We start from the raw sequence: 72089 nt of genomic DNA on the forward strand, positions 1-72089 counted from the left end.
GCGCTGGCTGATCATACACACTGCTCCGTTCCGCTTTTCTCAAAAGTCCTTTACTCTTTTGGAAAAATTGTTTCTTTTATGAAAAATTCTCTCAAATCCTCAGTTTGAGTTCAGATATGCCCGGAGGTGTATCCGAGTCTCTCAAACCAAGGCTCTGATACCAACTTGTAACAACGTAAATTTTCGAAACAATTTTTCATTTTAAAAACATACTCTCATTCATAAAATATCATAGTAATCCAATGTAACACATGTTATCTCAATAAACAAATCCCAAGATCCTCAAATACATAAATCCTCTCAGTGTGTACGGATCATGCCGGCGCCTTCCCGCGATCCTTGCTAGTACCTGAAACACATAACACAACAACTGTAAGCATAAATGCTTAGTGAGTTCCCCAAAATACCACATGCAACACATACGCCACTCGAGGCTACAATACTGATGGGTTTTAAGCATAAGAACAATCCTATGTGCTCATACAAACCCTAATGCTTGGATCTAGGTTTCTCTATTGTACATGCAATGAATCCAAAACTTACAAACCCTAGATCTATCAAATAAGAACTGAAATAAGGGTTTAGTAATTACCTTTGATTGTTATATAGCAATGACAATCAATCCTTGCTTTGATTGGCTTCAGAAAGCTTAGTGCCTCAAGTGTTGCACCTCTAATGGAGTCACAAACACCACTAATCAACTTGGATGAAGAGGGAGGAGAGAGGAGGCACCAAAAATAGCTGGAAACCCTAAAGGATTACTTGTCCACGTTTTTGGGGCATAGGGGTCCTATATATACATGTAGGCTATTAGGGTTTACAACTAGGAAACCCTAATCTGGCTGCTTAGGCCCTATGTAGCCCATGGACTCCTTTAACATATCCCTTGGACGATTTCTAATGGGCTTCCCATAGAATTCGTCCAACCTATATATTATTAGGTGATCCATAGCCCAATCGTAATTATCTTATAATTACAAATCCAGTCCCCTAAGTTTAATTAATCTCTTTTAGCCACAAAATTAATTCTTAATTAATTCTTGACTAATATTAATTAAACTATATGATTTCTTCTTTAATATATTATTCTTATAATATATTAATAAAATCATAATTAAACCTTTCTCCTTAATTCATCCTACATATTGTTATGGTGAAGGCAACCCAAAAGGACCATGCTCATAATCGGGTCAAGTACATACCAAAATAGTTATGGACTTAGACACTAATCCAATAGTCTCCCACTTGGATAAGTCTAATAACTATTATGCGTATGACTTCAGAACCTGATCAGCAATCGTAGCTTTCAAAAGTCGTTGTCAACTCTGATCTTATCAGATACGCGTGTCCTTTAGATAAGGGATTATATATTCCTCCATTCTACAAGATATCGTATAGACACGAGACATGGATTGAAATCATTCTCTCAGTCTATGTGTCGTTTCCCAATTTCCGATTTATGACGACTGACTAATTGAACAAATAAAATCAGTCATGGCCCGGCCGAGCACTTTCCTTTGTCATCACTAAATCATCGAGGGGCCCACAGATATCGCTTTTATCCCACTTTGGGTAAAAGGAATGGATAAACTTTGACTCAAATGCTTGCTTGCACCTACTAATCGAATCACACACAACAATAAGTTTTATAACACCAAGTTACTGGTGCGTTTACTTATCATCAATGTGCAACCGACCAGCAAATAACAACTCACACGTCTCAGTTTCAAGAATATACAATGTTATCGTCTCACCAATCACTCGTGATAAAACCATGAAGTGATTCAAGTGAGCGTGGGTTTAATCCAATACTTTAATCTTATCAAAGCATTCATGAACTCTGCAGCAAACTTGTGCTATGTCTAAACACTTTAGACAATCTACAGACAGATTCACGACAGTCTTCCTTCATACCTACTTCCAACGTATGACCGACTGTGGAGGTTCGAATAACCTAGTTATTCTGGAAGTCAAAACATGCAAAATGAAACGCAATAATAATAGTAATCCTATATGGTCCCAAAACTTTTGAGCGTAAATAAAAAAAACACTTTTATTTAAACACCATATTGATTACTCATTATTCATTGCTTACTGTTTCAGAAACTCAACTTATTATTCGAATTATAACCACAATTGTCCCATGCTCCAAGCATGCACACTTTGGTTTCCTATGGTCCATACTTTGTGAAATAGATCAATTGAAATTTTTTTCCAATGAAACTCATTTCACAATCCCTAATCCTTTTCATTAGTGTAAGAATACAAGGTTCTTGCCACTATTAGAATATTTTAGATTCTAACATTTTATGCAACGACCCTTTCATAAAGTCATAGCATAAAAGTTACCAGGACTTGGCTAATGAAATTACTAAGTTCTCTATCACAAATTGTTACAAAACAATTCTATAGACGTGAAGTCTCACATTCAAAGTACATTCCTTTGAACATCCTTCTCGCATAAAAGTTTATAATCTAGACATATTTCTTAATATCCAACTCCCATTAATGGAAACATTTCCATATTTGCCATATGACAACTCATTCTTACTAGAATCTTATCTATTCATAATAATGTCAATATAGTTCATCGAGTACTATACTTCCAACTACTCACAAGCGACAAATCCTCAGTGAACCTCAGATCGTCCTTTGATAGTTGTTTAATTATTTTAGTCAAAACCAGTTCTAGTCCCTTTTCCTTCTTAATGCCCTAGGCATTTGGAAAATTTTAGAATGGTCAAATATTATAGCATATGCAATCGATCCTATACCCAAAGCGTATTGGACACGATGCATAATGTTTCACATAAAGACATGATACTTCATCATCCTTCTACCATAATATTTTATGTGCCCTGTTCCCACAATTCGAACTATGAAGAGGGATACCGTAATCATAATCGAATTTTGAGAATGCACTATGTATCCTTGACTAAATTTATTAACATTTCTCTATCTAAGCTTTAGAATTTTGAAACGAAGTATAATATTCTCTCCCTTAATTATAGCAAAACAACTTTTCAACCCTTGCAACTTTGCAAAATGAATCTTTGTTTTCTATAATTAATATTGCTAACTTGCAATACTTACCATAATAATCATGCTCCCACTAACATGATGATTATTTTCTTACCAGCATAACACTTATGCTTCCACTAGCTTTGACATGTATTCAGAAACCAATTAAACTTCTAGAAAACAATGCTTATTGAATTCCTTAAGTTCACATTTCTAATACCTAATGCTTTGATAAGCCTTTATCTAAGCTTTTTAAGCTCATACACCTTTGCCTTAGATAGCTCACATGTGTGTCTAAACAATTCCAAAACTTATAGCAATAAGTCTCGATTGTTCAAACTAATTGCCAAATCTCACAATTCGAATTATGAAAAGGGATGCCGTAATCATAATCGAATTTGAGAATACAATTTTCACAATTGCAATCTTCTTAAAATCTCTCTTAGTGAAAGCATTTTCTCACAATCATTTTCATGAAGGAGGAAACCTTATGACACTTAGATTTTATGATGTATGTGTTCCTATCCATGTGAATTTGTCAAAACGAAAGTTTGCGACAAATCCAAACTCATATGGACCGAACGTGCTCAATCTCGATTTCTTGCCTCATGGTAACATGAATGCCCACCATGTCTTCCAAGCAACTCACCCTTTCGTATCAATGTACTTTCCATTGATCAAGGTGCTTTGTCTTTATGCATTCAAATGAGAACTCATAGAACTCACATGCATAATTAACTCAATTGGAATAGCACAGAAAAAGAGTATGTCATCCACGATAGGCTTTAGACCTCAAGTCGTGTGCTAGTGATGATCAACTAGGTTTACTCTTGATTTGTTCTTGAAACTTTTCAAGACCATTAAGACTCCCACTGACTCCTTGACATATAAGATTCTCTTGTCAAGAAATATTTCTTGACAAACAAATATTCAAGAGTTAGTGTAGCCTTTTTGTCAAGTTTAACACTTTCACACAATTGGTCCTGGTTGGTCTTTGTCTTATCCAAGACATCACAACTTACCAATTTCAAATGTGCAGGAATAAGAAAACTTTTCCAAATTCCATATTTGTCGAGTGTTATAAACCTACCTAAGACTTGTCACTCATGTCAGAATCTTGACTCTAAGACTTGATATTGGAACGAAGTATGATTGACTTCTTGATTTAACCATTTCCACAATTCTCGATTCCTCTTCTTAGACATGCAATTGCACTAAGACTCACTTAGAGGATCAATTGAGATATAGTTCTTAATCATTAAGACTTATCATAAAACACAATAAAAGGTACTCTCCCTTCTTCTTGGAATGGAGAAACTTTTATCTTTCTGCCTACTTGATTCTTCTTATTCGTTCTGCTATTGATTGAAACTCTTTCGATCAACTCAGAATTATACTTAATCTTATAAGTATAACCATATTTACTAAACTTTAGTAAATCATGACGAATATCTTTATCACTCTTGTGGTGGACTTGATCAACGCACAACCTAGTGTACTCGATCTCCTAGTCCTTCTCTTAACACTTTGTCAAAGAATTAGTCTAATTTCCAAATATGAAGTTTCTCATTCATCACACAACCAAGTTGCATGACTCCAAGTTTTTGTCCAATTGAAACTTGGGCGATGAGAATCTTCCTTTATTTGGCAAATCCTCGACATTTCACAAATAACATAATCAAGAATCACATCTAATTCAACATTGCTAAAATTAGAAATACATAAACATCCATTTTCACATATGCCATTGCAAAGATAAATAAATAGGACGAAATCAAAATTCATTTTATTGCGGAAAAACTTGTCCTTACAATTCAATTCAAATGAAAACTATGCTATTTCAATTTCTAAGCAATCTATTCTAACTCTAAAGTAGTAGCTCAAAAATCCGATCTTCAAGCAATGCGATCGAAATCCATTTCTTCACGATCAGATTCAGCTTACTTCTTCCCTTAAGCTTCCTCTCTTTTCTTCGATCCTACAAAACATCAAAATGTAATCTTATCACATCATGTATTGAAAATCAAAGAATAGGAACTTATAGAGTTAGTTATTGGATTTTACCTGAAGTAGAGCCATACGTCTTGACTCTCCCATCTCTTAGATCTCTCAGGTAAACATGGCAGCTTTGTCTCGAATGCCCCTTCTCTTGGCAGTAGAAGCAGATGGACTCTTTTGGAATGGCACAAGGAACTATCTCAGAATTTACCTTTTCTGGATTTCCAATGTCACCATTTTCAATGTCCATTGAAGTTCGGGAGTTTGATTTGCCAGAAAAATTTGCTCGATCAGCACGCCAAATCATTTCTGATTCAGCAGCTATAAGCAAATAGGTCAAATCAATGAGGGTCACGTCATGGTCCATCATATAGTACTCTCTAACGAACTCACTATATGATTCAGGAAGTAACTGAAGAACCCAGTCAGCAGCCAACATTTCTGAGATATCGACACCCATCATCCTTAACCTATCAATGTGTGACTTCATCTCTAAGATGTGTGTACACACATGTTTCCCATCTTCGTGTTTACTTGCCAAAAGGGCTTGAGTGAGCTTGAACTTTTCAAGCCTTTGAACTTGTGGGTTAGGGAGAATAATTGGAGGAGGTGGAGGAAGTGAAGCATGACTCTCATTTCCTTGATCGTATCGTGGAACGTCATCTTCATTTGGAAAGCTTGTTCCAACGGACTTGGGAAGACCATTGTAAGATTTATACATCTACAAAACGGGAGAAAATTCAAGTTAGTTGATAAGAATCCTTGATGTAACACCCAAATAAAACATCAAGGCTAGGATCCAACACAACATTCTACAACCTAAAAGAGGGATGTCGTAATCTAGTTGCAGAATATTTGAAGGTAGGTAAATGACGATTTACCAATTCCCACCATGAAAAACAAAAAAGAAATTTAAGTTTTAAATGAATTGAAACTCCTAGATCTTTTGAGATTCATTGAACTTTTCAATGGCATGTTTAATCTCGATTATGCCCTTCTATTTGTGACTGGGATGCCGAGGATCACAAACAAGGTGTGAATAACCATACGAATCACGTGGTGCACCCAATTGCTACTATCACCTAATCAATGTGCCGGTTAGCCACACACGCTCCATTGATCTATGATAAACATCGAGCCACCCTTCGCACCGATGTCAATCCCAAATTAGTGTGCCGGTTAGCCACACACGCTCCACTAACGTTTGACAAGGGTACGAAGTGTAATTCCATGGATTAGCATACAAATTCACATTTTGCCTTAAAGTAACTAAGATTGGGAATTTGTAAAAGCATTTAGTTACTTTGTACTTCATTATACTTATAATGGAAGGTTTCGTCCTATGCTACCCGTTCGGCTAACGACCCTCCACTAGTCAAGAGTGCGGTGGGTAACAGTGGATACCCATTCAATCGCCATTTTATAGGCAATTTCCTTAAACACCCCTTATAGACCAGCTTCGTGAATGAGGCCTACTAACGGTAAGACTGACTCTTTACTCATATATATAATATTAGACTTTTAATGTTACATATATATAGTATAGGGTGTATTTTACACTTTTAAAATACTAGGTGGTTTTATTAACTTTCTCTTTTAATTAAACTTTAATTAACTTAACAAAACCATGAGGGTGTAATTTGAACTTTTCAAAATACTAGAGTTTTTAGAATTTAAATATTACATAATTAAACTATTAATCAAAATTTTAAATTCCAAAACTTGAGGGCAAGTTTTGAAACATTTCAAAACATTAGGGTTTAACTATTTAAATTTCAAAAAAAAACTTTTAAGTTCAAATTTAAACTATAAAACCTAAAGGGAGTAATTTGAAACTATTCAAACTTACTAGGGATCAAATAACAAATAATATAAATCAAACAATTAATTTAGTGATTATCTATATTTGACTTAATCTAATTTTAGTCACAAGATAATTACCAAATAATTTGAATAATCTATATTTATCATATAAAGAAACTATTATTCAAAAGATTTGAAATTATCTTTTGTTTTGGTAAGGATAATCATTTACATACAATAAAATTCGGATTTTATTATCAAAAAACGATTTTGGCATCAATCCTACAACAAAACAGCAAGTAAATCCCGAAATATACTCTGTCAGACTCCCGGACTCGCCGAGTCAGTCCTAAACTCGCCGAGTCCAGATACTGACTCGCCGAGTTGAGTCGGGCAGAGGCAAAAAAAAATTTTGATTTTCAACAGAAAAATGACAATTGCATCACATACAACAGAAACCAATCAAGTCTCTGATACCACTGATAGGTTTTAAGCATAAGAACAATCCTATGTGCTCATACAAACCCTAATGCTTGGATCTAGGTGTCTCTATTGTACATGCAATGAATCCAAGACTTACAAACCCTAGATCTATCAAATAAGAACTGAAATAAGGGTTTAGTAATTACCTTTGATTGTTATATAGCAATAACAATCAATCCTTGCTTTGATTGGCTTCATAAAGCTTAGTGCCTCAAGTGTTGCACCTCTAATGGAGTCACAAGCACCACTAAGCAACTTGGATGAAGAGGGAGGAGAGAGGAGGCACCAAAAACGGCTGGAAACCCTAAAGGATTCCTTGTCCACGTTTTTGGGGCACATGGGTCCTATATATACATGTAGGCTATTAGGGTTTACAACTAGGAAACCCTAATCTGGCTGCTTAGGCCCTAAGCAGCCCATAGACTCCTTTAACATATCCCTTGGACGATTTCTAATGGGCTTCCCATAGAATTCGTCCAACCTATATATTATTAGGTGATCCATAGCCCAATCGTAATTATCTTATAATTACAAATCCAGTCCCCTAAGTTTAATTAATCTCTTTTAGCCACAAAATTAATTCTTAATTAATTCTTGACTAATATTAATTAAACTATATGATTTCTCCTTTAATATATTATTCTTATAATATATTAATAAAATCATAATTAAACCTTTCTCCTTAATTCATCCTACATATTGCTATGGTGAAGGCAACCCAAAAGGACCATGCTCATAATCGGGTCAAGTACATACCAAAATAGTTATGGACTTAGACACTAATCCAATAAATACGACCCTCCGGTCGATGTGTCTCAGCAGGACCCTTCAGTCCCGTAGCTCGTTGGACCCTCTGGTCAGGTCATAGCTCGTCGGACCCTTCGTTCCAGTCTGTGTCGTTGGACCCTTCAGTCCGGTCTATATCGTTGGGCCCTCCGGCCCGGTCTATTCAACACATAGCATACATATAACACAATGCACATAACTCATATATATACACATAGCATACAAGACCCTCTAGTCTACACATAAATACCACTCTAGGTAATGTATAGTGAGAAGACTCACCTCAATGAAATCGGATAAACTCTCGAGCTCAACGTCCCGACTTAGCCTCCTCTTATTATTCAGATAACATCCCCGATCAATATTCACTCATGATCTCATCTCTACAGATTGGGTAGAAGGCCATTCTACCCTTCCCTGAACTCTCCTGAATCAGTCTTGACCAGAACCCTAAAGTCAACGAAAGTCAACGGTCAACTTTGACCCGACTCGTCGAGTGCACAAGGGCGACTCGGCGAGTCCATGCGGGTCCTCTGAATCCTTTCAGCCTCTCTTGGCTTGTCTAGTCATCCTTCCACTCGACGGGTTACACCTGTCACGAATCGCGGGGTAACCCCGACTCGACTCGTCGAGTCCACTTATGGACTCGGCGAGTTGCCTCCATGTTTATCCTCAAATGACCTCCTAAGGTCAGATCTGCTTCCCTAACTATCAGATCTACCCTTCAAATATTCAAATGTCACGTAAAGGTGCAACCTTTACGTGCATGCAACCCACAACAAGTCATAAATGGAGAAATAACTCTAAAAATGGCAACCTAGTCCCCAATCTTTCATTTGCTTGCATAAAGCTGAGGGATAGTGACTCTATGGACCTCTCATGGTCCAGATCTGATGCTATTAACACAAAGGGGGCCTCATACTCACTAGATCTTACATAAAATGGAGGTAAAAACCCTAAAATCATGAAATCTATCATATCAACATGAAATAGAAGGGATTATACCTCCAGAGATGAACTCTCAAGATGATTAGCCCAGATCCAAGCTCCCTTCACGCTCTAGATGGGTGTTTCCTTCTTCCTTCTAGCAAAACTACACCAAAAGTGATGTATTAGCCTCTTCTTGCTCTCAACTCTCTCACTGCTCTCTCTAGGGTTTCTCTGGGGTGCATTGGCCGCAAATGGAGGCCATAAAGGCCTTTAAATAGGGCACAGGCCCAGGGACTTAGGGTTTCACTTTACAGCGCGGACTCGCCGAGTCCACGTATCTACTCGTCGAGTCCAGTCATTAATCCAGTCAAGAACTCGCGATCCTACTCGGCGAGTCTGAGCGTCTACTCGCTGAGTCCCTCCATAAAACCCAAAATAAATAACTAAAATAAGATACCTGGGAATCCGGATGTTACAGAAATATAAGCGACCCCCCACACGACGCTCAAATCACTGAAACCACTCCGACTTGTCTTGATGCCACCTAGCTACTTCCCGAAGGCAGCCGAGACCTCCCTGGTCCCAACTTGTCTGCCAACTATCAGAAACATTGGACTCCTACCCAATTACTGAGCCAAATGACACTCAAACACACAGTCGTCCCACTTGACTTTCGAAAGAAAAACCTCATCTGATAATAATTGCCCAAGCTATCCCGCCACTTATGGCTCCAACTGATCAAAATAGCCCAACAAACCTGAAGCCACCAAATCCAATGCCAAAGACGAATGCCACCAGACCAACTGTAGACTTAAATCGCAACCGATCTACATCGCTTACCACTTACTAATTCCATGCATGATGTGGTTTTCCCACAGCCATACAAGCCGAGCCACCCAGGATTAATACATCAGAAGAAATCCATGACTAATCATACGATGAAATCCATCTGAAAATACGAACTCTCATACTTGCTTGACCCCTACATAGATAGAACCAAACTAAAACACAATAGCCTAATCCGCCAACAAAATTGAAACCATCCTTTAATCCTGAACCCTTCAACTGACACCCTCGCCATTCCTAGTCCTTAACCCATATTCTTCCGAAGAGAAGGCCTCACACAAAAACAAACACGATTTACAAACTCAAGATCTCAACCAGCCGATCCGATACTCAACTCATGACCCGAGATCCATAATTCTACGCTTAGATTTCACACCACAACCTTCTGATTCCCAACGACCCCTCCCCTTCCTGCACCTGATCTGATTCCTGACGACCCCTTAACTCATGCCCGAGATCAATAATCCAAAGTCTTGGGTCTCTTCCCGGGACCCTCCCCTGCCTGCACCTGATCTGACCCCCTCTTCCCCAGGTGCTCCAAATTGATCTCCCACTCACAAAAGATAAAGTGCGAGCTCCGATGATAGCCATAACCTCGGTGCGGATCGTGCCCAAGCGCTCATCCAAGATCTCCAGAATTCCTTCCTTAACTAAACCAAAGATCATAGAAGTCTGCTCCAAAATACCGCGGGTAATCTTCGACGAGATGAATTCCCGTATCTGCTCGCTAATCAGCTCAGTACCCTTATCTAAGCCAAAACCAGAACCAGAACCTCCTCTTTCGGGGCTCATCACCAAACTGATATTCAACATGAAAACAATCATAACATACTCAAGAATCTTCTTCCCACAAGCTTCATAGATTCTCCAAGACTCTCCCCGATTCGAGTATGGATCTTGTACTTTCAGTAGTACGGGCCCAATACTACCTTCCACACCTATCCATACTTTCCTCAAGAATCATACCGAATCCTCTAGGTCACCTTCTCAATCTTATGCCCTTGAAAACTCACTAAACAACACAAAAAAACCTACTGATGCAATCCCTAGGCTCTCCTAGGTTCCCAAACTCACCCTGCTATCAGCTGGTGAGGAACTCCCTATAATGCCAGTCATCCACCTCATGAATACCACCATATTCACTTTAGTAGTTGACTCCCATCATCTAAGTGTTCTGCAAAGCACAAAGCAAGCAATATTTGTGCACTAACACTCCACTCCATAGAACTATCATATAACATTCAACCCACACACCACCACTTATGCTAGAAATTCCACCCTTACTACCGGTTACCTTATGCATGCAAATTATACACAGAACAGGATAAAATAGACTATCGAATAATAGACTCTACCCTAGATCTACAACCAGACAAGGAACATGAAATAAGGCCAAATCAATTATTCTAGGGCTATAAGATCCTAACCGTATACAATTTTTAAAGCATACACTTAGCAATTACTGATTCCAATAGATATGCCCATCTCAACATAATATACAATTCACTCAATGCAACAACGTATCACATATCAGGCTAAACTACCACTAACTAATCAACACTAACATGTATGCCCACCTGCTCATACAATATACATACAAGGCATCGCTCCTAGCATTCTATCATGCAAGAAGTGAGCAGATCCTTAGTCCTAACTAGCATGCAATTCACAGATTCATAAATCAAATCCTAACAGATGACATGTATGGGTATTTTGGGAAACTTACTTGAGCTCAGCTGAACGGCGGAAACGTTCGGGGGCGGAGGACGTCATGTACAGTATCATAACAATTGAATAGTAAAGAAAGTACACACCACCATAATATAAATATTTGAAAAGTTTACATGATTGTAAGTGTTACATGTTTGAATATCAAATACAATATGGTGATCCAAAAATATGTTACTAACGCCAGCGCGTTAGTCTTCAAAAGTAGTTGCTACCTGGTTTAGCGTTTTCCTGAGAATACAAGTTATTTCAAAGAAAAAGTGTCAACAATAAAGTTGGCGAGTTCATAAGTAGTGTTTTGAGAAAATGTATGCCATTCGAAAGTTCACGTTCATTTTCCAGAAAATCCGATATTTTCTTATGAGTGTATGAAATGAGTATGAATGATTGTTGTATAAATTGTATGTATTTGAACCAGGAAAATCCTATATTTTCGTTAGCTAATTTTGACTTTATTTTTAATATTACATTTTTTTCAGGCCGGGACAAGAAAAGTACGTTAAAAATCCATAACTTCTTCATCCGATGTCCGTTTTCGTCAGACTTTTTACCGTTGCAATACCATTGATGAGATCTTCGATTCTCGTTTAGGTCATGATGGCAAAAAGTCGCTCGGTCTCTAATTCGAGTTTTTAGCTGTCTACTGCTATGTCCGAAACTTCGAAAAATCATAACTTCCTCATATGAAGTCAGATTTTAGCGTTCTTTATATTTTTGGAAACCTTATTACGATATCTACCACTTAGCACACTCAAAGTGAGACTTTTGGACATTTCATTTTTAACGTTTATTCATATTATATTAAGATAGGTTACCAAACCTGATTTTTGGATCGATACATTGATTTGAAATATCGGGTTGTTACATCATCCCCCCGTTAGAGGGAATTTCGTCCCGAAATTAATTACAAGGTAAGTGTCTATGGACTAGGGAAGAGATGCGGGTACTTTTGTTGCATCTGATCTTCTCGCTCCCAAGTGAATTCGGGTCCCCGCTTGGCATTCCAGCGAACCTTCACAATTGGTATGCGACTCTACTTAGTTCGTTTGATTTCCCTAACCATGATCTCGACGGGTTCTTCCACAAAGTTAAGATTTTCATTCAGTTCGATTTCCTCGAGTGGAATCACGAGAGTTTCGTCGTACAGACACTTTTTCAGGTTAGATACATGAAACACCGGATGTACTTTGCTAAGTTCGATTGGAAGCTGAAGTCTATAAGCTACTGGACCAATCCTTGCAGTAATTTCGAAGGTTCCAATGTACCTTGGGTTTAGTTTTCCACGCTTCCCGAAGCGTATCATGCCCTTCCAGGGTGAGACCTTTAGTAGGACGCGGTCACCAACCTGAAATTCCAAGGGTTTTCGTCTTTTGTCGGCGTAGCTCTTTTGTCTATCTCTTGAGGCTTTCAGTCGCTCTCGAATTTGAACGATCTTTTCAGTTGTTTCCCTTATGATTTCCGGACCAGTGAGAGTGCTATCAGGGACTAGACCTTTCGCCAACTGCATGTCGCCCACTTCCGCCCAACACAGAGGTGATCTGCACTTGCGGCCGTAAAGGGCTTCGAATGGAGCAGTCTTGATGCTAGTGTGATAACTGTTGTTATAAGAGAACTCCACCAATGGCAAGTGGACGTCCCATGCTTTACTGAAGTCGATTACACATGCTCGCAACATGTCTTCTAGGATTTGGATCGTTCTCTCACTCTGTCCGTCAGTTTGTGGGTGATAGGCTGACTCATATCTTGCTTAGTACATAAGGCTTTCTGTAGTGTTTGCCAGAACCTTGAAGTGAATCTACTGTCTCTATCCGAGATGATAGATATCGGTACACCATGAAGTCGCACGATCTCTCGGATGTAGGTTCTTGTTAGTTTCTCCATCTTATCGATCTCTTTGATTGGCAAGAAGTGGGAAGATTTGGTTAACCTGTCGACGATCACCCAAATGGTATCATGACCACCCTGCATCTTGGGTAGTTTGGTTATGAAATCCATGGAGATCTGCTCCCACTTCCACTCAGGTATTTCGGGCTGATGGAGTAGACCTGAGGGCTTCTGATGTTCTACCTTGACTTTGGCACAAGTCAAGCACTTTCCCACATAGGTAGCAATTTCTACTTTCATGTTTGGCCACCAGTAGAGTTGTTTGAGATCCAGATACATCTTATCTGAACCTGGGTGCACGGAGTATCGGGTCTTGTGTGCTTCGTTCATAACTATTTCTCTGAATCCACTGAACTCCGGTGTCCAGATTCGGTTCATAAGGTAACGAACTCCGTCACTCTTGATCTCAAAATTCTTGTCCATCCTTCTAAGTGCTTCACCTATCAGGTTTTCGGGTTTCAAGGCTTCCAATTGAGCTTCCTTGATTTGTGTTGACAGGTGTGAATGGATCGTCATGGTTAATGACTTCACTCTTCGACCAGAGTACTCCTTACGACTAAGGGCATCTGCCACCACATTGGCTTTTCCCGGATGATAACGAATCTCGCATTCATAGTCGTTGAGTAGCTCAATCCAACGCCTTTGCCTCATGTTGAGTTCCTTCTGATAGAATATGTGTTGAAGGCTTTTGTGGTCTGTGAAGATGGTGCACTTTGTACCGTATAGGTAGTGCCTCCAGATTTTTAGGGCGAACACCACCGCTCCAAGTTCTAAGTCATGAGTGGTGTAGTTGACCTCGTGTCTTTTTAGTTGTCGTGAGGCGTATGCAATGACCTTTCCTCGCTGCATTAGTACACAACCCAGCCCTTGATTGGATGCATCGCAGTATACTACAAAGTCTTATGTCCCCTCTGGAAGAGACAAAATGGGTGCACTGCACAGGGCTTGCTTCAAGGTTTGCAATGCAGTATCTTGCTTTTCCCCCCAGTTGTAGGTTACACCCTTCTGAGTCAGGGAGGTAAGAGGTTTTTCAATGCTGGAGAAGTTATGTATGAACCTGCAATAATAGCCAGCAAGGCCTAGAAATTGGCGAATTTCGGTTGGCGTTGTTGGTGCAGACCAATTCTGGATAGCCTTGATCTTGGAAGGGTCCACGTGGATTCCCTCTTCGCTGACCACGTGACCTAGGAAGTCCACCTTCCTAATCCAAAACTCGCATTTTGAGAATTTCGCGTAAAGCTTCTCAGTCCTCAGCGTCTCTAAGACTTGTCTCAGGTGCTGACCATGTTCCTCTTTACTTTTTGAATAAATGAGTATGTCATCTATGAATACTATCACAAATTTGTCCAGGAACGAACGACATACCCAATTCATTAAGTCCATGAACACGGCGGGTGCATTGGTTAGTCCGAACGGCATCACTACGAATTCGTAGTGACCGTATCTAGTTCGGAAGGCCGTCTTAGGAATATCGCTCTCTAGGACTCTCAGCTGGTAATATCCCGATCTCATATCGATCTTGGAAAAGTAGTTTGCTCCTTCGAGTTGATCGAACAAATCGTCTATTCGTGGTAGGGGGTACTAGTTCTTAATGGTAAGTTTGTTGAGTTCTCGATAGTCGATGCACATTCTGAACGATCCATCTTTCTTTTTCACGAAAAGCACTGGTGCTCCCCAAAGTGAGAAACTTGGTCGGATGAATCCTTTGCTGAGTAGTTCATTCAGTTGACTCGATAGTTCTTGCATCTCTGCTGGGGCTAAGCGATACGGCGCTTTGGCCACAGGGGTGGCTCCAGGAATTAAGTCGATTCTGAATTCGACTTGTCTTGCAAGCGGTCCTCCAGGAAGATCCTCAGGAAAGTCACAGACTTCAGGCACGCCCTTGGTGTCTTCTACTCCTCGATTCACATCCACAACATGTGCCAAGAACGCGTGGCATTCCTTGCGTAGATATTTTTGAGCCTTGATGCAAGAGATGATACGAAGAGGAGTGCTAGGTTTGTCGCCATAAATAACGAGGGCTTCGCCATTTGGCAGATTAAGGCGAACGGGCCTTATCGTAACATAAAATGTCCGCACGATGAGAACTTAGCCAATCCATGCCTATGATGACGTCGAAACTTTTTATTGAGACTGGCATGAGGTTGATTGGAAAGGAATTATTGTTTAATGAGAGGGTACAGTTTAAGTATATTTCCTTAGCACTTTCTGTTTTCCCGTTAGGCATTTCTACTATAAAAGTTTCACTTAATGATTGAGGGATTTGTTTGAGTAGATTTTTAAAACTATGGCTCACGAAACTCCTCTCCGCTCCACTATCAAATAACATGCATGCATATGAGTTATCGAGGAGAAACTTACCCGTAACAACAGTGGGGTCTGCAACGGCTTCCTCCTGGCCCATTGCGAAGACTCGGCCACTTCCCCCAGCATTCCTGTTGTCTGCCTTCGGGCAGTCCCTTCGGAAGTGTCCGGTTGCTCCGCACTCGTAGCAGGTACGACCTACTCCAACATTTGCAGCTGGAGCGGCTGGTTGGGTTGGTTCCTTGCAGAAGAGGACAGTGTGTCCCTTCCTGTTGCACCTCGTGCAATGCATTTCATGGCAGGGTCCATGGTGATGAAAGTTGCACCTGTTGCACTTCGGCAGATTGCCGATGTATGGCTTTGTTGGTGTTGGGGCGGTCGGGACAGTAAAAGCGTGAGCCGTCACTATCTGTTGTTTGTTGGGGTTCTCTTGTAGGGCTTGTCCCTTTCTCTTGTTCCACGGTTTCCTTTGGCCCTGTATTTCCTTTGGTGGATCGGCAGTAACTGCGGTAGTATCCTTTTTGATCTCGTGATCGATCAAACGTTGTGCCAGGCGCTTTGCGCTGTTGAATGTGACTGGGTTGGAGGCCAAGACATGTCCTTGAATCTGGGGTGACAACCCCCAGATGTATCTTTCTACTTTTTTCGGCTCCGGGTTGACCATTCCCGGGCAAAGGGCTGACAAATCACTGAACCTGGCCGTATAGGCGGCTAGGTCAGAACCAACCATTTTCAGGTTTTATAGCTCCTGCTCCAGTTTTTGAATTTCGCCCCTCGGGCAGTATTCTTCCAACAGTAGGACCTTCAAGTCCTCCCAGCTCATGGCGTTGGCGACTGGAAGAGACACAGATTTCACATGGCCCTTCCACCATGTGAGGGCTCGGTCTGTGAAGGTACAAGCAGCAAACTTGACCTTGCTTGTTTCTTGGCATGAACAGATTTCAAAGACCGTCTCGGTCTTTTCAAACCATTGCATAAGAGCAATGACTCCTCCAGTGCCGTTGAACATTTTTGGCTTGGCGTTTGAGAATTCCTTGTAGGTGCATTCCCTAACATGACCATGACCAGTGCCATGGTTCTGATGGTTGGTACTACTCCCGCTCCCGCCGGCTCCATTAGAGTTTATTTGGGATAGCGCAGCTGCTACTGCTGCGGTGATGGCAGCCTGTACCATAGCGGGATCGTAAGCTGGAGGTGGTGGTGGCGGTGTTGGTGTCGCATTTCGGCGTGCTGACCTACGAGGAGGAATCTAGCTGCCGAAGAAATAACAATGAAGACAATAAGTCTTTGATGATAGAGAGTCATGTGTTAATGAGTTAGCCATTTTCAATATTTCATGAATTAGGTTTGACCTAAACAAGGTTCTCGATTTTGATTCATAATTAGAGTTTATAGATAAACTTATGAATTCGAGTGGTAGCCAAAGAACTAACACACAAAAGAAGTACTTCCATATATATTAAACATATATTGGGTTATATTCCGAAGTCAGGAAAATTTTGACCTTTCTAAAGGTCTCTGATTACAAAAGTTAGAGAAAAGTAAGACTTTTAGCCGAGATCCTATTTTATAACAAAATTTTAGGAGTCGGGCAAGTACTACTTGCGATGTGGTTTGCGCTTGGAGCTTGACTCCGTGTCTGATTGCTTTGCCCCCATGAGACGCCTGTCAAAGGTGGCTTGCTGCTCCCTCATTTCCCTTATCTCAGAGAGGGTTGTGTTTAGTTGGCCTTGGAGTGTGTCGGTGTGGAGTTGGGCATCTTCCTGTATTCTGTCCAGGCGACGGATATCGGCTGCGTTACCTTGTACCTCTACGTCGGTTTCGCGAATCCGGTTCGCTTGGACTCCTGATTGGTAGGACTGGTTGGCTATTTTGCCAACCATGACTGGGAGAGCCCGGTCAGCTGAACTTCCACCACTGACGTCGTAGAAGTCCCGACACATGCCGTAGGGAGGGCGCAATCCTTGCTGTTGACTCCAATGGTGAATGTGACTTCCCCAGACTGGAGTTGGTCCCTGAAAACCTCTTCGAACTGCAGGAGGCCGGACGGCTGGTAGATTGATTACTTCTGGTTCTGAGTCTGTCCCATCAGAGCCTTCCTCTTCCTCCTCTTCCATGGGTTCCTCATCCTCTTCTGGGTCGTCTTCCACCCATCCTCTGTTGCCTTGATTGGGGTAGTAGGGGTCTCCGGGTAGATGGAATCCAGCCATTGTGTCTATACGAGAATAGGGTTAAGAATTGACTATTAACTAAAGCACATACTGAAGTATCAAAGTTTAAACTTATTGCATTTACCAAATACTCCTATAGTATTCTAAATGTTATGTTTGATTCAAAAAGGTTATGCTTTTGGTAAGTTTTCAGACTTGTTGTCCACTGCAGCTACTCCCTGGCATACGTTAGTCGGCTCTCGGACAAATATAGTTGATCAGGCTATATTCATCCCAGTTCCGATTACATGTTCCAAGGCATACCTGCACTGCACAACTCATCTGTAATACTTCTATATTGTTTTCAATATGATACTGGCCCTATTATGCAATGTATGCATGTATACTTTATAAAAATTTCATTTTAAAAGTATAACTCTCAGTCAGAGTGTTTTTGCCCAGTTGTGTTTATACTTGTATATCAAAAATAAATGGTTTTGATATACTTAGTTCATTATAAACAATGCTCTGATACCAATCTGTCACACCCCCAAACCTGAACGGCGGAAACGTTTGGGGGCGGAGGACGTCATGTACAGTATCATAACAATTGAATAGTAAAGAAAGTACACACCACCATAATATAAATATTTGAAAAGTTTACATGATTGTAAGTGTTACATGTTTGAATATCAAATACAATATGGTGATCCAAAAATATGTTACTAACGCCAGCACGTTAGTCTTCAAAAGTAGTTGCTACCTGGTTTAGCGTTTTCCTGAGAATACAAGTTATTCCAAAGAAAAAGTGTCAACAATAAAGTTGGCGAGTTCATAAGTAGTGTTTTGAGAAAATGTATGCCATTCGAAAGTTCACGTTCATTTTCCAGAAAATCCGATATTTTCTTATGAGTGTATGAAATGAGTATGAATGATTGTTGTATAAATTGTATGTATTTGAACCAGGAAAATCCTATATTTTCCTAAAAGTGAATTGCAGTCTCAAATGTCCAAGACCGTAACCTGTAAGCAACAATGACATGCTCAAAAGAATGGTGTATAGTCTTATTATAAAACAAAACTGTAAGAAGGTTTGTATTTGAATGTGAAAAGAACTATGTTTGTTACTTTTCCCGTGAAAATGTAATACCATAATAATTGTCTATCCAATGAGTTTTTATAACCGTACTATCATACTTTGCCTGTAGCGACGTTCTTCAGGCGTCGAAATGAGATGACACTTGTCACCCCGGGGACTGTAGCTAGCAGTCAGGGCGCGGGATCATTAGTCCCGTATAGATCTATACATACTTGTCACGTTCTCCGGACAGGAGATTCTGGTTATAAACAGGACTTCTAGTGGTACCTTAAAAGGTATATTGAAGATGAATGCCTCACGAATTCTCAATTAAGTCCTGTATTAAAATGAATATGTTTGTTTCTGAAATGATTATCCTTTTTCACAATGATAATAAAGGCATAAAAATGATTTGTATGTTCTTGTATGCATAAAGATGTCATAACAAAAGTGGTTACTCTTGATATGATGCAAACGTATAAATAGAGCTTATGATATTTATACTCATGTTTCATCCCGTGAGGGTAAAGTAGAGTAAGATGTTTTGTATGTTAAACACTTCCATTTGATAGTTAAAATAACTGCATGCAAAGTATAGCAAAATATTCCATATTTTCACTCGGGAATAACCGGGTGTTTACTTGTATTCTCCCCCGTAATGTGTTCAAAAGCATTTAGAAAGCATTTCAAAGCATAGAAATGGGGGTATGAACTCACTTGGTAGCTTGAAGAAGGTGAGACAAAAATCGATTAGAACTTCGACTGGAGAAAGCTGATTTCTCGGGATTCTCGGGAATCTCGGGAGTGTAAAACTTCCTTCGAAACTTGGATATGAAAACCGAGGCTTCGGGATGGTTTCGAGGGGTTAAATGCAGAGCAAAAGCTCGGAAATGAGAAGAATTGAGCAAAAGAATTTGGCAACCTAGCATGCCCTTTTATAGGGGCTGAACCTCGCACGTACGCTGGGCGTACGAAGCTCTACGAAGGGCGTAGTTTGGATCGGACCTCCAGGTGTCGAGCTCCGGATGGTGCGACGTGGTCGCTTCTGGGCCGAGGAAAGCAGTTGTATGCTGCGCGTAGCGATCTCGTACGCAGGGCGTACCTCGGTGTCGACATGTACGCGGGGCGTACTCCTCGGTACGTTGGGCGTACCCTTCGGATCAGATCGGACTCGTCAGCATTTTGGATATTATCCGAATAAATAATTAAATTTATATATTTTAATTATTTAAAACTTCAGAAAATCATAACTCTTGCATACGATCTCCGTTTTCGACGTTCTTTATATGCACGAGTAGGTGAGATTATGCTCTACAACTTACGTTTGGACTTCGTTGGCTAATTTTGAATACCATTGATGAGATCTTCGACTCTCGTTTAGGTCATGATGGCAAAAAGTCTCTCGGTCTCTAATTCGAGTTTTTAGTTGTCTACTGCTATGTCCGAAACTTCGAAAAATCATAACTTCCTCATATGAAGTCAGATTTTAGCGTTCTTTATATTTTTGGAAACCTTATTACGATATCTACCACTTAGCACACTCAAAGTGAGACTTTTGGACATTTCATTTTTGACGTTTATTCATATTATATTAAGATAGGTTACCAAACTTGATTTGTGGATCGATACATTGATTTGAAATATCGGGTTGTTACAGACCCGAAAATCACGCCAAAAATAAATTTTTTTTTAGATTTATATATCGTTAATACATATTCTTCCCAAAAACCAAGGTAACAAAACTTTAACATAACATCATCAAATCAGAGTAGTTCGCAGAATAGGGAAACATGTGGTGAGTGCTCTGCAATAATCCAGAGCTCTTCCAATTGTAAACCGAAGTACCTGAAACATAAAGTGAAAACCATAAGCACAAAGCTTAGTGAGTTCCCCAAAATACTATACCACATACAACGACATATTATCATGCACATACATATAGTTGCCATGGGCTCACCCCATGGTCTTTATCTATTATGCCATGGGCTCCCCTCATGGTCTTTACCTGAAATGCCATGGGCTCCCCCATGGTCTGATATCTAAATACCATGGGCTACCCCCGGGGTCTTCCATGCAAGTATCATAGAGACAACTAGCATACCACATAACACGTAATGGGCCGACATTGGTGCCTTCAACTCATGGATATAGTGAGAAGACTCACCTCGCACTGCAGAATCATACAGAAAACCCTTGGCTGCTGGCTGACGGATCCTCAAACTACCAATAACAAAACAATACCCAATTAACAATTAGGTTCCAATCCATAACCACAACTCCACACCTGGGGTAAAAAGACCATTTTACCCCTAACCTAGCCTTCTCCAAAACAATGGCCTAAACTACAATCTGAAAGGCCCAAAGGCCAATTAATCAACCAATGGCCCAATTTTCCAAATTGGGCAAAAAAAAAACTTTGATTCATTCCCTTGATTTGGCTATTCATTCTAGCAACAATCGTCACATGGGCCTTACCTTAAGGCCCAACCATTCTTTCTAGTCCAATACACTTTGCATTCCGATGGCCCATTAACCAATAACATCCAAAGCCCAATTATGGCCCACTTATGGCCCAATTTTCCAAATTGGGCCCATACCTCACTAATGGGCCTTACCCTAAAGCCCAATAATTTCCTTAGTCCAAAAGCCTTCTTTTAGATGGCCCATGAAGGCCCACAACAACTACGTCCAAGAAATGGCACAACCCGAGGTCCATAAATGCAAAGTCCTTTCTGACTGAGTACGTAGGGCGTACTCAGCTGTACGTTGCGCGTACTCGCTTGAGGGCTTGTACGTTGCGGGTACAGGCTTGTACGCCCAACGTACTCCTCTCTTAATCCCACTTTTTCCATTAAGCATTTAATGCCTAGCCCAAACATCCAAACCACAGATCAGATTCCTAAACAATGTCTCGACCCATAAAGTCACTGACTTGGTGACTTTGCATGCCCCAAATGAACCGAAACTCAAAATATAACATTCTACTATCATGAAAATGGCCCTAATTGCATGGATGTATTTAAACCCCAAAAATGGCAACTTTATGACTCAAGGACCAAAATAACACCAAGAGTGGCAACTCTAAGCTTCAGAAACAATATGAACTCATTACATCTCATCAATAGGACCAAAAGGGTTCATAAACCCAAACCAAAAGAGATCTAAGCTAAGAAGCACCAAGATCAAGACTTTATACCTCAAATAAGTGCCAAATGATGATGGGGTCCTGGATCTATAAGCCTTCACTCTTCTAATGAAGCTACAAGGATGACCACCTTCCTTCAAAGCACCAAAATCCACCTTAAAATGACCTTCTAAGCTCAAAATCACACAAGCATGGAATTAGGGTTCGATTGTAGGGTAAGGAAGGATAAAGAGGCTGATAAAATGAGGGATTCAAGTCCACAAGGATGCTTAAAATAGTGGCCAACCCCGGAAATTAGGGTTTTCAAGATCTTAACGTATGCCCCGCGTAAACTTATGTACGCCCGGCGTACACCTCCGGATCCCCGATCAATCACCCTCGCATGAGTACGCTAAGCTTACCACTTGGTACGACCCGTGTACTTGCTTCACCACTTGTACGCTAAGCGTACCTGGTTGTACGCCCCGCGTACTACTTAACCCCATAACCCTAAATATTCTGAAGATCATAACTCCTTCGTTATAACCCCGATTCCGACGATCCTTAAATCCATAAAAAGGTGACTAGAAGCTCTACCCTTCAATCAACTCGTACCGGCCTTATCTTATCCCGAACGAACATCCCTTTCCATAGAAGCCCGAGCTGACAAATTACCGAAATACCCTTTAACTCCAAAACACAAACCGAATACTCGAATCATCTACTATACATCATCCACTTCCGAATGAGTCTCATAACTAACTTCTTAAAGGATCCTAAGCCTACTGATACCCAATCCTTGATCACCACCCCGAAATAGAAACAATCAGAAACAGGGTATTACAACTCTCCCCCAGTTAAATTAGATTCTGTCCTCGAAATCCTTCCATGCCACCTCCGATACGCCTTACTATTTGAGCAACACAACAACTACCCCGAGCATAATCCTTCCTTTTCAAGGCAACCAAAAACCAACCCTCACATGGTTCTACAAACCTGAAGAAGAACGAACCATAAACCCTTGCATAAAACCACCTCTACCTTTCCCGGAATCCAAAACCTCAAATTGATCTGACTTCTCGACAAACCGCCCACACTGAACCACTATCATACCATTTCCTCATGAATACCAGGCTAAAAACATACTTCCAACCCTGATTATCTTGAAGCTCCCATTGGAACAAAACCACTGATCATATACAGCTGCAGAATACTTGCACTTGATAGAAAACTCAGATAATCCTTCGAGTAGAAGATTCCTCCCAGCAACGGTTAGACTCAAACGAGAGCTGTGCAACAGGGTCCAATCAGTCACTATGAGATTATTTAATCCAACTGCAAGTGACTTATCATACACCCCGAAATACAAGCGACTCCCCACACGAAGCTCAAATGACTGAAATCACTCCGAATCGTCTTTCTGCCACCTAGCTGCTTCCCGAAAGAAGCCGAGACCTCCCTGGTCCCAACTTGTCTGCCAACTATCAGAAACATCGGACTCCTACCCAGTTTCTGAGCCAAAAGACGCTCAAACACACCGTCTCCCCACTTGACTTTCGAAAGAAAAACCTCATGTGATAAAAATTGCCCAGGCTATCCCGCCTCTTATGCCTCCAACTGATCAAAATAGCCCAAAAAACCTGACGCCACCAAATCCAATGCCAAAGACGAATGCCACCAGACCAACTGTAGTCTTAAATTGCAACCGATCTCCATCGCTTACCACTTACTAATTCCATGCATGATGTGGTTTTCCCACAGCCATACAAGCCGACCCAGCCAGGTCTAATACATCTGAAGAAATCCATGACCAATCATACGATGAAATCCATCTGAAAATACGAACTCCCATACTTGCTTGATCCCTACATAGATAGAACCAAACTAAAACACAAGAGCCTAATCCGCCAACAAAATTGAAACCATCCTTTAATCCTGAACCCTTCAACTGACACCCTCGCCATTCCTAGTCCTTAACCTATATCCTTCCGAAGAGAAGGCCTCACACAAAAACAAACACGATTTCAAAACTCGAGATCTCAGCCAACCGATCTGATACTCAACTCATGACCCGAGATCCATAATTCTACGCTTGGATTTCACACCACAACCTTCTGATTCCCGACAACCCCTCACTTGACCGCTAGTTAATTACTCCCAAACCATCTATGAGATTACCAATCTCTCACCTGGTCCAATCACCAGGTTCCCAAGAGTCCAAACAGTATGGCTCCCCAGCCTAAACCCTTCTGTGTCACACACATTGATCCCCTACATGATCATGCAACTCACGATCCAATACCTTGACCCAACGGTCTCTACCAAGACCCTCTTGATCTACCATAATCACACGGGCCTCGCCTACAGGTCATACTCATCTTAAGCTATACATGCCCGACTCCGAGCCGAACCCCAACGGTCCCCATCCCAAAACAAAGAATACTCCTTGATAACCCTGACCAACGTGCCCAAGGCACGAACTGATTTCCCCATCACACCCTGCCATTTCTAATAATAGTTTACCTCGAACTAGTGAATGCTACGATCCCATCGCAGTCTTACAACACCTCCAACCAACTGTGGTTATTACTCATGGCCTTACCATACTCAAACCATCACAATACCACACATCTTGAGCCAAATACTACAGCCAATCAAGAGTTCGGGTCACGCATTCGAATCCCACGGCCTAATATGAATAACAATGGAGATGCCGACCTGCGCTCGAGAGTTTCCTGAACCCCCACCAACACAACCTCAATCAGAACAACCACTTAACTCTCCCCCACTTGGACTCGATGAAGGTCTCTCACCTTTTAATCCTTAGAGATCTCCGACTCATCTCCCTAAAACAGAATGAACCGCCCATATCCTGCGCTAAACAATACTAACGTTCCATTGCTAGACAACTCCATGATCACCCCACTCTTGAATCCCTGATGGATACCCTTGAACTCTCAACCCACCTGATAATCCATATCACCTCCCACGATACCATACCAATTTCCCGATTTCTTGAGTTGGAGACTAAAAACTATAACCCTTGCCCTGAACCACGGGTGTTTATCCCACTTCCAATTTCAAAGAATTATTGGATTCTAACTGGATGCAACCCATGCGAATATAAAGCTCCTCTAACACTTCCGATGACCAAACAACCCATGCAACTGACACTACCATCTTCCTGCCACTGCTCCCCTCCTAGCAACAGAACTCCGCTCCTACCGAAACAAATACTATAACCACTGAACCCTGACGATTACTAGAGAACTAACTCGATGAGTCTTGACCATATACCTTCCACACAATTCCCTGAACCGATCTTGACCAAACCCAGAATATCAATCGAACACATTGGAACCCGCTACACAAGATACAACACTAAAACCCACTAATAATTCATTACATGCAAAAGATATAAATCAATTCTCGAAAATATATCCCAAGGATAACAGAGGAATAAATCAAGATAACACTTACCAAAATCAATATCAAATCCCAAGCAACACGAATACTGATAACAACCGAAAAGAACGCAAAAGATAACATGCCCGCAACATCATCTAACAGAGCATGGACCTCCCCTGTCTGACACTGCCATGTCCGACTCCTCTCAAATGGGGCTCCTGCCCTATCCTCACGACTATCATAGATCCACAAAATAGTCGGAGTAGGCACACTCACTGCTCCTCCCCTTCTCCTCGAATAGAAGACCCTCTTGTGGCCCACTTGGTCACACAGAAAACATAACGAGCTTGCCCCTGAGGACAATCCCTGCTGACATGATCAATCCTGCAACACTTATAGCAACTCATACCCCTGGAACGACAAACTATATCGTGCAGTTTCCCGCACGTGCTACACTGACCCCAGACCTACCGGTCCTTCAATCGCTGATCTGAAGTCTTGGGTCTCTTCCCGGGACCCTCCCCTGCCTACACCTGATCTGACCCCCCCTTCCCCAGGTGCTCCATATCGATCTACCGCTCACAAAATATAAAGTGCGAGCTCCGTGATAGCCATAACCACTGCGCGGATCGCGCCCAAGCGCTCATCCAAGATCTCCAGAATTCCTTCCTTAACTAAACCAAAGATCACAGAAGTCTGCTCCAAAATACCGCGGGTAATCTCCAACTAAAGAATCTTTTTCCCACAAGCTTCTTAGATCTCCAAGACTCTCCTGATTCGAGTATGGATCCTATGCTTTCAGTAGTACGGGCCCAATACTACCTTCCACACCTATCCATACTTTCCTCAAGAATCATCCCGGATCCTCTAAGTCACCTTCTCAATCTTATGCCCTCAAAAACTCACTAAACAAAGCAAAAAAACCAACCGAAGCAATCCCTAAGCTCTCTTAGGTTCCCGAACTCACCCTGCCATCTAAGTGTTACGCAAAGCACAAAGCAAGCAACATTCGTGTAGTAACACTCCAGTCTATAGAACTATCATATAACATTCAACCCACACACCATCACTTATGCTAGAAATTCCACCCTTACTACCGGTTGCTTATGCATGCAAATTATACACAGAACACGATCAAATAGACTGTCGAATAACATACTCTACCCTAGAAGCACAACCAGACAAGGAATAGTAAATAAGGCCAAATCAATTATTCTAGGGCTATAAGATCCTAACCGTATACAATTTTTAAAGCATACACTTAGCAATTACTGATTCCAATAGATATTCCCATCTCAGCATAATATCCAATTCACTCAATGCAACAAGGTATCACATATCAGGCCAAACTACCACTAACTAATCAACGCTAGAATGCAACCCTACCAGCTCATACAATATACATACAAGGCATCGCTCCTAGCATTCTATCATGCAAGAACTAAGCAGATCCTTAGTCCTAACTAGCATGCAATTCACAGATTCATAAATCAAATCCTAACAGATGACATGTATGTGTATTTTGGGAAACTTACTTGAACTCGGCTGATTGCATGCACCACACCCTTCTCTTATCTTAGAAAACTCTTTTCTTGAGAATACTTTTCTTTTGAAAACTTTACCAATCCTCAATTTGAGTTCAGACACACCCGAGAGTATGTCTGAATCCCTCAAACCAAGGCTCTGATACCAACTTGTAACGACCCTAAAATCATGCCAAAAATAAATTTTGTTTTTAGATTTATAACTCGTTAATATGTATTCTTTCCAAAAACCAAGGTAACAAAATTTTAACATAACATCATCAAATCAGAGTAGTTCGCAGAATACGAAAACATGTGGTGTGTGCTTTGCAATCATCCAGAGCTTTTCCAATTGAAAACCGAAGTACCTGAAACATAAATTGAAAACCGTAAGCACAAAGCTTAGTGAGTTCCCTAAAATACCATACCACATACAACCACAGATTATCATGCACATATATATAGTTGCCATGGGCTCCCCCATGATCTTTATCTATTATGCCATGGGCTCCCCCTATGGTCTGATATCCAAATGACACGGGCTCCCTCCGGGGTCTTCCATGCAAGTATCACAGAGACAACTAGCATACCATATAACACGTAATGGGCCGGTATTGGTGCCTTCGACCCATGGATATAGTGAGAAGACTCACCTCGCACTGCTGAATCATACAAAAAACCCTTGGCTGATGGCTGACAGATCCTCAAACTAACAATAACAAAAAAAATACCCAATTAACAATTGGGTTCCAATCCATAACCAAAACTCCATACCTGGGGTTAAAAGACCATTTTACCCCTAACCTAGCCTTGTCCAAAAATATGGCCCAAACTACAATCTGAAAGGCCCAAAGGCCAATTAATCAACCAATGTGTGACAACCCGAAATTTCTATCTTGTAAAGCCAATCAATTCAATCAAAAGCCAGACTCGTTTTTACTATCTTTTACCATTGTTAAGGGTCTGTTTGAGTGTTCTAAGCCTAGTACATTCAAGGATTGTGTGTTAGGATGTGTTAACTAAAGTTCATTGAGTTGCATTCGAGCCAGAAACTCCATCACAAGGAGTTTACGACCACAAACTAGATTTTACGGCCGTAAACTCTTGGCAGCCGTGAACCCTTCCGTATATCATATACTTCCTTCATTATTTCTTCATTTATCACATCTTCAAGTCGAGAAAACTCATTTTCTCTCAAGTATCATCAAGAACACTTCCATTTCTCTTCAATATTGTAAGTGATTCTCCCATTGTTTCTTGATATCCTTCGTGATCTTGTTAAACCCTTTGATTTCATCCATGAATTCAACTCTTTTGGGTTAGATCTTCAAATCATCATCCTTTTCATCAAGAACACCAAGAACATATACTAGTTTCTTGGGCCGTAAACACCCTAAAGACCTCCAAAGTGTGAGTATCTCTTCTATCATCTAGTTATCCATAAGAAACACTTGATTCCTAGCCATGAAACAAACAATAAGTGCATGATCTTCAAGAGTTTACGGCCGTAAACTCTTCCTTTGTCCGTAAACCCTTCATAAGATCATAGTTTGGCCGTAAACACATCCTTGTGTGGCCGTAAACTCCTTTCATACAATCATATGTGATTGATGCACTCCATTGTGAGTGATTCCTAGTTCCTAGGGATGTTTCCAATATGTGATTAGTCGTTATATACACTAATTATATACATATATATTTTATTATATGCTTATTAGGATCTGTTTGTGCTCAGGACTTCACTTGGCATACTTAGCATCCTATATCGATCTTTCATTCGAATCACTCACTACAGGTGAGTTCATACCCCTAAACTTATCTTTTAAATGATTTTAAATGCTTTTATGGGGGGGGGGGGGATACAAGTAGAAAACATTATAGTTATAGTATCAATCACACGTGATTTATAACTATCAAACAAGAGGATTTCTTATACTTCAAAACTATGTTATCAAACAAACTGTTTCAAATCATTTTATAAATTGACATCAAGTCATCAATAACCATTTGTAACGCCCGTGTTTCTAGGCTAGACATTAATATTGACGTAATAGTCTAGGTTAACCTTTGTAACTCATTTTGAAGTAATAAAGAGGAATTATGTGAATATTATGTGAATTATGTGCTTATCTGCTTAATTATTATGATTAATGAATTAAGAATAAAAATAATCGTCGAAAATAAATATTAGATAAAGTCGATATCTATTAAGAAAGTTGTAGTGGCCGAAACTAGGATTCCGGATATATAAAGAATACCGAAATCCGAGTTATAACGAAGAAGTTATGACTTGTCGAAGTTCCGCGACAAAACCAGCACGGCGCCGAATGACGTAAAAAGTGAGTTTTTGATAAACTACTTTTTATCCTTTGTGATCTAAATTAAAGTCGTAGTGTTCGTTAAACCGAGAGTATGCATAAAAAGAACGCCCAAATCTGACTTCGTATGAGGAAGTTATGATTTTTCTAAGTTTCAGCTTAGCAGTAGACATCTAAAAAACTCGAATTTTAGATCGAGTGATTTTTAGCCGATACAACCTAAACAAGAATCGAAGGTCTCGTCAATAGTAGTACAATAGTAAAAAGACAGACGAAAACGGACGTCGGATGAAGAAGTTATGAGTTTTTAATGGATTTTCCTGTCCTGGTCTTTTAAAAATAATAATATTAAAAATAAAGTCAAAATTAGCCGACGAAGTCTAAACGAAAGTTGTAGAACATAATTTTACCTATGCGTGCATATAAATAACGTCAAAAACGGAGCCCGTATGCGAAAGTTATAGATTTTAGAAGTTTGGGACACAAAAATCGAGAAAAATGCTAAAACCGAGGAATTTCGCATGGTTGGTGTTCGGCCACGTCACCCTCGTCCAGAACCCGCCTCGTGTCTGAAGCAGCTTAGTCATCCGATGCGTTGTGCAACCGAGACTCCGACGCGTGCCCGTTGACTCCTCGCTTCCGAAGCCGCCTCGCCTCCGTCCGACGCGTGTCGCGCCGGTGTCCGAGTCTCGCACGAGCCACCTGCCTCCCTCGCATGCGCGCCATCTGGCCCCCTTCGCTGCTGCCGCGTGTCCACCTTCGGCCGAAGACCTCCGAAACTCGCCCCTATAAATAGAAGGGTGCGAGACTTCCCGGGTATATTTTAGAAAATTGCCCTTTTTCACCCTAAACTCCATATTTCTTTCATTTTGACTTCCCCCAAAGCCCTAGTATTATACACAACACCCAAAACACGTTCCGGAGTGCCCGAAGAGCCCGATAAATTTATCTTTTCGGTTTTGAAGCTCCACCCTCGCAGAGCCCGGTTTTTCATTAAAACTCCCGGTTTTATCAGAAACGATTGTTTTAGGAAACGAAGTGCTGCCCAATTATCGTTAAATCAAGTGAGTGTATAGTCACTTTCATCTTACACATAGATATGAAGTATTTTATATAAAATATGTGCTATGTGAATATATATATTGTTTATTTATTTGAGATGGATGATGAGTGAATGATTTATACAGATTTTTAAATAAATTAAACTGTATATGTATTTTTATCTACAAATATGTTGGGTAAAACATGGGTAGATTGTTGATGTATGATGAAATAAAATGATGAGAGGTCTCAATGTTATTGTGATCCAGTCATCTAGCGGAGTATGGATGACGACCACAGACTTTTCTAGATAGTCCTGTGGAACGCTGGCAGGCTCGCAACCTGTAGGTGTTAATGAGCTTGGGTGTTCATTTGTTGTACTCCATCCCCCACATGGTTGCCTTATTTGACATAAATTGCTGGGAAACCCCCAAAGCAGTGTTGTCGCCCCGATGAAAATCCTTAGACTAGGTCCCTTGTGATAGTTGTTTTAGGGACGTAAAGTGAGGATAACGGGAATGGGTAATCGGGTTATTGTTGTTTGATGAAATTAATAAATTTATTTATTGTGGGTTGCAAACCCTATATGCTCACCAGGCTCTCAAGCCTGACCTACTCAGTTTTCTTTGTATTACAGGTAGTGGTGCGAGAGCATAAGTTGAACGACTTATCAAGATATTTTGATTATAGGCCTGTAGTGTATATAACTGTTGTAAGGATTATAATGTGCCATTTATGCTTTTGGTCTGTATCGGAACATGACATCCCGAGTTTTGTTATATAATGAAAATACATTTCTTTAAGAAATGCTTTGGTAAATCTTATTTTATCATATTTCGTTTTGGGAACAAATTCCGCAACTCTTTTAATCAAAGGATTACTCTGAAATTATTTTAAAAGCATAAATTAAACCGGTCTTTTCTGGCCGTGAATTTGGGGATGTCATACCATTCAAATGGTTAAAACTCTTTTATATAATAAACTCTTTATCGTTTTACAAAACTCTTTTAAACTTATATGTTGTCAAAATCATGTCTATGTAGATATATTTATATAAATAAGGTTGAAAGGGCTTAGGACTGATAACTCGCTTTATTTCATGTTGCTTGTTTGGTTGTGGACTTAGGGTATCGGTTGTTTGTCCGAATGTCGTTTGAATCTTAGTTATATATTATGTATATGTATATAGATATAAAAGTACTTCCAATCAGTTCAATACCTTTGGGTAGCAAAGGTGTACAAACATGATCAGTCATTCAAACAACAGTACTAGTAAACTATAATAGGTATAGTTTAGAGGATTACTACTCACTATTTCTAGAACAATGAAACTTACAAAGGCCAGTTCATACATGAGTCAGTTCAAACATACTATAACAAGAACAGAAAGAACATACTATACACTAGAACAGAAGGAACATACTATACACTAGAACAGAAGGAACATACTAAACACTAGAACAGAAGGAACATACTACACTAATACAAGAACAATATAACATTAATGTGAGCCACTACTTCATGGCATGGAAATATACTGCTGTGTCACGTTTTGTAACCAGAGTCTCCTGGAGGGAGAGTGTGAGTTTGTGTATAGATCTATACGGGATTGACCATCCTACACCTTGCTGCTAGCTACAGTGGGACCTGCAGGTCTACGGGTGATGAATGTCATACCATTTCGACGTTTGATCGTCGTGTTTTACTAGTCAATCAAGTATGGTTATAATCTCATCACATTTTACCTTAATTAAACAATTGGTTTAAGGTAGTTAGTACAACGGTAGTTACTTTATACAATACTACTATACATCTTCATTTTCCCATTACATTCATATAGTGATCTTCTCACATAAACGGTAATGTAAACTATTTTCTGGTAATGATAGTCATACTTGGGAAAAACACTCACTTATACAAAAGAACAAACATACAGAACAGTCGGGTCTTGTTAGAAGACTACATTTCATTCTAAGTAGAAAATATAGGATTTTCTAGGAGATACAAACATTTACATCAAACACTTACAAACATTTACATCAAACACTTTCTTCAAACTTATACAAACATTTGACACTAAAATACTTATGAACTCACGAGCTTAAATGTTGATCTACTCTTTCAAAATAACTTGTATTCTCAGGTCACCAGTAGACAGGTACACTGGACCAGGTTTTGAGAAGACGGAGCACATTCGAGACTCGTCTTTTATTTTGATTCATATTTTGGTGTCTTTCAAACTATACACAGAACACACTTGTATTAAATTATATTATTAATGCAATGGATGATGTTGTTGCTTGTTTACTATTGTGCATTGTTATGATACTGTACATGAAGTCTCCGCCCCCGAATGTTTCCGCCGTTCTGGTTTGGGGGTGTGACACAATGGCCTAATTTTCCAAATTGGGCCCAATCCCCTTACACAGGCCTTACCTTAAGGCCCAACCATTATTTCTAGTCCAATAAAGTTTGCATTCCGATGGCCTGTTAATCAATAATCATCCAAAGCCCAATTATGGCCCAATTTTCCAAATTGGGCCCAGACCTCACTAAGGGGCCTTACCCTAAAGCCCAATAATTTCCTTAGTCCAAAAGCCTGCTTTCAGATGGCCCACGGAAACTAGGTCCAAGAAATGGCCCAACCCGAGTCCCATAAATGCGAAGTCCATTCTGACTGAATACGCAGGGCGTACTTAGATGTACGATGTGCGTACTCGCTTGATGGCTTGTACGCTGTGCGTAAAGGCTTGTACGCCCAACGTACTCCTCTCTTAATCCCACTTTTTCCATTAAGCACTTAATGCCTAGCTCAAAGGTCCAAACCACAGATCTGAGTCCTAAACAATGTCTAGACTCATAAAGTCACTGACTTGGTGTCTTTGCATGCCCCAAATGAACCGAAACTCAAAATATAACATTCTACTATCATGAAAATGCCCCTAAATCATGCATGGATGGATTTAAACCCCAAAAATGGCAACTTTATGACTCAATGACCAAAATAACACCAAGAGTGGCAACTCTAAGCTTCAGAAACGATATGAACTCATAAGATCTCATCAATGGGACCAAAAGGGTTCATAAACCCAAACCAAAAGAGATCTAAGCTAAGAAGCACCAAGATCAAGACTTTATACCTCAAATGAGTTCCAAATGATGATGGGGTCCTGGATCTATAAGCCTTCACTCCTCTAATGAAGCTTCAAGGGTGACCACCTTCCTTCAAAGCACCAAAATCCACCTTAAAATGACCTTCTAAGCTCAAAAACACACAAGCATGGAATTAGGGTTCGAGTGTAGGGTAAGGAAGGAAAAAGAGGCTGATAAAATTAGGGTTTCAAGTCCATAATGATGCTTAAATAGTGGCCAACCCTGGAACTTAGGGTTTTCAAGATCTTAACGTACGCTCCGCATAAACTTATGTACGCCCAGCGTACACCTCTAGATCCCTGATCAATCACCCTCGCATGAGTACGCTAAGCGTACCACTTGGTACGACCCGCGTACTTGCTTCACCGCTTGTACGCTAAGCGTACCTTGTTGTACGCCCCACTTACTGCTTAACCCATTAACCCTAAATACTCTGAAGACCATAACTCCTTGGTTATAAACTCGATTCTGACGATCCTTATATCCATAAAAAGTTGACTAGAAGCTCTACCCTTCAATCAAATCATAGTCGCCTTATCATATCCCGAACGAACATCCCTTTCCATAGAAGCCCGAGCTGAAAAATTACCGAAATACCCTTTAACTCCAAAACACAAACCGAATACTCAAATCATCCACTATATATCATCCACCTCCGAATGAGTCTCAAAACTAACTTATTCAAGGATCCTAAGCCTGCTAATACCCAATCATTGATCACCACCTCGAAATGGAAACGATCTAAAACAGAGCGTTACATTTTCGAGCTGTAGAACTCTGGGAAATCGGGTTTAAAGATTCACGTTTAATTGACCCAAAACGTCCAATTTTTTGACTTTTACAAATATTTTTACTAAAAATATTTCGAGCATGGAATTAAATAATACACCATAACTTGAGTCCAAAAGAGTTCTCAGAATTTCCATCTAATGTGTGCAAGTGCCTCAACGGTTCAAAACGGTTTATGCAGTTTGAAGAAAATCAATATTATACTGGTTTGTTTTCTTATAACGGTCGTATGTTTTGCATACGAACTCCGTTTTGGACATTCTTTATATTTCCGGACTCAGGAGAACATGTACTACGAGACTAGAGTGTTTGGTTTCCTCACAACTGCTTAATATGCATTTTTAGTTTTTCAGACGTATTAATTAGGGTTACAATTTGTGTTGCATGTTTCGTTTGAGATTTCCCACAATTGGAAGTAAGATATCATATGATATCTTATTTTAATTGTAATGACACTGCATATCTTTCAAAATATACATTAAAGCTCAATAGACCAGGTTACAAAGAGGTTCATGGTGAATTGATTGTCTACAGTTCTAGACCTAAATTTCGGGATGTCACACAAACTCTATTGCAATGTCTAAAATACCTTGGCCAATCAACCAAAACTCATGACAATCTTAAATCACTCACTCACTTCCTAGAGTGTGACCGACTGTGGAGATTCGAATATAATTAAACATTCTAGAAGTAGAAATAGTTGGAATTAATTATTAATCAGAATTAATATGGAATTAATTTGGGATTAGTTGGAATTAATTAAAGGTATAAGTATTGAATTTTAATTATTTAATAATTGAGCAAGGAAGGGAATTCTAGAACCCTCCATGGTATGGACGGTTTTTGGATGGATTTTAAGGTTTCTGGAAGCCTGTTGATAGTTAATAAGGATAATTGTCTATAATAGATTAAATCTGAATATTTAATTATTCAAATCAGGGTTTATTCTAGAGATCCACTAGCTATAAATATGACCCCTTGGCATCATAATTTCGTGGCTTTTACCTCACACGAGGTAAAATACGAATTTCTCATCATCTTTCCTCTATCCTTTCGATTTCTAGGGTTCTAAGGTATTGGGAGTGAGTCATTAGAGGTGTTCATATTATTGGCACTTGTTTTCCATGGGCTATTAAAGATCAAAGGACTTAGTATATTCAATTATAATAAAAGTTATGTTACTAATCTGATTTGTTCTTTCATATTAGTAGGTTAGATCGGTTTGTTCATAGTATGTTGCTATAATAAGAAAATGTCATAGATCTCTAGCTTGCATGTACCTACAACTAGTGTGTTATTTTTATGTTTTATGTAACATAGAAATCCCATATTTCCACATATCTTCTTATTTTCTTCTACACTTCTCGTTAGAGTATTTGTTCACAAAATGGTGTTTGAAAGTCAGTCTAATGGTTTAAACTCAATTACAAGTCAACGAAAAAGGGCATATTCACCCTTTCATGAGATGTTATTGTGGTTTAGAAGCTCGATTCGTACAAGTAAATGAAGACCCCTACAAAGTTGATCTAGTGGTTCAAGCTCACTAAGCATCTCGTGGATCGACCGTGTATAGGTCTTCATTTACTTGTTGTACATATTGAGCTTCTAAACCACAATATCATCTCCCAAAAGGGTGAGTATGCATTTTGGCTGACTTTAAAGCGAGTTTGAACCATTGGTTCGACCTTTAGACACCACTTGTGAAGAAATACTCTAACGAGAAGAAGAGAAGAATATATGTGAAATTGGGTTCAATGCAAACTAGGGGTGAGCATTTGGACCGGTGGACCGGACCGGACCGTTTTTTTGGACCCCCGGGCCGGTTCTCGGTTCTAGGAATCCATCGCGGTCCGGTCCGGTTTTTTTCCCGGTCCAGTTCGGTTTTTACCGGGTTTAGAACCGGTTGGACCCGATTTAAAAAAAAATTGTAATTTGTGAAAATTTTTAAACAACCATAACTCATTCGTTTTAACTCGGATTGACACGCAGTTTTTTCCAACGTTTAACTTACAGTTTGTAGATGAATTTAGACTATAGTTTTGTTTATTTTGGTATAGTATTCAATGAGTTACAGACTTTCAAAGTTGAGCTATCAAAGCTGAAAATTTTCAGCTTTTCAGCAACATTTTTAAAATTTTATAATCTGTGAAAATTGTTAAACAACCATAACTCATTCATTTTAAGTCGGATTGACACGCGGTTTTTTCCAACGTTTAATTTACAGTTTGTAGATGAATTTAGACTATAATTTTGTTGATTTTGGTATTATATTCAATGAGTTATAGTCTTTCAAAGTTGAGCTATCAAAGCTGAAAATTTTCAGCTTTTCAGCAAGTTTTTTAAAATTTTGTAATCTGTGAAACTTTTTAAACAACCATAACTCATTCGTTTTAAGTCGGATTGACCTGAGGTTTTTTCCAACATTTAGTTTACAGTTTGTAGATAAATTTAGACTATAATTTTGTTGATTTTGATATTATATTCAGTGAGTTACAATCATTCAAAGTTGAGCTATCAAAGCTGAAATATTTCAACTTTTTAACTATCATTTTATACTATAATTCTGAATTTTATGTATCTTTGATAGATAAATCATATGAAAGGGATCTTGGTGAACTTGATTTATATGTTAGTTGATTTTATTTGGAAAATTAATTTTGCAACTTATAATATTATAACATCAAGGTAGATTAGTTATGCATGAAACGGAAACATAATCATTTTTACAAGTTGTATCGTATCAAACCTAAAAACTTATTTTAACGACTTGTACTCTATGCAATTAAAGTTGTACCGGTCCAAACGGGTCCAAGAACCGGAAAACCCGGACCTGGACCCGGACCCGGACACGGACACGGACACGACTCATCCGGTCCGGTCCATGGTCCACGATATTCTCCATAACCGGTCCGGTCCAAGCGCCGGTCCGGTCCGGTCCGGTCCGGTTCGGTCCAAATGCTCACCCCTAATGCAAACCCTATATTTGAAACTCAGTCTTGCCACATAAGATCCGACGTGGCTTCCACATCATAATATAACATATCATTTATTTGGTAACCTGTTAGATTAATGGTAACCGGTCCATTGGTTCACATTACAACAAAATTATAAATGTAATAACATAACTGAGGAAATACAAAAGATGATGTCAAAATCGAAATTTTGGTAAACTTAGTGACTTTATTGCAATTTAGGAAAAGTTGTTGGCGAGAGAATATGGAGAACCGGTCATTTGATTGATATTGCAACAAAATTGTAAATATAGTAAATTAATTCAGAGAAAAAAATGATGTCAAAATCGAAATTTTCGGTTAACTTAGTGATTTTATTGCGATTTGCCTATTTTTATATAGGTACAATTTTTTTAGATAAATGAAATGGATGTTAATTTTTTTGCTTCAAAAATAAATCATTTATATTAAACATATTAATTTGGGCTTTTAATATATTAAACTTCTTCATTATTTTATTTTTAGTACCTAACTCTTTACCTTTTAACATAATTTATATAATTTATTACTTTATATATGTTATTATACTTAAAACATTATCATTTTAATATCACAACCGTTGAAATACTGATATAATATAAATAATTTGTTAATTTAATATAACGTTAAAGGAAACTCAAATCAAAATGTAACTTAAACTTTAAAAGCACAAAATCTTTTTTTTCCCCAAATTATAAACCTAAATTGTCATGTCAAGTTAACTAAAACAAGTACCCAAAATTATTTATGTTATTTTCTAATTATAAACCTTTCTAAGTAAATAAATTTAAAAATAACAGGCAATAAAAATAATTAAAACTTAAAAATAACATTAAATTAATAGTTATATTTGGTATTTTAACAATAATAATAATTAAAACTTAAAAATGACATTATAATATTTTATATTAATTTAATATAAAAATTACCATTTTAAGATAATTTAAAATAATACATTTAACGTAACTATTATATATATATATATATATATATATATATATATATATATATATATATATATATAAAACAACCTTTATATAAATAATATAGTTTTGCTTTTTAGACTTCTGCCATAATTTTTAGATTTTGGTCGAGTTTCATATGTTGATAGATTTGATTTATACATAGAGCATAAATTATAAAAGTTGTCCCTATAATTTATAGAAAATATCTTTATCAATTTTTTCATGTTTGGGTTTTATATTTTGACCGCAATACTTTCATATGTTGACATGTTTGATCCATATTTAGAAAAATAAATTACAAAAATTATTCATGTAATTTAGAAAAAATATCTTTGTGCATTTTTTTTACATAAATAATTCATATGCTTAAATAGCATATTACAAGACTAGCATATTACAAGACTTTCATATATATTGATCGGTTTAAATTATAAAATTATCTCTGTAACTTACAGAAAAAGGTTCATATGCAAATGTTCCATATGTTTAAAAAATAAAAAAAAAAAATGATCGGCGTCTAATTGAAAATTTATATGTATTGCATAATTTCCCCTAAAATCAATAACCCAAAAAAGTTATTAAAAAAAAAGTGAAAAATGTTTTTCCTACTCTAGCGTTTTCCTTGTAAAAAGATATATTTCGAGACAAAAGACTCGAATTTCCTTTGGTAAAATACCGATGAGCTAATTATTAACGGCGAGATCAAATATCTAACAGTAAATATCGAACTACCCGTTTTCAACCGTTAACACATCTCTCGCTCTCCCCTTCTCCCCCGTGCATCGGCGTTCGAATACTAATGGCGACAAGCTCCGGCGGTGGTGAAACGCCGTTGAAGTCGCAAGCTCAACCACCCAAACCCACATCCGAAGCTACCCCCACACCCGAAAATCAAAAGCTTCAACCTCTCGATTCATCCCCAAATCCCGTTACTCCTCCCAACCCCACCTCCGCTCCTCCCATTCCCACCACCGATTCCAAGCAAACAACCACTCCCGCCACCGTCAATTCACGGCCGCGTGAACCTTACTCCGTACCTGACTCCGATGTCATCCACGTCCCTAGTTATTCCAGTAAGCCCACGACACGATTCACTCTCTTTTCAATCGCTTCTGTAGTGATTACAATAAGGTTGCTAGAAATAAAATCTAGGGTTTCAAGTTGTAGTCTTTTTGTGGTGCTTATTTATTTAGGTTCGATAGCTGGAAAGCTCGATAAAGTTTGAATTACCAACATTGAGATGTTGCTAGGGTTGTTTCCCCCCAAATATTAGGGTTCTTTCTATCAGTTAGTTTTTAGTAAAAGTCATTTATCACTTCCTTCATTATAGAAAAAGCATATGCATTTTGACCCGTGATTTCAAACAAGTTAATTTCGACTTCCAAAATCAAACTGCTAATCTTCTTTATAAAGGGAATTAGTTTTGGGTACACTTCATTTGAAATTCTAATTAACCTGCTAAAAACCGCTCACTTTATTGTCTTCTTCATGAGATTTTCTATATGGGTGTAATTTATTTCATCATCTTATTAACTTGTACTCTTTGTTTAGGGTGGTTCTCTTGGAACAACATTCATGAATGTGAGACTAGAATGCTCCCAGAATATTTTGATGGGAAATCACCCTCTAAAACCCCAAAAGTTTATAAATACTACAGAAATGCAATAATCAAAAAGTTTAGAGACAGTATGAAAGAAACCCCTCCATCTAAAGAAAACCCTATGCCAAAAATCACATTCACTGAAGCCCGAAAGACCATTATAGGAGACGTGGGGTCCGTAAGAAAGGTTTTTGATTTCTTGGAAACATGGGGTTTAATCAATTACTTTGGTTCACCTATCACAAAAGCTCAATTGAAATGGGAAGATAAAGAGAGTAAAAACGTTTCCGCTTCTTCACAGCAAAACACCGATCCGGGAGCCGGAATCACCAATTCCGTTCCTGATTCCGGTGTTCCGAAGAAGAAATTTTGCAGTAGTTGCAATTCCCTCTGCACAATTGCATGTTTTTCCAACATTAAGGTATAACCTGAATCCTTAATCAAATTATGAATGATTCTTTTAACAAAGTATTTTACATTTTTACAACTTTCTTTTTGTTTTGCAGAAAGATACAACATTTTGTGCAAGGTGTTATGTTCGAGCTGGAGTTAACTCTGCAGATTTTAAAAGAGTGGAGATTAGTGAAGAGGTGAAGACAGATTGGAGTGAGAAAGAAACTTTGCACCTTCTAGAAGCAGTTATGCATTATGGTGATGATTGGAAGAAGGTGTCTGAACATGTTGTTGGTAGAAGTGAAAAAGAATGTGTAGATCGTTTTATTAAGCTTCCTTTTGGAGAACAATATGTGGGGCCTCCTGATTCAATTGACCCTGAAGAACATTTTGATGATGAACCTAATCCAAACAAAAAGATGCGCCCCACACCATTTGATGATGCTAGTAACCCCATCCTAGCTCAGGTAAAGATGTTTAAATTAAATCCAGTTATCTTAATTCTTAAACATACTGAAAACCCCTTTAATTTAGTGTTTACAATTTTAATTTGACTTTTTGGACTTAAATTTTTTTAGGCAGCTTTCCTTGCAACATTAACGGGAGTAGAGGTTGCAGAAGCAGCTGCTTCTGCAGCTGTAAAGGCTTTGACCGAAGTCAACTATGAAACTAGTAAAGAAATTCTTGAATCATCTGCTGATGATGCAAAAGATCAAGGTAGTATATATATTTTAGCACTATAAATCAACTTTCTTTTTCCATGTGTTGTGTTTAAAAACACACCTCCAAATTCTCTCTGAATCATAATTGTTTTCTTTTTGGTAAAGATTCTGTAACAACAAATGGTAAGAGCAACACAAATTCATTGGAAGGAAAATATCTTGAGGCAAAATTACAGCTGGAGAAGGAAGAACAGGATTTGGTAAAAACAATTTCTGATATTGCTGAAGTTCAGGTATTTTTTTTATTTGAAATAAAAATTCAACGACTGGATTGAAATTGAAATTTACTTTCAGTTTTTGGGATTAAAATGATTTCTTGTTTATGGGTTTTTATTATAGGCTAAGGATATTCATGATAAGATTATTCGTTTTGAGGAGTTTGAATTACAAATGGAGAAAGAATGGCAACAACTCCAACAAATGCAGAATCTTCTGTTTGCTGATCAGCTATCGATTTTGTTTCACAAAAATGATGGAACAAATAGGAATGAAAATATGGAACAAAAAGTCAAAACCGAATTATCTTGATTTTACTTTGTAGTTTCTACAATAGTTCTTGATTTTTTTTTATCCTCTATATTTCCATCACCATTTTGTGATTAGGGTTTACAAATCAAGCCATGGGCTTCAATTAGTGTAGATGTAATGCAACATAATTTGAGATTGAAGAAACTTGTGTAGCTGAACTGTTCACAAAACTCAGAATATGAAATTTATTCTTCTGATCATGTCACAACTTGAACTGTTGAGTTCCTGCAACATATGACACATATGAGTGTTTTTTTAGTTAATACAGAAAAAAAAAAAAACCGACTTAATAGAGAAAGTCAGGGAAATATCAAAGCAACACACCTGGCTTGTGTAACTACAGTTGTTTTGATTTTGCTTTGTAACAACACAAATCAAACTAATTTGAATGATGCAACTGCCTGAAAGCAAACATGAAAATCAAAAATCACAAAAAGTTTTTAATCATTCAACAAGATCTATAGAAAGACTGCTTCTATAGACAATGAATAAAGGGGGGAGAGGTGAGAATAAAGCAGATATTAGCAATAAAAAAGGGTGATAAAAGTAAGAGGCTAAAAGGGTATTATAAGCTACAACTTGCTTATGCATTTCTAAAATTTAACCCAAGAACCTTATGTTTATATAGTATTTGACATGGATTTCAAGTTCTTGGAGTCCCATTTTGGGTTGCAGCCTCAAAATCAAGATCCAAGAATGGAAATAGGTTGACCTAAAGAATTGAAAACTAGTAAAAAAGCTTAGAAACCATAAATCAGATTAACATTTTCATTTTTCATATATGCATGTAGATCCATCAGAAAGGTTCTATTTGTTCTCATGTATCATCATTAAGATCAGTCAAAATCAACATTTTAAACCGAGTCAACAGAGCCACAAAAAGACAACAGATATAAATCAATTCATCATACCTTTTCAATCTTTGAACGGTATTTCTCTGATTCATCATCTATATACTGCAAGAAATATAAAACCATGGTGTTCAGATTTCCATTATAATTTTAAAAAAATAAACATTTGTCATCATCATAAGTGCTTCACAAACCTGTCCAGTGAGAGTATACAATCTATTATACCAACCATTATTCGCAATTCCAAGAACAGAAATCAAATGTCTTGCACTTTCCCCTGGATTCTTAAGTGTGTATTCTATGTAATACATTCCTGGCCAATTTTGGCATATATATCAAAAATTTTCAGATGTAAGAAAATACCCAAAATTAAATAAATTAATAAAACATCATTTCATTTATCAAGTAATATGGAAAGGGTATACCTTTAGTGGCTTTGCTGTCGATGAGTTTAGCCGAAACACCAGGGGGTTTCTGCCAACTTCTGTCCAATCCGCTAACCTATTATTTATTACTTTATTTTATATTTTTATCAACAAAAAATTCATAAAATTCAAGATTATGAATATACCAAGTTCTCTGCAAAAGCATCGACCTTGCCAAAAGATTCCAACTTGGTAAAATCAGCACCAAGCCCAGTGATCACTACACTCACTGAGATAAACATAGTGAAACTTAAAATTAACTACTAAACTGATTTTCAAAAGCAATGATTAAATAAATAAATAATGAAATAAATTACATGTTATATGTAGAAATACCATTTGAATTTGAAGCTTCTGAAGGGTAGAATGCAGTAACAGACTTGAATCCATTGCCTTCTCCTCCTCCTATTAGCCAATCTACAAGTTCAAAATACTTCAGACTTTTTTACAAATTTACCCTCTTAATTTTTCCTTCCATTTCCTATAAAGAATAGAATCATGTTCACCTTGAGGAATCGTTATCTTGAATTTGTTCACGTCATCGGAGTAAATTTGGAAACCCTCTGGCACAACTAGCAGAAGCGTATATAAATATTTCCCATGATAAATTAATGATTTTAAAATTATGTATTCATGAATTTTGATATGATAAATGTATTGGATATTCAATGGGAATTTATTACCTTCCTCTGCATATGCAAATGGAACCATAGCAGGTACAGACAAAGCGCCGAATACAGTGTGTAACAAAAGATCTCTTCTTTGAACTTTTAGAGATTGTTCTTCAATAGTTAGGCTGGTTTCGAAGGACCCAAGAACAATAATTGAAACACTATTAGAAAAAGAATAGAAAGTGCACAAATGAAGGTAGCATGCGATTAAACATAGTTCGTTTGGATCGATTAACATTTTGGTTTTGTGGATTTACATCATGTTGAGCCAATTGCCAAATGACTGAAATTACCGTAAATCTTGATCTTGTTGATTGGTTTTGCAAAAAACAGTATTTTGATCATGGGATTTCTTGAATCCTGAAGAAATCAAAGGTAAAAACCTGCGGGATTATAACACACAGATAACAAGAAATTGTGCAAAATATGAAGTTTAAAGAGGAGACGGAGAGAGTTTGTGTAAACAGACTTGTAAGGTGAGAGAAAACAGCTGAAGAGGGAGTAATGTGAGGACGAAGGGACTGAGAATGTAGAGAGGAAAGAAGCGCCATAGCTGATGAGATTGAATGACCACTAATCCGCTAAACTCTTCTCCTATTGGATATTGTCTTTTATCCAAGTGGTTTTAGATGTTTCCAAAAGGCAATTCTACCTTTTTTGTGGTTTCCTTTTCTAACTTTGGAGTTACAAGACCAACTAATGGATTAATTTTTAACTTTACTTTATTTTTCATCTTATTTTTTTATACCAAAATAATATTCAAATATATTTTCTTTAATTTTTTTTTAATTTTCATCAATATCATTCAAAATACAAGATTTTTTCAAATTTGTATAAATCTTTTTTGTTACAGTAAATTTAAACTTATATTATTAAATAATATATGTAACCAAAAGAATAATCCGTATAAAAATAATTCAAATTAGTTGTGATATAATAAAACAAATGACTTTCTTTGTCTTTGATGCGTTTATACCGAACAATAAATTGTTGAAATCGTATCTCGGATTAAGTTTCTTTTTCTCTGATGTGTTATATTGAGTGAGACATTCAAAATTGAGAACAAAGCAGTACATCGTTATATAATGGAGTCCCTAAAAATAGTAATAATGCAATCTACAATTTACGCATAATTGATCACGACCAATGAAAGAACTCATGTGTGTATGTCAATTTGAATTTTTGTTAAACATGTTAACATGTTATAAATTATTAAAAAAATCTAAAAATTCAAATGATAAATATGCTTAAAACAGTTATCACATTTAAAATATAACAATACAATTAAACTAATTCAAATTATATAAACTTAAAATTAGAAGAAATTAAATAAGATATATATATATATATATATATATATATATATATATATATATATATATATAATTGAAAGATTAATTTTAGAGTTAATGAATAATGTAATTTCAAATTTGGAGTTACATTATTTATTAACTTTATAGATAAAGTTAATTGGTCTTATCATATTTGGTCCTTAAGTTTGAGTTCATAAATATCTAGTTTATTTAATGTATTCTGATTTCAAGCTTATATTTTGAGTTTGTTTAATTACTGTTATATTTTAAATTTGATAATTATTTCAAATGTATTTAAAATTTAGAAATTTTTAATAAGTTATAACATGATAACATATTTAATAAAACTTCAAATAAAACATACTCTCTCCGTTCCAAATTAATTGTCCACATTTGACTTTTGAAATTTTTTTTTCAACTTTGACATTAAATATTTTTATTTGTGTTATATATATATATATTACTTAATGAAACTTATAACAATGAAAAGACATTTAAAATACAATACATTCATATATTTTCCATCAAATATTATCTATCAAAAACAAAAATATTTAATGTCAAAGTTGAAGAATAAAGACTTCAAAAAATCAAATATGGACAATTAATTTGGAACGGAGGTAGTATATAATTAGAAGAAATTATATAATGATGTAATATTTTATTCATGAATGAGTAAAGCTCAAATTTGAGATGTTGACATACACACATATCTTTCATTGTTCGTGATCGAGTAATGCCCAAATTGTAGATTGTATGATGATTAATTTACATGGACTCCAATATTATATAATGATGCAATGTTTTGTAAGCGATTTTGAATGTCTTGTTCAATGTTGCTAAGTATAAACGCATCAAAAATAAAGAAACTCATTTTGATATATGATTTCAACAATTTGTGGATAGGTATAAATGTATTAAAGACAAAGAAACTCACTTGGATATACAAAATGTGTTAATTGATCATTTGTAGTAAAGATATTCCAACAAATGTGTAATATTTTTTCAAATATATGTATAGTATTTCTATGAATTGTATATTTATTGTAATGTGTTATAAATAAAACTATTTATTTGATAAAATATTTGTTTAAGAATATCATAATTAATTTGAATTATTATTATACAAATTATTTCGTTGGTTATAAATTTTGTAAATAATATAATTTTAAAGTTATTGTCACAAATAGGTTTTAGACAAATTAGTAAAAACTTTGTGATGAAGGGGTACTAATGAATTTTTTTAACAATTTGGATAAAATGAATATACTTGGAAATTTTTTGGTGTAAAAAATAGAATGTGGTTTGAGATGATCACTTTTAGCATTATTTTCATTATAAAAATAGAGGAAAAAATAAAGTAGTGTTGGAGATAGTCTAAGGGCTTGTAAAATAGTAAAATAAGTTTTATATGTTCGAGAAATTAAAGAAATATTACTATTATTTTACGATTGACCTCCTATGTAGGTCTTAGGGCAGGTCAACATGGGTCGCTTAGCTGATACAATTTACCATTTTTTAAATTAAACAAATAGTTTATGTGGTATGATAAAAATATAGATTTTAAGTCTAAGGGGTTATTTGGTTCACCTCTTAAGGGTCACATTAAGAAGATGGTTCTAAGTAGCATTTGATTGAGGCTTTTTTTGTAGCCTCTGATTCGGTTGACCTCTTGTGCGGGTCTAGTGTTCTGCGATTGATCTCTCGTGTGGATCTTGTGACCGGTTAACGTGGGCCGCTCATATGATATGGTTTATCATTTTTTTCTTAAATTAAACAAATAGTTTATATGGTATGATGAAAATATAGATTTTAAGTCTAAGGGATTGTTTGGTTCACTTATTAATGGTCACATTAAGAAGTTGGTTTTGAATAACATTTGCTTGAGGATTTTTTTGTATCCTCTGAATCGATTGACCTCCCCCTTGGGTCAAATGTTATGCGATTGACCTCTTGTGTCGGTCGGGGGGGGGGGGGGTGTTAATGTGGGTCGCTTAGATGATACGGTTTACCGTTTTTCTTAAATTAAACAAATAATTTATGTGGTATGATGAAAATTTAGATTTAAGTATAAGGGGTTGTTTGGTTCACCTCTTAATAGTCATGTTAAGAAGTTGGTTCTGAGTAGTATTTGGTTGAAGCTTTTTGTAGCCTCTAAATCGGTAAGATGGGCTCTCAATACATTCGAATGACCCATTGAGGTAAGTTTCAAACTTCCCAATGAAAGAAAAGGGGAAATTAACATTGTAGCATAATCAAGTTTTGTTGTTGTCCCAGATTGACCATTTTTTTACGCAATAGACCAATAAAGTTAAGTTTTACTTGTCAATTACACAATTATATGACATAATATGAGAAGAGTCGGTTACCTTAGGATGTGGCATTTTAAATCAGATTTATATATATTTGGAGGGGCCACGTAATATCCATTGTGGAAAATCATTTGATTTTTTTCTTCCACCAACACCACAACCCACCACCGACCATCCAAAAACTTGATGTGTCTGAATATTGCTACACCTAATTTTACAAACTATCTAACTAACTATTCGACTAAAGGCAGTGGACCTTTTTGCAGATAGTATAGCACAAACAATCGGGTATCGAACACAGGGAACAGATTTAATTATTTAACCTAATTACTACTAATTTAACCTAAATTTCTAAGCAATCGTTTAATTGGTTTTTATCTGATTTTGCAAGTTCAGACAAACTTAATCACTCAACAACTATTCAATCAAATATTTAAAACACTTTCGTTTAGTTCGAATCCACTTCTCTTTTATGGTTAGCTAACAATTATGGATTATTAAAGTTTGTTACCAAATTTTATATTATTAGTAATTTAAGTCCAAATTTACTAATATTCAACTAATTCATGTAAAACTATGCATGGTCACACACAATCAACACATAATCAGTTATGATTTATGAATGGGGCTATCTAAGATTTATTTATTAAACATAGTTATGGTCATAATATATGTTCTCCAGCACAGCTAAATTTAATTACTTCAATTACTTATCTAAGATTGGGTCGATCCTAGCTCTAGCAATTCAATGTTCACTAAATTACTAAGTGCCAGTTTTATGTAATTTAATAGTCACTAAGCTACACAGAACATGAATTTCAAGCAATAAAAGCATCAAATATTAGCATGCTAGGTATTAACAATCAAACACAAACACATAACCAACTACTAAAAATCCATAATTCAATTAAACTAACCCATAAGTTGAAGCTTCATCTAGCTAAACAGAAGCAGCTACATTCAGCTACGCATGGCTGAAATCACACACATAATTTCAATAAATAAGAACATAGTTAAATGTACCAACTTAAAGTAAAGGTTATGATCATCAATCACTTGTTCTTCAATCAATTCATCTTCCTTGGATGCTTAACACTTGAATTCTCTGGCTTATTTTCTCCAGAATTCTCTCTCTAAAACCCCCAAATCTCTAGCAGAACTCTTGCATTCGTAAGTGCTAAGGATATATATAATTTTCGGAATTATTGCACTTCACGTCGTGAGTTAAGCCTTCACGTCGTGAATTAAGGTGAATCCTTATCGAGCAAGGATTGTGACTTCCCGTGCACTTATCTTCTAGAAAAATCCATTCCATGTCGTGTAAGAGAAGTCCACATCGTGAGTTGGGCTTTTCGCTGGGATTTCCTTCTTTTAGTTCTTCAAACCTCCAAAGTTCCGCTACTTGTCGCTTTTGGTCCATAGTCTTCAAGATTGCTCTTTTTGGCTGCAAAATACAATTCAATCCCATAAGTATCATAAATCCTTGCAAATAACCAAAATATTAATAAAAATGTATTAAAATATTGGCTAAAAATGTGTATAAATATGGCAATCTCAACCACCATCACCATCAACCACCCCACCCGACCACCCCCACCATCACCATCATAACCACCATCCACTCCACCCCTACCATCACCATCATAACCACCTTCCATCTCCTTCCACCACTAGATTATAAACAATCAAGCAAATAGGATAGATCCACTATGGCTGCAAACTCACAAATTACAATGTAAAGAATATATATTCAACTCTTATTTGAAATACATGTACCCATTCTGACGATTTCTTGGTGGAATTCATTGAAAAATCGCTCACAATCGATCTTTTATTCAGTTTCCTGGATTATGAGGTTAAAGAACTTGTTGGGTTGATAGATTTGATTCGAGTTGACCTTGTTGACACCAATGAAAGGTTCTCATCATGTAAACATCTTAGAGAATTATGTGATAGGTTTTAGGCATACTAACACAAGTTCATAAGCAATGGAAACATATAACAATTCTTATATGTTTATGCAACCTATATGGATCTAAGTTCATAATATTATTGAAACTACAAAAGTAATAAAAATTACATACCGCTTTTGAAGTTAGAGATCTCATTGCTTGAGATTGAGTTCTTGCCACCTTTTCTTGGATGTAAGGACCCAAAGTAGAATCCTTCTAATGGTATCACACCTAAGAACACCAAAAGAGCAAAATAACAAACCCCTAAGAGATGGGATAGGAAAAACGAAAACTATAAACCTTAAAAGGTTTATTTTTGTCCAAATATAGGGAAAATGGAGGAGGCTGAATTGTCAAGGAAGGGATGAGCATCTAGGGTTTGACCCTTAACTCCCTATTTATATGTAACACCCAATCCCAGGATGCTTCTTAATTCAGGATTTATAGACTGTAATTCGATCATGTAAAGGATTTGGGCTTTGAGGAAGTAAAGTTTAGACCTTATTGAAGGTTGATAATATTGGTTATGAGATCTAAGCCCTTGATTCGTATGCTGGAGACAAAGGGTAAAAAGAGAAAAGTTATATATCAGGCTTCTTGCCAAGATTATGGTTTTAGTTCGACATGTGTTAAGCCAAAAGAAACTATATAGAATTGTGGTGCTCTTCAATACCTTTATGTGCATATAAAGAACACCGAAAACGGAGTTGAAATAAAGAAGATGTGGCTGTTTGAAGTTGAATTGGGAGATTGGGGATTTTTCCCTACATAGGGCGTAGGAGAGCTACGCATAGCGTATATGATGAAATCAGATCGCAAGGTTAATGATATATTTATTGCGTAATTTTAGCTACGCGGGGCATAGCCGATGTTTGTCACACCCCCAAACCAAGGATGGCGGAAACGTCCGGGGGTGGAGGACTTCATGTATAGTATCACAACAACGAGTATAATAGTGCCCAAAGTAAATACAACCATCATAAATATAATTGAAAAAGTTATACAATAGTATGTGTTTACATGTTTCCAATCAATTACACTTATGATGACAAAAATTGAAATGTTTGACGATTTAACGTCCCATCCTCAAAAGCGGTTGATTTCCTGTTTCACTGAATTCCTGAGAATACAAGTAGTTTGAAAAAGCGTCAACAATTAAGTTGGTGAGTTCATAAGAGTTTTATTTGAGAAAGAAGCCGTTTTCCTTGTAAAAAAAAAAGCGATAGAGTATGATTTCATAAAATTCAATATTTTCTTTATTAAACGCGAAATGAACTCTCCTATGCTATGCAATAATGTACCCTAGAAAGACCTGTAGATTCCTTCTATAATCACCCAGTGTATATAAGTTATATAAAATTTAAGTTAAATAAACGGTCGAATATAATGGGTCTGCCCTAGGTCCACAACCAAACAAGGAACAGGAAGTAAGGCGGACCCACCAATTCTAGGTCGATTGCGACTAGATTCTTATATAACTCTAACATATACACTTAGCAATTATAGCTGAAGTCTAACAATTCTAGATGAAATGTAGTTTTGATAGAAATATGTTTCCAAAGAAAATCCAATATTTTCCTTATAAAAGTCATGTAGTCCTAATTGTTAAGACAGAGAATATGTGTGTGTTTTGTGCTTATAATGTTCATAATGGGAATGTGTTTCCAAAGAAAATCCAATATTTTCCTTATAAAAGTCATGTAGCCTTAAGCGTCAAGACCGAGAATATACAAGTATTTTTCCATACTTAGAGTAATTCATGCAAGTTTAAATCGGCATAAACTCGTTTAATTTAGAAGTAAAACCCCTTTTCAAAGTAGAATTTTTCCTGTAAACTTGAAAGATTGTTAACTCCCTATGTGAGTCGCTATAACCATACTACGACAGAATAACCTGCTTACGACGTTCTTCAGGCGTCGGAATCGAAATGACACTTGTCACCCCCGATCGGCCGATCGGACTTATGCAAGCAGCATGGGTGTGAGTTGTCAATCCCAATATAGATCTATACACAATTATCACGCTCTCCCTATAAGAGACTCTGGTTATAACTAATTCAGGATTTTCTGTGGTACTTAAGAGTACCCCGAAGGAGAATGTCTCACAACTTACGTTAACTAGTTTACATATAGTTTTGAGTATAAAACCTCTTCCGTGGAGGAAGTGAAATCACCTTTTATGAAAATACATTTGTGATATAAATCCATAAACTATTACTATTATAGTTTATCAAGTAGTATATGAAAAACCCATTTGTTTTGAGAGTAAAACCTTTTCCGTGTAGTATGCTTTTATCGAAAATTCATAAACTATACTTAATGTAGTTTATTATATGTGTTCGAAATGCATGGAGGAAAAACCTTAACATGAATGACTAATTTCTGTTTTATGATGATAAACTAACAAGAATTCATCCAAACATTGAGAAACTTATTGTTACGCACTTTGCTCAACATACTACAAAGTGTTATTAATAAGGTAAACTATGCAACTAGTTTTTATCCTTTCTGCACTGTTTTGAAATTATCATAGAAAAATCATACGGAGTCGAAAACTAACTCCGTAAACTCTGAGAGTTTAGAAAATGTGTCTAGTTTATTCATAATTTTTATTATGATTTTTAGAAGTCTCTAACTTATGTGAAAGTGTTCATAATCACAGACTGGTCCGAATTCGTTTCTGAAATGATAGGCAGTTTTGTAAAAATCACCATAAATCGTAGAAAAATCATATGGAGATGTGAAAGTAGTAATTTTAAATGTATAAACCTAAACTACTTGCATATTAAACAGTTTTGAAAGATATTAAGTTTACGTTGGGTAAAACAGTTCGTGAACAGGTCACAACTTTTCTGTTGTAAGCTGTCAAGTTGAGTTTTGAATATGTTTTGGTATTTTAACTTGTATTCCCCCTGAAAACTGAAGAAAACTAGAAAATGTAGGGGTATGAACTCACCTTGAGTGATTTCTTGAAGAGTGGAAGGTTGAAGATGATGAGTTTCAAGTCTAGATCACTTGATGAACACACGAAGTTTTGGATGATCCTAAGAATGATTTTTGGTGTGAAGATATGAGTCGTTAATCCAAGAGTGTTATGAAAACATGTAATAACACTTGAGTTAGAAGGAAAAACTTACCAATAAGTGAACAAATGACTCAAGAATACATCAAAAGTGTGGCTGAAAGTTGAGAGAAAAGAGGCCCTCTTGATGGTTTAAGAAGTGTATAATTTTGATGGTGAAGTAAAAGATGAAGGGAATCCCATGCATTTCCTTATATGGAGGGTTGCTGGAGCAAGTGGCTAGGGTGAAGGGATGTTTGCCTTGGTTTGTGTGATGTGGATAAGGTTGGACCAATGAGAAAGTGACACATAGGAGGCAAGTGGGCACACTTGACCCACTTGTGGTGTAAAATACTCTTCTTATTGTAAAATAATGATTTATAATTAATAAATCCTTGAAAAATAATTAAAATAATAGTTCTGGGGGTTAAAAATGATTAAAATATGAATTCGGTGAAAAAATCCCGTCAAAAACGGGCTTAGGAGGCGAAAGTAGTCGAAAACCGGACAATAGGGACCGAACCTGCAAGGTTCGGCTCTTAGGAGTGTGAGAACCAAGAGGGAACCGAGAGTAGGAGGGAAGACCGAAGGTCCGAAGTGGGGGGGGGTGCGAGGGTCTCGCATGGGAGCCGAAGTTAGGTCCTCGCTGCTGAGCTTCGGTCTGCTGATGTTTCGGTCCGAGATGCTTCTGACACTTTCGGTTCTGACACTTTCGGCTCATAAGAGGTTCGGCTCCTAAGAGGGATTTCGGTTCCTAAGAGGAGTTTCGGTTCCTAAGAGGGGTTTCGGTTCCTAAGAGGGGTTTCGGTCCTATATAGCTGTTTTTCGAGAAATCTTTCCGTTTTGCGTGATTTTTGACCAAGTTAAGGGTCGGGATGACCCGAATGACTATAAAAAGTTCGAGAGAGATTTTGGGAGAGATTTGGGAGAGATTTCACATACTTGGAGAGATTTCACATACTTGGAGAGATTTGGGAGAGATTTCACATACTTAGAGAGATTTGGGAGAGATTTCACATGCTTGGAGAGATTTCACATACTTAGAGAGATTTGGGAGAGATTTCACATGCTTGGAGAGATTTGGGAAAGATTTCACATACTTGGAGAGATTTCACATACTTAGAGAGATTTGGGAGAGATTTCACATACTTGGAGAGATTTGGGAGAGATTTCACATACTTGGAGAGATTTCACATACTTAGAGAGATTTGGGAGAGATTTAACCTTAGCCATTATTATCGCATAATCTCGCAAATGCAAGGTTCGCGAACCCCTTTATGCTTTGTTAATGATCGTTTTAAGTCCCCGAAAGGGTCCTTAGTCGTGTTTTGATGCGTTTAACTCCCTTTTTAAGGTTTTTACATTGTTAACACATAGATTCTTCGAGACACTTGAATTTTTGACATAAAGATGCACATTTTTATACATAGAATAACTTTTAACATACAAGTACTAGTTAAGTTTGACCGGCTTGACTTGTTTACTTTGACTTTGACTTTGACTTGAATTTGACGGTTGTCACATTATCCCCCCGTTAGATGGAATTTCGTCCCGAAATTTGTATTTGAGTGGGACATCAAGGGTTGGGGAATAGATGAGGGTATTTTTGCTTTATTTGGCCTTCGCGTTCTCAGGTGAACTCGGGTCCTTGTTTCACGATCCAACAGATCTTCACAAGAGGGATTCGTCTTTGGTTTCGTCGGGAGGTATCACAAGAGTCTCGTCGGACATACCTTTTTTTAAATTTGACACGCGGATGGTTGGATGTACATTATTAGGTTCTTGGGGCAGTCGGAGTTTGTATGCTACTGAGCCAATCCTAGCAAGGATTTCGAATGGTCCTCTGTACCTTGGATTTAGTTTCCCTTGTTTACCGAAACATATCATTCTTTTGAATGGTGAGGCCTTCGGTAGAACTCGGTCACCAACCCGCAATTCCGAGGGTTTGCGTCGCTTATCTGTGTAGTTCTTTTGTCGGCTTCGAGATGCTTTCAGCCTTTCTCGAATTTATACTAAGTCGTAAGTAATACTTCCCATCGGAGCGCTGCATAAGGTCTGCTTTAGTGTTTCTCATTTGATTAGGTCGGTAGGGAGCATATGGGTTCGGTTTTCGAGACTAGACTTATTCGGATGGTAGGACGTTCATTCGCACTCCTGGGTAGCCTTGTCCCGAAGTTCATGGTAGGACTCGTACCTGGTCCCTCTATCTTTAACTTGCGTATAGAGGTCGTATGTAATTAGGATTGGTAAGACAGTTGGATGGGTGACTCCGCCCCAAGTCCACAACCAGACAAGGAACAGGAAATAGGGCGGAAACACACATCCAATGTCCATAGAATCTTAATTATATATTATCCTCGCGTATACACTTCGTAGTGATAGACTAACTGTATTCATCTCAAGCTTCTGTGCTTGCTCTTGTCCTGTTATACGTGTGATATTCTCGAAGGGTTTACTAGGAATAATTTAAAAAGGTGCGGAAAGTGTAATACTCCTCTGGTGAGTGTTTTGAGGTTTCACAGCGAGAGATGGCCCGGAGATCAGTGTCGGATTTGCGTTTATAGGAGACGAGGGTTTCAAGGTTAGGTGAAGGGTCTTTTCGTAGCCGTGTAATCGGGAAAGTGAGGACTATACCAATCGACATCGAATGATGACAACATATCTTTTTAGTAACACATGTGTTAGGTTGTATTCGTACGAATTATTCATTAGGGAGATGGAGTATCATGTGATTCTTGTTAGTGTGCTCCGTTTCGATCGGTGTTATTGTTACTGCAAATGATTCATACCACAACAGCTAGTACTGGTAGTAAGTGTGTTCTGAATACTAGTAGTGATTCCTTATATCTTGATCCCCGACCGATCATTCTATGATCGATCGGTATATGTAAGTCGCATGTAAATTGGTATTGATGAACCCGTCGAGTGGGTGGCTCTACCCTAATCTCACTACTAGACATGGAATAGGAGTTAAGACGGAATTATTCGCTTTAAGTCTTTAGTATTTTGATTATAATTAACCTTGATGTATATACCAAGTTATCCCAGCTTACTGGTAATGATCCTAAGATCATATATAAGTGTCTTTGATTTGATTGAACGAGAGAGTATTTTTAACTACTTTTTGATATACGGTAATTTTAGCAACATACCAATTTCATTACAAACATATGGTACTTAAACGTTTTTGTTGTTGGAAACATTACAAAAGTCCTAATAAGGTTCCGTGTTGCTCCTGCTGGTTTGGTTGTCACACTCCTCCTGCTCCTCCGTCATTCCTCTCATTTGGACAGTCCCTCTTGAAGTGTCCCATTTCACCGCATAGGTAGCATACTGGACTTACACTGATGTTGGTGATTGAAGCGATGTGCTGGGTCTGGGTCCTGCAGAAATGGGCAATATGTCCGTTCTTGTTACAGTTTTTACAGTGAAACACCCGGCAAACTCCATTATGATGGTAGTCACACTTGTTACACTTTGGAAGTGTTCCCATATATGGTCTGACCGGTGTTTGAGTGACAGACGTTGTGGCTAGTGTCGAGGAATGAGTCGGGACTGATGTTGTAATTACAGGGGCAGCCACGGATTGTTGTTCTTTAGCGCGTTTTTGAGATAGGTTGCACTCCTTTTTGTCGCAAAATTTCCGTTTCTTGTTCTTAGGTTTGTGGTCTGAGGCGTCCTCGTGGGTAGGCACCCGCTGATGTTCTTGACTGTTACTACGGTTAGAATTGTCAACACCGCCTTCAACTCTGCTGGCGTTGTTAGTATTGAGTTGCGTCATGACGGCTGTCACGGCTGCCGTGACCGCAGCTTGAAAAGTAGCAGAGTCTATCTGCAGGATTGCTGCCTTGCTTGTTGGCTGGTTACCTTTTTGTGAAGACATAACTCTGTTGCATGTGGAGAAATGATTTCGTGAGTGGGGATGATTCTAATTATACCCTTATCATTTATATACACATATATAAATTTCGCAATTTACTGAACTAGTCTTGATGTTTCTGCTAACGTTCCGGAGACGGAGTTTATGGTAGTGGGTAGAAGTAGGTTTTGTACGGGCGTTAAGTTTTTCCCATCCTAGGATTAGGTTTGTCCAAACACACTTGGTTGAGGAGTTCTGATGGGATCCGGTGCATTAGTGTTGGTATGACCGCACCCTATAGGTCTTGGAAAGGCACCTTTCAACCATGAGGTTTAAAAAGAAGAAATGATAATGAGTATTGAATAAGGGTTTATACGTCAGGAGTTATCTCACTCAGTTTATCTTAGTTATGAGTGTATCGAGTTCCAATGTTTTTGGTGTCTTTCGAAAACAATTCATAACGAGAGTCTATATATAATAAACTTATGAATTCTTAGTAGTATTGCTCCCAATGAAAATAATACGCATGCCCCTTTCATTTGTATGATTCTAGTATATTTAGCTTTTAGAGAAAGGTTTTGAGCCTGATGCAGGTCTACACCACATTATTGCAAGGAAAGGTTTGGACCGCAAACAAATCTCTCAACTAGTGTAATCACTAACTCGCGGGGTCGGGCCTACACATGGAGGGGAGTAACACCAACGCATACTCATAGGCCTAATCTAGCAGGTCTTGTGAGTAAAATGAACTTTACTCTCTACAATTCATCCCCAAATGGCGATTGCTGTTGCTGATGGCGACTCCATCCCTTGATCAATGCTGCCCAACGGGGCACAGGTTCGATGTAGTCGAGGCGGTTCGCGAGAGCCCTGGCTATGTAAGGAGAGTTGTCGACCTCTGGCTCCATCTTCGAATCTTTTCCTCATCACCCACTAACTTTCCGGGTTCGGAAAGTAGGGGTTTCCCGGTAAGTAAGATCTTGTCATGGTGTCCGTGCGAGAATAGGGGTGAGGTAAGAGGCATATAATAATTATATTCCTAGAATTACTTATAGGGGTTTGATCCTCTTTAGTTACTTTTATGATGACATGGTGCATACTAGTTACATATCTAGGTTATATATAACTTTAGCGTATCTATTTAGTGATTGTAGACCTACTAGCAAGAATCAGTTTAGTTTTCACATAAGTTATACTACCACAAAATACTCCTATAGTATTTTAAATGTTATGTTTGGTTGTTAACGATTTTCTGGTATGGGTGTTGGTAAGTTGATAGACTCGTTGTCCACTATGACTATCCCCCGACACATACTAGTCACTTCTCGGACGAATATAGTTGATCAGGCTATATTCCTCCCAGACTTGATTGCATATCCCAGGGCATATTCACATTGCACAACTCTTCTATTTTTAACTTTTGTGTTTTCCTTAGACGTGGCACTAAACCGGTATGCATGTATGTACGTATACTTTTAACAAGAAACTATTTATTTCTAAAAGTATAGTTATTTGAAAATGTTTAAATCAGAGACTTAAGTCCCAATGCATTTATAGTTTGTATATCTTATGTGGTTCGATATACTTAGTTCACTATAAACAATGCTATGATACCAATCTGTCACACCCCCAAACCAAGGATGGCGGAAACGTCCGGGGGTGGAGGACTTCATGTATAGTATCACAACAACGAGTATAATAGTGCCCAAAGTAAATACAACCATCATAAATATAATTGAAAAAGTTATACAATAGTATGTGTTTACATGTTTCCAATCAATTACACTTATGATGACAAAAATTGAAATGTTTGACGATTTAACGTCCCATCCTCAAAAGCGGTTGATTTCCTGTTTCACTGAATTCCTGAGAATACAAGTAGTTTGAAAAAGCGTCAACAATTAAGTTGGTGAGTTCATAAGAGTTTTATTTGAGAAAGAAGCCGTTTTCCTTGTAAAAAAAAGCGATAGAGTATGATTTCATAAAATTCAATATTTTCTTTATTAAACGCGAAATGAACTCTCCTATGCTATGCAATAATGTACCCTAGAAAGACCTGTAGATTCCTTCTATAATCGCCCAGTGTATATAAGTTATATAAAATTTAAGTTAAATAAACGGTCGAATATAATGGGTCTGCCCTAGGTCCACAACCAAACAAGGAACAGGAAGTAAGGCGGGCCCACCAATTCTAGGTCGATTCCGACTAGATTCTTATATAACTCTAACATATACACTTAGCAATTATAGCTGAAGTCTAACAATTCTAGATGAAATGTAGTTTTGATAGAAATATGTTTCCAAAGAAAATCCAATATTTTCCTTATAAAAGTCATGTAGTCCTAATTGTTAAGACAGAGAATATGTGTGTGTTTTGTGCTTATAATGTTCATAATGGGAATGTGTTTCCAAAGAAAATCCAATATTTTCCTTATAAAAAGTCATGTAGCCTTAAGCGTCAAGACCGAGAATATACAAGTATTTTTCCATACTTAGAGTAATTCATGCAAGTTTAAATCGGCATAAACTCGTTTAATTTAGAAGTAAAACCCCTTTTCAAAGTAGAATTTTTCTTGTAAACTTGAAAGATTGTTAACTCCCTATGTGAGTTGCTATAACCATACTACGACAGAATAACCTGCTTACGACGTTCTTCAGGCGTCGGAATCGAAATGACACTTGTCACCCCCGATCGGCCGATCGGACTTATGCAAGCAGCATGGGTGTGGGTTGTCAATCCCAATATAGATCTATACACAATTATCACGCTCTCCCTATAAGAGACTCTGGTTATAACGAATTCAGGATTTTCTATGGTACTTAAGAGTACCCCGAAGGAGAATGTCTCACAACTTACGTTAACTAGTTTACATATAGTTTTGAGTATAAAACCTCTTCCGTGGAGGAAGTGAAATCACCTTTTATGAAAATACATTTGTGATATAAATCCATAAACTATTACTATTATAGTTTATCAAGTAGTATATGAAAAACCCATTTGTTTTGAGAGTAAAACCTTTTCCATGTAGTATGCTTTTATCGAAAATTCATAAACTATACTTAATGTAGTTTATTATATATGTTCGAAATGAATGGAGGAAAAACCTTAACATGAATGACAAATTTCTGTTTTATGATGATAAACTAACAAGAATGCATCCAAACATTGAGAAACTTATTGTTACGCACTTTGCTCAACATACTATAAAGTGTTATTAATAAGGTAAACTATGCAACTAGTTTTTATCCTTTCTGCACTGTTTTGAAATTATCATAGAAAAATCATACGGAGTCGAAAACTAACTCCGTAAACTCTGAGAGTTTATAAAATGTGTCTAGTTTATTCATAATTTTTATTATGATTTTTAGAAGTCTCTAACTTATGTGAAAGTGTTCATAATCACAGACTGGTCCGAATTCGTTTCTGAAATGATAGGCAGTTTTGTAAAAATCACCATAAATCGTAGACAAATCATATGGAGATGTGAAAGTAGTCATTTTCAAGGTATAAACCTGAACTACTTTCATACTAAACAGTTTTGAAAGATATTAAGTTTAAGTTGGGTAAAACAGTTCGTGAACAGGTCACAACTTTTCTGTTGTAAGCTGTCAAGTTGAGTTTTGAATATGTTTTGGTATTTTAACTTGTATTCCCCCCTGAAAACTGAAGAAAACTAGAAAATGTAGGGGTATGAACTCACCTTGAGTGATTTCTTGAAGAGTGGAAGGTTGAAGATGATGAGTTTCAAGTCTAGATCACTTGATGAACACACGAAGTTTTGGATGATCCTAAGAACGATTTTTGGTGTGAAGATATGAGTCGTTAATCCAAGAGTGTTATGAAAACATGTAATAACACTTGAGTTAGAAGGAAAAACTTACCAATAAGTGAACAAATGACTCAAGAATACATCAAAAGTGTGGCTGAAAGTTGAGAGAAAAGAGGCCCTCTTGATGGTTTAAGAAGTGTATAATTTTGATGGTGAAGTAAAAGATGAAGGGAATCCCATGCATTTCCTTATATGGAGGGTTGCTGGAGCAAGTGGCTAGGGTGAAGGGATGTTTGCCTTGGTTTGTGTGATGTGGATAAGGTTGGACCAATGAGAAAGTGACACATAGGAGGCAAGTGGGCACACTTGACCCACTTGTGGTGTAAAATACTCTTCTTATTGTAAAATAATGATTTATAATTAATAAATCCTTGAAAAATAATTAAAATAATAGTTCTGGGGGTTAAAAATGATTAAAATATGAATTCGGTGAAAAAATCCCGTCAAAAACGTCAAAAACGGGCTTAGGAGGCGAAAGTAGTCGAAAACCGGACAATAGGGACCGAACCTGCGAGGTTCGGCTCTTAGGAGTGTGAGAACCAAGAGGGAACCGAGAGTAGGAGGGAAGACCGAAGGTCCGAAGTGGGGGGGGTGCGAGGGTCTCGCATGGGAGCCGAAGTTAGGTCCTCGCTGCCGAGCTTCGGTCTGCTGATGTTTCGGTCCGAGATGCTTCTGACACTTTCGGTTCTGACACTTTCGGCTCATAAGAGGTTCGGCTCCTAAGAGGGGTTTCGGTTCCTAAGAGGAGTTTCGGTTCCTAAGAGGGGTTTCGGTTCCTAAGAGGGGTTTCGGTCCTATATAGCTGTTTTTCGAGAAATCTTTCCGTTTTGCGTGATTTTTGACCAAGTTAAAGGTCGGGATGACCCGGATGACTATAAAAAGTTCGAGAGAGATTTTGGGAGAGATTTGGGAGAGATTTCACATACTTGGAGAGATTTCACATACTTGGAGAGATTTGGGAGAGATTTCACATACTTAGAGAGATTTGGGAGAGATTTCACATGCTTGGAGAGATTTGGGAGAGATTTCACATACTTGGAGAGATTTCACATACTTAGAGAGATTTGGGAGAGATTTCGCATACTTGGAGAGATTTGGGAGATATTGCACATACTTGGAGAGATTTCACATACTTAGAGAGATTTGGGAGAGATTTAACCTTAGCCATTATTATCGCATAATCTCGCAAATGCAAGGTTCGCAAACCCATTTATGCTTCGTTAATGATCGTTTTAAGTCCCCGAAAGGGTCCTTAGTCGTGTTTTGATGCGTTTAACTCCCTTTTTAAGGTTTTTACATTGTTAACACATAGATTCTTCGAGACACTTGAATTTTTGACATAAAGATGCACATTTTTATACATAGAATAACTTTTAACATACAAGTACTAGTTAAGTTTGACCGGTTTGACTTGTTGACTTTGACTTTGACTTTGACTTGAATTTGACGGTTGTCACAATGTTGACCAAAACCCTAACCCTAAGGGTTTGGGCCCAATTTAAGGGGTCTAATTTCTTGGAAACCTTCCCATTACCAGCCTCCATCACCTCATATCGTTCTTCTGAAACCCTAGCCATCAATTGTGAGTTTTGGAATGATTAGTGTGATTTTTGTGTGTTTTCTTGAAGAAGGAGTCCATTGGAGAAGCAAGTGGGAACTCCAAGCTTCATAGATTCAAACCTTGCACTTCATCACCTATCTCTAGAAGGTATAAAGTTTGCATCTCGATGCTCCCTTTTTAGATCTATTTAGCTCATGGGTTTTTATGTTTTTAGTCCCTTAACCTTGGTCTTTATGGGTATGATCTACTCCATGCCTTAAAAGTGTCATTTCTTGACGTTTCTGAGCTTGTTGAGTCATAAAATTGGGAGCTTAGTCACTCCCATCCATCCATGCATGAGCTCTTGAGAATGAGAGGGCGTTTTGGGACTTAGGGCTTGGTGATATGATCTTTTAAGCCATGCAAAGGTGTAAAGTCAGAGACTTTATCACTTAGTATGTTTATTTCGTCAAGATTTGTGAATTGGACGATTGGTCTTTATGTATTAAGAGCTTAAAGTGAAGTTGGCAAACAACATGATTACGTAGGGCGTAATCTAGGCTATGCATGGCGTGGCCTGAATTGTCACCATTTTACCATCTAAGGCTCAAAGTTGGGCGTAGAGTATTTTGTACGTAGGGTGTAGAACCAGAAGGGGGATTTTGGACAATTTGGTTATTAGGTTAAGTGGAGAGGGTTCTAAGCTTGGAAGGGTAAAATAGTCTTTTGCCCCCAAGTAGAGCAATTATGAGACACGACCCTTGAGTTTATATTATTACCTTAATTTATAATTAGGGCCTTATTGTATATTGATTAGTGTGGGGAGTTCTGGTATCGGCAACTCGAGTGTGAGATTTGTTGTCTTCAGATCGATGTGAGTCCTCTTACTATACAGTGTTAGATGCTAGCTGTCTTTGTGACTCTTGCATTGGTATGTATGTTGGGTTGGGCCCATTGGTATGCATGTTGGTTTGGGCCCGTCGTATGGTATGTGGTATTTTGGGGAACTCCTTAAGCTTTGTGCTTACGATTTTGTGGTTTAACATTTTTTAGGTACTTCAATTTCAAAGGGAATGGCCAGGTTTGACTGCACAACATCCCTTGAAGGCTTTTTAGGTATTGGATATTATTGTTTTACTCTAATGTTTAAATGACTTATTTCACTTTGATTGGATTTTGAACAAATGGTTGTATGAATTTGATGGTTTAAAAATGAAAATTGTATCAGCATTTTTGGGATGTTACAATTGGTATCAGAGCCTTGGTTTGGGGGATTTGGGCACACTCTCAGGTGTTTCTGAACTAAAATTGAGGAACTTGTAATTTATTTCTAAGAAAAGGGAAATAAAATTTTCTAAAATAGATTTTTATAAAGAAAGGGTGCGATGCGTGCAATCAACCGAGCTCAAGTAAGTGATTCCCATAATACCCATACATGATGATATGTTATACGTTATGGAATGTTTGCATGCTAGAATAATGCTAAGGATACCTTCAGGAATTGCATGATAGAATGACCTGATTTGTCATGCCTTGTAGCCTAGGAGGAATTGGATGTTATGTTTAGATTTGAAATCTATGTTGGTGGAACTGATTGCTAGTGTATGTTTGAAATTGTATACGGTTAGGATTATATAACCCTAGAATGACTGATTTATCCTTATTTCCTATTCCTCGTCTGGCTGTGGTCTTAGGGTAGAATCATTTATTTAACTGTCTATTTGATCCCATATTATGTATAATTTGCATGCATAAGGCAACCGACAGTGCTGGTAGAAGTTCCTAGCATCGCAGAAGTTAGTGAGTTGGGGGATGCCTTTTAGTTTTTGTGGCCTTATGAGTGTTACTACTTGAATGTTGCTTGCTTTGTACTTTGTGGGACTCATATTGATGTGAATTAACTATTAAATGAATATGTTAAGTTACATGCTGTAAAGGTTAAATAATTTTATAATGACTGATTTGGCCCTATTACACAACTCTCGTCTGAGTCTAACCATTGTAGGGTTAAGTCCTTTAGTCGAAGGATTATTTAAGCTTTGTTGTATGTAACTGTATTCAAGAAGTAGTTCGCAGACATTGATAAGAGTCTTTCATTATCTCATGGCAGGGTGAGGTGATGATCCTAAGAGAGCCTAGGAAGTGCTTTAGTGCGAGTGGTGTGCTGTTTAGCGGGTATAAGGAGTATCGGTTTGAGAAGGTGACTTAGAGGATCCGAGATGATTATTAAGGAAAGTATGGATAGGTGTAGAAGATAGTATTGGGTCCGTACTACTAAAAGCACAGGATTCGTACTCAAATTAAGGAAAGTCTTGAAAATTCTAAGAAGCCTGTAAAATGATGATTCTTTGGGTATGTTCTGATCATTATATGGTTGTTTTTCAGTATGATGATGAGCACTCGTGGAGTAGATTCTGGTTTTGGTTCAGGTTCAGGCTCTGGTGCTAAGCCTATTAATGAAAGGATTTGCGAGTTCATTTCATCTGAGATCATTCGAGGTATTTTGGATGCGACTCTTGTGATGTTTGGTACCATAAAGGAGGGGATTATGGAGCTATTGGATGAGCGTCTTAGGGATTATTGTGCATAGATTGTGGTTGGTCTGATTGGGGTGCATACTCTCTCTCGTCGAGATTTAAAGGCTTGTGGAGCCCCAGAGTTCTTCGGGAAGAAGGACCATGCTGCTAGTGAGCAGTGGTTTGCTGACATAGAGAATACTCATTGAACTAGTTTCTGCTAGGAGGGATCAAAGTTGGGATTTGCAGCCTGCCTTCATAGGAATCGAGCTCGTGATTGGATTGTCGTTGAGATCTTATATACCTTACTAGAGGAATTACCTGACATTATTAGACATATCTCTGATAGGTTGGTCGACAAGTTTGAGGAGAAGATTGCAGTTGTCTACATAACTAACAGGACTGATAAAGTGACTCGGGAGCGGGAGCTTGGTTTGGAGACTCAGTTGGGAAAGAGAAAGTGGACTCATGACCCAAATATCTTTCAAACATCTAAGAAGCCTCTACGCTGCAAGTCTAAATGTGGCAGGTGTAGACGAAAGGGCCGTATTCACCAAGATTGCACCATGGAGGTAGAATTATGTCATCGTTGTCATTAGCTTGTTCATATTAGGGAAAATTGCCCACATTAGACGACTAGGGCAGCTTAGACCCCATCATCTGCGGTTTTCAGGAGGCGGATTCAGGACCTTTGTAACATCCATAAAATTTAAACTTTTCAAAACAACCCTTTTTCCATAGAAGTGTTTACAAAAAAATCGTTGTTCCCAAAACATTATTTAAAAATCAGAATCTCTTTCAACATAATTTTCAAAGCATTCACATTATCAGAGTTTCCCAGAAATCATAAGTCCAAAACACGAGGATGTGTACAGTCACGCCTTCACCTTGCCACTATCCACTGAAGTACCTGAAACCATAAACCAAAACTGTAAGCACAAAACTTAGTGAGTTCCCCCAAAGTACCAACACCCAAACATATAATATATACAAATAACAACATGTATATAGAGCCTTCAGCATGTCTGGACTGCCTCACCGGGCCAACAACCTATCTAGACCGCTCACAGAACCTTCAGCATGTCTGGACCGCCTCACCGGGCCTACAGCCTGTCTGGACCATTCTCCGGGCCTTCGGCCTGACTGGTCCGCCTCGCAGGCCTTCAGTCTATCCGGACCGCCCTGGGTCTGTTGGCCTTCAGCACAAAGCAGGACCGCCTCAACCTAACCACACACACAAATGTCGACATATACATAACAATAAACATATAACCAGTCAACAGAAAATAGGCAGATCCTACAAATCACTAAGCATAACTTCATCCTATCTACCAGGATACAGATCTAACAGATCATAACAGCATAGCAACATCCTATCTACCAGGACACCGATCTAACAGATCACCACAACATGGCAACATCCTATCTACCAGGATACTGATCTAACAGATCACTACAACATGGCAACATCCTATCTACCAGGATACCGATCTAACATATCACTACAACATACAAGCATGTGATAAACCAAACCAAAAGGTCCGACATTGGTGCCTTCGACCCATAAGCATAGTGAGGAAGACTCACCTCACAAGCAGCACTGACTGATAAGATCCAACTCTCAAATCTCAGCTCCTGGATCAAACGCTTACAACCACCATGTGACCATTTCCATCAAAACTCTGAAATACCCAAAATGCCCTCAAAAGTTAAACTTGGTCAACCATGGTCAAAGTCAAAGTCAACAGTCAAGGTCAACAGCCCATGTTGACCCAACTCGTTGAGTGCGCTTATCAACTCGTCGAGTTCCTTTAGTATTCAGAAAGCCGGGAAAAACCCCAGCCAACTCGCTGAGTTGGCTGGAAAACTCGCCGAGTTTTACCCTTTTACACATTCAATCCTTTTTCATCAAGTCCAACGTTTCAATATGTAGATCTAGCACCCAAGAGCTGGAAAGTTACATAAAGTTTCCAACTTTACGTTCATGCATGCCCCAAAGAGGCTCTAACTCTCAAGGAAAGCTTAATAAGGGATCTTAAGCATGAAAGAGGCCTAGAACTCAATAAAGTTTGCAACTTTAAGCCAAAAGGGGCCATCAAACATCCAAATCTAAAGTGACAACTCAAAGAAATGCTCAGCCCCATGAACCATCCCAAAAATGAGTCAAATATGACAATAAACTTCCAAGGAAGAGATCTAAGCAATAGATAAGCAAGTTTTCGACTTTTTACCTCAAAAGAGTAGCTAAACTCAAGGAGATCCTGGATCTATAGCTTTCCCTTCAAGCTAGGCACCACCAACTTCAAGATCTTTCAGAAATGAGACCAAAAGAAGCAACTTTTAAGATCACACACTCAACTTGGGGTAAGATGCACGAATTCTAGGGTTTCTGGACAAAGGATGCGATTAAGGAGGCCATCAATGGGACTTAAGGCCTTTAAATAGGGTGCAACACCCTAAAGATTAGGGTTTCATATCCAGCCACCAACTCGTCGAGTTTTCCTCTCCAACTCGATGAGTTGGTCCAAAAAGATCCGCGACCCCAAAAACTTTCAACACGTCGAGTTGAGGCCATCAACTCGACGAGTTCCAAGGAAAATTCGCCTTTTTCATAAAAATTCTCATACCTGAGAATCGGGATGTTACAACCTTAAGACCTCGCCAGTATGTATTGTTTTCTTTTCCTTCATGCTATTATTATTTATTCTCATGATCATATGATTGCGTGTGTGAGACGTTATGTTCGGTCTAGTTAAGTCTACACCTAAGGATCATAGTTTCTTTATGTTTTCATGGTTAGTATCATTCGAGGGTTATTCATATGCCATTTTGCATACCGAGAGTCATGCTTAGAGTATGTATGGTTGGGTTGGTTTTAGACTTTCCCATGGGAGACGATAGCCAGTGGTAGAGTGAGCCCTAAGTAGAGAAAACTGAGTGTTCTGCTTGAAGGATCGGCAACCAGATTGATTTGGTGGTTTCAGTGCATTGATTCCGAGGAAGTTGCAGTGTGAGCATATTGGATTTGTGTTGAGTCCATTTGTGTTGCATCATGGGCCTTACGTTTTGCATCCGGATTGGGCCTGTCCTTCCGTGATTATCTAGATTAGCTAGTAGGTTTATACTATATATATGCATGCATGTATGCATTATATAAGATTAATTATCATGTTCATAACTTCGGTAACCCTAAACACCTCTACAGTAGCAGTTCTTAATCGAGCTCTTCTGAGGTGTTAAAGTTTTAATCATTCGACACATTCAAAGTCATTCTTGTATTCGTTTTTACATTCTTAATTGTTTGCTTGCTCAGAATCTAACGATCCTAATAGAACTTTGTTCTAACAATTGGTATCAAAGCGGGAGACTGTGTGATCGATACACATTCCTTCTGTATTCAGAATTCCTTAGGGTTTCCGCTTTTATCGTATAAATAGAAGCTGTCTTCTTCATATCAACGGTAACTCTGTTTCTGATAAAACCCTAATCTCAAGTTTACAGGTTTGATTCTAGCAGCTCACCATGTCTCACGAAGATTCGCAAACAAATCCCATCAACATCTCAAACAGCATTGGATCTACAACCAGGATACCCATTCTCTACACTCAAGACTACGAAGTATGGGCTCATCACTTCGAAGACTACGTGGTTGGATCTGAAGATAATGGCTATCTCATCTGGGAAGCTATAACACTTGGGCCATTTGTTCACTCAGGAACGAACACTACTGTCAAGTCCCAAAAGGAATATAACAAGCTGGTGGCGGATGTAGACAAGATGCCACAAGACGAGAAAGACAAATTGCTATGTAATGTGAAGGCCATGAGGATGATCAGATTCGCCTTGCAATCTGACACCTTTCGGTTGGTTGGTTCATGCACGACGGCCAAAGAAATCTGGGATAGGTTGAAAGAGCTCTATTCGACCGATGAAGATCTAGAACACTCCATTCAAACCTTGCTGCTGTCAGAATTTGGAGTTTTCGAACAGAAACCTGAGGAGAAGCTCATACAGACTTTCGATCGGTTCAATCATCTCCTAAGTAAGATGATCAAGCATGGAATAGAGAGAAAGTTGATCGAGCAGAAAGTAACTTTCTTGAACGGGCTAAGACCGGAATGGATGGCTGTGGTTTCTACTGTGAAAGCGCATGAACAGTTTAAGTCTTACTCGCTAGCGAAACTTGTGGGAATACTTAAGTCCCATGAAAGTGTAGTAGCCAAAGAAGCGAAAGTAGTTTCTGGTGTGGGATCGTTAGCACTTGTCTCAAAAGCGAAAAGCATTGCAGAAGAAGAAGAAGAGTCTGATATATCTGAGTGTGACCTTACAAGCGAGGAGTATGCATTGATGGTCACCAGTCCTAAGAAGTTTGCACGAAGAAAATTTCCTGTCAATAAGAACCGAAACTGGCAGGGAAGTTACAGCTCTAAGAAAGTGAAGGATGAAGCGAAAGTCCCTTCTCAAAAGGATGTAGACAAGAAGGAAAGCAAGCTTACAGGAGACTCTGGGTTCGACTGCAACTACTGTCACGACAAGAACCATTTTGCCATAGACTGCATGCTAAGGAAAATGGCTGAGAAAAGAGATGGTGAAGATGATGAGGCGTACTACATGCGCAAATTGGAAGAGATCAAGAAAAAGAAGACGACTAACAGCTCTATGAATGCCTTGATCGTGCAGGAGGATGCAGGTGAAGATGAGTTCGGTGGTGTCAAAGTTTGGTCAACCGATTCTGAAGATGAAGAGGTAAGAAAGCCCACTCATGGAAGGGCGTATGTGGCAAAGGAAGTAGGTTCGGCTGGTAGATGTTTAATTGTAACAGCCGGTTCATCAACCGAAAGTGCAAATGAGGAACCGAACTTGACTGAGAACAAGTGTTTTGCAACCAAGCCTGTTAGTGAGAAGATCAACGACTGCGATCGGCTGATCAAAAAGGTACAATCCATCCTTGAATCACTTAAAATTCCAATGACAGATTATGAAGAAGAATTAAATGAATTAAAATTTAAATTTTCTAACTTAAGTGGTAGTCTCATGCAAACTCGCTTAGCGAATTCTAACCTAACTGACCAACTCAGCAGGGTTTCTTCAAAAAGTGAGGAGAGAAGGATATGGATTGAGCTGAAGGAGGCGGAGTTAATTAGGGCTAGAGATGAATGTATTTATTTACAAAGAGATAATTTAAAGTTTTTAAAACAAAGGAATGTTTTTTGTTTAATAGCTAAGCGTCTATACTTTAATATTTCTCAATTGCATTTAAGTTGCGAGATAGGAAAGAAGATTCATAAGATGATTTTACCCTTCCTTGAATTTAAGGAGGATGAGATCATAGCAGAATGTGAATCAGAAGTATCATCAGAAGAAACATTTATTCATTACAAAATTGGACTGGACAAAATAGAATCCTTCATTGACTCTAAGGAACATAAAAGTATGCTCAAAGATCTTTTAGATGAAAATGATAGGTTAAAATTAAAGTCCGAAACCATTGAATCATTTGAGTCGTCTAATGCAAAATTGCTTTCTGAAAATAAAATAAACTTAGAAAATACGTCTGGATTTGATGAGGAGAGTGAGATGAGCGAAATCTCAGTGGAAGATGTGATTGATTGCTCAGAGTTTATGAAAAGTGAAACCGAGAATGAGAAACCACTCATATCTGAAAATTCGGTTGAGTTCGCTCGCTTATCAAAAGACAAGACAAAGAAACTCAAGGAAAAAGCAATGGTCTACCAAAAGGTTGAAACGGTGCCGAATCAAGTGTATGCAGTTACACGAATCACTGCTAAACAAACAGCAGAATTGCAAATCCTGGTCGACAAAGACAATGCTGAAGGATGCGACGATTACTTCTGGTCTGCCCCTATCGACAACGCAGACGAAACCGAAGGCTTATCTGAGAAGACTTCATGGAGAGTTAAAGGAAGATATGTTGCTGAACCCATCAACAAATCCTCGAGCTTTGACAAACCAAGCACAAGTGGAACCAAAGAAATCCCTGAAGAACCAATGGTAGAACCGAAAGTTCCAACCAAGACTATGACAGAACCACATGTTCCAACAAAGACACCCGAAAGTCAAAAGGGGAAGCCAAAGTCTAGCTTCAATATCCACAAATCACAGAAGGAGTTAGTTGAACAGAAACACTTAAGAAATCAGAGATATGCCAAGAATCTGAATGAACGACAATATTCCAACTATGAGCCTCCCAAGAAAGAATCAACGGACAAAGGAAAGGAAAAATAAAGGAAAATTTCAGTCCAAATTCCTACTATTCCAAAACCCAGAACCGAAAGTCTAGTTTCGGTTCCAACACCGTCACTAAGAATCCAAAGTCAAGTTACGGTCCCAAGACCAGTTTCGGCCCTAAGACCAGTTTCGGTCCTAAGACCAGTTTCGGTCCCAACACCAGTTTCGGTCCTAAGACCAGTTTCGGTCCCAACACCAGTTTTGGTCCTAAGACCAGTTTTGGTCCCAACACCAGTTTCGGTCCTAAGGTTGGTTTCGGTCCTTCTAATTCTCAAAGCAAAACAAATTCTGTGAAGGACATCAAAGGAAAGGGAAAGCTAACATCAGATTCTGAGTTTTATAGGAAAAAGTCAGCTAACCCTAGGATTCATAAGAAAAATTCTAAACCATCAAACAACACACCAACTATTGCACCAAAAATTAAACAAGATAAAACCAAAATCAAGGTGTATACCATTAAAAGAAAAGATCAAACCACTCTAGTAAAACGAACATATATGGTTGATATTTCTTCTGTAATTCCTTTTTCTGTGAAAGACTCACCAGGACCCAAGAAACTTTGGGTTCCTAAATCTGCTTGAATTTGCAGGTAATAAGTGACGAGCAGTTCGATGATGAATGGTATATAGACAGTGGCTGCTCGCGTCACATGACAGGAAGGAAGGAAGAGTTGAGGGAGTTTCGGTCCCTAAAAGATGGTGGGTGTGTAAAGTATGGTAATAATTCTTATGGAATAATTAAGGGATATGGAATGATAACCAATGGAGATTTCTCAATTCGCAAAGTGGCATATGTGGAAGGACTGCAGCACAACCTCATTAGTGTGTCACAACTACTTGTGGGCACAGGTTTGAAAGTGTCCTTTGATGATGAGGGTTCTGAAATAATTGAAAAGCAATCGAAAAAGGTTCTGCTAAAGTCTGAACGTAAGGGAGAGATGTATCCTTTGAATCTCAATCCAATACGAGGAAAACCAGCAATATGTCTGCTATCAAAGGCAAACACCGATGAAAGCTGGTTGTGGCATCGACGATTATCGCACCTGAACTTCAAAGACATTAATAAGTTGGTGCTTGGTGATCACGTTCGAGGCCTCCCTCTTCTCAAGTTTGACAAGGAGCATCTGTGTGCAACATGTGAGATGGGCAAACAAAGCAGGAAGAGCCACCCTACACGAATCAATACGAAGATTGTTGAGGCTATTGAACTTCTACATATTGAATTATGTGGACCTTCTGCTATTGAGAGCATCGGTGGTAGTAAGTACATTCTAGTTATTGTAGATGATTTTTCCCGTTTCACCTGGGTTTTCTTTCTTAAACAGAAGTAAGATGCAACTCCCAAGTTGAATACATTCATCAAGCAAGTGGAGGTGCAGCTGAGAAAGACGGTGAGGAATATCAGAAGTGACAATGGTCTGGAATTCAAGAATAACGAGTTTGAGGACTTTCTGGCTGACAAGGGGATAACTCACAATTTTTCGGCCACTTATACACCTCAACAGAATGGGATTGTTGAAAGACGAAACCGTTCTTTGTGTGAGGCTGCTAGAACCATGCTTAGTTTCGCCTCTCTTCCTCTATACTTCTGGGCTGATACAGTTGCAGCCGCGTGCTATACTCAGAACCGATCATTGCTTAACAAGAGATTTTCAATTACTCCATATGAGATCATAAACAACCGAAAGCCCAACATCAAATTTTTCCATGTGTTCGGTTCAAGGTGCTTCATATTCAATTCAAAGGAGAACCGAAATAAGTTTGACGTCAAAGCCGATGAGGGCATCTTTCTGGGTTATTCGCTATCATCAAAAGCATACAGAGTGTTGAATAAACGCTCTAAACGAATTGAAGAAACCTATTATGTCACCTTTGACGATAATTACATGAAGAAAGTTCAAAGAAGTGAGTGTGACTTAGGTGAAATATTTCCAGAATCTGGACAAG

General features: G+C 38.1%; 2 protein-coding genes across 3 annotated transcripts; one reads left to right on the forward strand and one right to left on the reverse strand.

The window, feature by feature from the left end:
• The first annotated feature begins 39027 nt into the window (after positions 1–39027).
• SWI3B (switch subunit 3) lies at positions 39028–41773 on the forward strand. The gene is made up of 6 exons (XM_079071280.1): positions 39028–39395; positions 39874–40343; positions 40429–40782; positions 40894–41032; positions 41143–41270; positions 41377–41773. Exons 1-6 carry the CDS (start codon positions 39122–39124, stop codon positions 41563–41565), a joined length of 1554 nt encoding a protein of 517 aa, XP_078927406.1. The 5' UTR covers positions 39028–39121; the 3' UTR covers positions 41566–41773.
• Positions 41534–44121, reverse strand: LOC145137143 (psbP domain-containing protein 3, chloroplastic-like). 2 transcript variants are annotated; one of them, XM_079071282.1, is made up of 11 exons: positions 43982–44121; positions 43806–43872; positions 43525–43637; positions 43348–43404; positions 43178–43258; positions 42988–43070; positions 42842–42917; positions 42611–42729; positions 42477–42521; positions 41890–41966; positions 41534–41790 (listed from the first exon to the last, which is right to left on the reverse strand). In XM_079071282.1, exons 1-10 carry the CDS (start codon positions 44061–44063, stop codon positions 41940–41942), a joined length of 750 nt encoding a protein of 249 aa, XP_078927408.1. In that variant the 5' UTR covers positions 44064–44121; the 3' UTR covers positions 41534–41790; positions 41890–41939. The 2 variants fall into 2 exon arrangements, with proteins under 2 accessions (XP_078927408.1, XP_078927407.1); XM_079071281.1 differs by having other exon boundaries at positions 43348–43413.
• Positions 44122–72089: the final 27968 nt, after the last annotated feature.

Source organism: Lactuca virosa, chromosome 9 (assembly GCF_052849685.1).
Source record: "Lactuca virosa cultivar CGN04683 chromosome 9, Lactuca_virosa_CGN04683_v6, whole genome shotgun sequence".
NCBI classification, from domain to species: Eukaryota; Viridiplantae; Streptophyta; class Magnoliopsida; order Asterales; family Asteraceae; genus Lactuca; species Lactuca virosa.

What these genes read in the sequence shown, in the direction of transcription:
- LOC145137143 (XM_079071281.1), bottom strand. Translation starts at nt 44,063, where the DNA reads ATGGCGCTTCTTTCCTCTCTACATTCTCAGTCCCTTCGTCCTCACATT. An exon ending in TGTTTTCTCTCACCTTACAA is followed by an intron (nt 43,873 to 43,981) that starts GTCTGTTTACAC and finishes TGATTTCTTCAG; the next exon opens with GATTCAAGAAATCCCATGAT. An exon ending in AGAAGCTTCAAATTCAAATG is followed by an intron (nt 43,071 to 43,177) that starts GTATTTCTACAT and finishes TGTTTATCTCAG; the next exon opens with TGAGTGTAGTGATCACTGGG.
- SWI3B (XM_079071280.1), top strand. Translation starts at nt 39,122, where the DNA reads ATGGCGACAAGCTCCGGCGGTGGTGAAACGCCGTTGAAGTCGCAAGCT. An exon ending in GTAACCCCATCCTAGCTCAG is followed by an intron (nt 40,783 to 40,893) that starts GTAAAGATGTTT and finishes AAATTTTTTTAG; the next exon opens with GCAGCTTTCCTTGCAACATT. An exon ending in TGATGATGCAAAAGATCAAG is followed by an intron (nt 41,033 to 41,142) that starts GTAGTATATATA and finishes TTTTTGGTAAAG; the next exon opens with ATTCTGTAACAACAAATGGT.